Genomic DNA, 71,043 nt, shown 5'->3' on the forward strand with positions numbered 1-71,043 from the left:
TGAGCATTGTGGTTTGAAGCAAGGCAGGAAAGACTCTTATCTCTAGCCAATCACCAGGAAAGCAGAAGTAAGGCTGTGGTTCAAAGTGGTAGAGCACTAGACTTGATCGAAAAAGCTCAGGGACAGTGGCCAGGCCCTGAGTTCAAGCCCCATAACAGTCAAAAAATAAAAATAAAAAAAAAGGAAATGTGTGTGTTTCCCATTGTGAGGCATTGTAAAGAATTTTAATTTTATCTGTTTGTTAATGTATAACATATTTACATGGTTCCAAATCCAAAATATAGTATACATTTTCACCTTCTACTATTTAGTTCCCCTTCTTGGAAGCAACCTATCTATCAATTGCTTTGATACTATTTTAGAGAATTTGATACATAAACAAAGAGCTAAGTATACAGTACACATATGTTTACTGTTGCTTTTCTTCTTTCCTCCTCCTCCTTTTCTCCTTTGCCTTCTTCTTTTACTCCATCCCTTTTTTTGTGCTCATACTGGGGCTGGAACTCAACACCTGGATGCAGTTCCTTAACTTTTTTGCTCAAGGCTAGGCTCTACCATTTGAGCTATACCTCCACTTCTGGCTTTGTGCTGGTTAACTGGAGATAAGTCTCATGCACTTATCTGTCTGGGTTGGCATTGAATCATGATTCTCAGATCTCAGCCTCCTGACTAGCAAGGATATAGATGTAAGCTACCCGATTTCTTCTTTTTGTACAAATGGTAGCATAATTTACTTTTTGTCTTCTTCAGCTCTTAGAGGTTGTTCTAAGTCAGCAAAAAAGTTCTCTATTTTACAGTTGAATGCCATTCTATTACACATGACTATCATAATTTATTTTATGTTTCTCTATTGATGATTATTGATGATATACAGTAGATCATTTCTATTTTTTTTTGGGGGGGTCCGGTCGTGGGGCCTGAACTCTGGGCCTGGGCACTGACCCTCAGCTCTTCAGCTCAAGGCTAGTGCTCTACCACTTGAGCCACAGCACCACTTCTGGCTTTTTTCTTTTTTGCTTATGTGGTGCTGAGGAATTGAACCCAGGGCCTCAGGCATGCAAGGCAAGCGCTCTACCACTGAGCCACCTTCCCAGCCCCAGTAGATCATTTCTAATTGCTAGTTATTTCAAACCAGTGAATGATTTGGTTTGCATGCTTTCTAACATTTGTGAATGTAACATAGAGAATGGATTTAGTCTGTGTTATCAATTCATGTATCCCCAGTAGTACCCATAGTAGCACCTAGTATGTAGTAGCTAATCAACAAATAATATAGAATTAGCCTTTATTATCAGAGCCTCCAAGGCAAGGCAGAATTTGGTCAGCTCTAAAGTTCATGTTGTCTGTTGAGCCTGGGCATTTTCTCCGTATAAATGGGCAAGAGGATTACCCTGTTCCCAACTACCTCAAACACATAAGAACTATTTCCTTCACATCTACAATTCAAATTGCCATGCCCTAATAGAATAAAAGGAAAATGTTTCATTTCGTTGGGTAGAAATTTCCCCTGAGAGATTTCCCTAGTATTTGGTTGCTTTGTTTAATTTTTGGGAACATGTAAATTGTGTTGCTATTCTCAGTTACCCAGTTGAGAAGACAGTGTTTGACCTTGGCTCATGTTCTGACTTCGGGTCAGGCATCTGCAAGCTCAGCAAACAGAGTGAATTTTCTGGGGGTGAATCAGGCTCATAACCTTTTCTTCTGTGACTAAGTGATGGGCAGAGTCCCCCTCTCCCGCCCCACCCCCCTACTAGATCCAACCTGGAGAAAATAAATGCAGTCAGATACATTTGTCTCCAGACTTCACTCCACTGTCCCCTTCCCAAAATAAACCTAAGCCCTGACCCACAGTCCCTTTGAATGTAACTTAATTTAGAAACAGTCATTACAGAGGTAATCAAGTTGAGGTCTTTAGTGTAGAGCCTAATTCAATATAATTGGTGTCCTTAGATAAAAGGAGATATGTGTGTATGTATGTGTGTGCGCGCATGTACACACACACCTGTGCATCCGTGTACTGGAGCATGAACGTGGGGCCTCATGATCTAACTTAGCTTTTTCACTCAAGGCTGAGGCTCTACCACTTGAGCCACACCTCCATTTCCAGCCTTTTCCTAGTTAATTGTAGATCTGAGTCTCTGGAATTTGTCTCCCCAGGCTCTCAGATCTCAGCCTCCTGATTAGCTCGGATTTCAGGCCTGAGTCACTGGTACCCAGTAGTGTAGGAGACAGACTCATGACCCTTCCCAAGGATTTGTGTACTAGTGTACTATACAAGGTTATGTGTGTGGAAGGCGAGGAGAAAACTCTTCCACAGTTCTGACAACAGTTGGTGCACCTAGCCACAGCCTCAGGGGGAAGAAGAAAACTCTTTCCAAGTCTGAACAAAAGTTTGGATGTCCCGGCCATGACCTTGGGGAAGGCGTGGGGTTGTGCTCTTCATGCCTCCTCCTAATGACTCCATAAACAACCCTCGACACTTCCCCTATGTGTAAAGCACTTGTAACCTTTTGGCCTTGCATATCCCCTGTAACCTTTTGACCCATATATATCCTGTAAACTTTTGGCCTTGTGAAGCTGTCACATGCCCACTAAGATTTACTTCCTTTGTGTGTATGCCATATACAAGTAGGTTGCTCTCCTAATAAACTTCATCCATACCGGCACGGTGTGGTCCACTTTCTGCCTACCAGACACTGTGTTCCTGGGTCTTGCTCAGGAATCAGCAACACAGCACTTTTTTGGGTTTGGTTTTGTTCTCTTCCTCCTCCTCCCCCTCTTCCTCCTTCCCCTCCCCCTCCTCCCCCTCCCCTTTCTCTTCCTCCTTTTCCTCTTCCTCCTTTTCTTCTTCTTCTTCCTCTTCTTCTTTTCTTCTTCTTCTTCTTCTTCTTCTTCTTCTTCTTCTTCTTCTTCTTCTTCTTCTTCTTCTTCTTCTTCTTCTTCTTCTTCTTCCTCATTCTTTCTCCTCCCTTTCCTCCTCCTCCTCCTCCCTCTTCCTCCTCCTCCTCCTCCCTCTTCCTCCTCCTCCTCCTCCTCCCTCTTCCTACTCCTCTTCCTCCTCCTCCCTCCTCCTCCCTCCTCTCTCCTCCTCCCTCCTCTCTCTTCCCTCCTCCTCTCCCTCCTCTTTGAACTCAGGACTTGGGCACTATCCTAAGCTCTTTCTGCTCAAGGTTAGCTCTCTACCACTTTGAGCCACAGCTCCACTTCTCGTTTTCTGGTGGTTCATTGGAGTTAAGAGTCTTATGGTCTTCCCTGCCTGATCTGGCTTTGAACCATGATCTGAAAGGCCTGGATCTAGATTTATCTATACCTGCATAGAGATTTGATCTTTCACCTCCATCACTATTCATAGCATAGTGATTTTTTTCCAGTAATAAAAGTTCGTATTAAAATTCTAGTAGTGGACTAGAGGTGTGGCTTAAATAGTAGAGTATCAGTATTGAGCAAGAAAGCAGGACAAACATGAGGTCTTTAGTTCAAGACCCAGTACCAGCACAACAACAAAATGAAAATAACCAAAAGAGGTCCTGCTAGTAGTAATTAAGATATTAAACCAATGAATAAAAGTGTTACATTATTTATAATGTTTACTAATATTATGGGTTATTAATAAAACATTAATGGGTTAAATGTTAATATTAAGCAAATATCAAGGAGAGATACTATATTAGTAGTCACAAGAATGTAATAAGGACTCTGAATAAAACTGGCCATTAAATTTTTACATTTATAGAACAGTATTCAAAATATACTGCATTTGAATATGGTACTTGGGTCTTGAAAGAAAAGAACATCATTAAATAATTCCTAACTTATATCTCCTTCCCAGAGTCAGAGATGGTGTCTGATACATAAGATAGTTGTGGTTAAATGAATAATACTTGAGCCAGTGATGTGGATCACACCTGTAATCCTAGCTACTCAGGAGGCTAAGATCTAAAGATCACAGTTTGAATCCAGGTTGGATAGGAAAGTCCAGGAGAATCTGATCTTTAATTGACCACCAAAAAGCTAAAAACAGATATTTGGCTTAAGTGGTAGAATACTAGCCTTGAGTGAAAAACCTAAGGGACAGTGACCATACCCTGAGTTCAAGGCTCAGGACTGGCACACAAGCACATGCACACATATACAAAGACACACAAGTATTACTTGATTAAAATTTTATTTTAAAATAAAATGATTATTCTCTGGCAGAGAATATCCCAGTCTGTTCTCCTCCTCCTCCACCTCTCTGCCTCTTCCCTCCTCCTCTTCTCGCTCAACTGTCTCCTCTTCCTCTTGTCCTCACTTCTGCCTCTATCCTTTTAGTTATATCTCATATCCTTCACACCAATGCTCTATTCCATCTCCAACTTCTTTACAAGAAAGATAAGCTCCAATAGAAAGAAAAGGAAGGAGAAGCTGAGAAAAGGCCACTACACTAAGGTTCGGGCCACATGTCCCAGGAATAGTACGGGCACGGAGAAGAGGATCGGCACACTTTCAAGAAGAATTGCGGCTAGTGAAGGAGAGTTGGTTTGTATGGTCACACAGATTGAGAAATCCATCATCTCCTTGGTGAGGAAGGATTGGAGGAACTTAACAGTACACGACTCCCAAGGCTAGGTAAGAAGCTCCCTTGAGGAGTGTGCATGTGACTCCTGACAGAGCTCTTTCCTTTCACTATTATTACATCCTCCTTGAGGGGCAACGGAGTGCAGTGAAGTCCAGTAACCCCAGGGACACTTCCCTTTCCAGGGCCACCTCTGAGACAGAAAACTCTGCTTTCCTCTCTTCTCATGGCCTACGCTCAAGCATTTATTCTGACACTGTCAAAATTAGGCTTCCCTACCCCCCCCCCCCCCCCCATTCTGGGACTTGAACTCAGGCCTAGGCACTGTCCTGAGCTTTTGTGCTCAATGCTAGCACTCTACCACTTTGGGCTATAGCTCCATTTCTGGCTTTTTGGTAGTTAATTGGAGATTTTAAAAAAGTCTCACCAACTTTCCTGCTTGGGCTGGCTTTGAACTCTGAGACACCAGCATCCGGCTAGAATCCAGGCTTTTTAATCACAGAAAAGTCATCTTCCACCGGTATGGTTGAGGATCAAGACTGTCCCAGGGAAACAATTTTGGCATACCAGGGGCTAATTAAGAGCAATGAGCACTGTCAAAGGAGCTAGCTTCCCCTGCTTGGTGCTTCTCGGAGGCACCGTCTGGTGAGCCTTTTGCTTTGCTATCATTTTGGATTCTTATTGGAAAGAGGAACATGACTATGAAGTAAGCAAGATGAAATTAGTTAAGAAAAGGCAGAAATGAAAACTGATCCGCCTAGCAAAAAAGAAGTAAAGAAAGTGTCAAAATATTTTGCTGATGGTCAGTAAGCTGAGTGAGGTCAGCCTATCTTCAATACCCTGCCCTCATGATATGCTCTACAGTCTCTTTTTAGGGATGGTTCCAAGGGAGTTCAGGAAATCACAGGCAGAGCACAGCAAGGACAACTAGTTAATGGCCAAGTAGGTTTCATCTTGATTGGATTCAGGAATACTTAGCTAGCTAGTGGGGGAAGCATGACTTCTGGATGTGCCAGGGAGGTATTTTCAGAGGGGACAGGTGTACAAGGTTTTGGACTGAGTGGACTAAGATCAGCTTTCAGTGCGGGCCAGCAACATCCAATTGGCTGGGCATATGGATAGAACAAAGAAGGAAAGAAAATAATTTCCTCTCTCTGGCAATTGATCTGTGCCATTCTAAACCTTCTGCTCTTGGATGTCAAAACTTCTGACTTGCCTTTGGATTCTAGGACTTCTAGGTTCCCAATCTCTTTGCCTCGAGTTTCAAGCGCTTTACTTTCTTATAGCAGTTTGGGGGGGATGTAGGTGCACACACATGTGTGCACATGCATGCACAAGTTGGCACTGGAGTTAAACTCAGGGCCTGGGCACTGTCTCTCAGGTTTTTTCCTCAAGGCTGCCATTCTACCACTTGACTCACAGCTCCATCTCCAGCTTTTTGGTGCTTGATTGGAGATAAGAATCTCCAATACACTTGGATATGGTAAATTAAACATGACACTAAACATTCACACAGTTAGACCAAAGGAGGATATTCTTAGGAGATGGTCACAAAGGCTCAATAGCTCTGTGCATATGGTCATATAAAATGATGTTTCAATAGCTCTGTGCATATGGTCATATAAAATGATGTTTACCAACATGAACCCCAAGAAATGGAGGGTTTTTGTTACCTTACTTTATGTTCTTTCCCCTCCTTTTCATTGGTTTTTGTATCTGTACCTTTTGTCTTGTATGAAGGTTTCTGTTTGGTGGGGCAAAGGGTAAACAAATGCAGCAGTCATGTACACTAGGCACCATGTTTGAAGTGAACTATACTACTTGTGGGGTGGGGGATGGAAAGAAAAACAGAAAAAGTGAGAGAAGAGGTGACACTGTTCAAAAAGAAGTGTACTCATTAACTGATTTATGTAACTGTAACCCTTCTGTACATCACCTTTATAACAGCAATGAAAAAGAATATATTGTAAGCAAAATAAAAATGAATGCTTACAGCAAACCGAGTTTTGTGCTAGATATCCTGCATATAACAAAGAAGCTAAGATGTTCCACTGCAGAAGAAAAATCAGCCTGGTTGAAAGAACAGGCATTGTGTTAGTATATGCAGTCAGATGCTTGACTAATTGAAGGTTGAGTAGCTCTTGAAGCACAGCTGTACTTATGAATACAGCGAGGCAGAGGGACCTGAGAATACTGAGGATTTGATACTCAATCTCCGTCCATTATACCTTAGACCTAAGGTTCACCTGAATTTGCTGATAAGGATGTACATCACCACCAGGACCTGTTGCCAATCAGCTTTCCAAAAATGGCCATACCCAGCAAAAGTATAGAAGAAGAGCAAAACTACATACTGGTCCCTCTGCTGAGCACTTGGAAAGCTGATTGGAAGGTGGACAAGGCTGTCCTCTGGGCAGAGACTGACATACCATGGTTCTGGTGTCAATATTGGCCTATCCATAGGTTAATATCCTAACTGGTTCCAAGGGGATCACTGAATTTATTCTGTGATCTCTAACCCCCATAGTCTATGTACTTCTTTCTGAAGTAAAGTAGTTCAACTTGGCCTACTTCCCCGAAGAAACCATCCCTAGTGGCTGAGCATTGTCTGAGCATTGTCAGATCTAATGAGAGAGGGTACCTGTCTTTCCTCCTGGGAACTGGTTCCTTGTTTCTGTAGTGAAGGGGCTGAAGCAGAGATGGGAGAAGTTAGGCTTTCAGCAGAAGGAACTCCTGACAGCTTTCTCTTTTACTCTAATTTTGTTTTCAGCATCTCTCTGTCAATCTCAGCCACCTCTCTTCCTTCCTCTAGAACATGCTAGATTCAGCAGGTTCAGCTCTATCTGTTCTGCCTTCTGGAGCCACTGGCTTCTGGTCATTTGATAATGTTTCTGTTACACACAGGACCCCGCCTTTCTTCCTCCTCTTAACACAGTTGTAGCTCTGAACGAAACATTGCTGCCTGAGGCCAGCTTCTAGCTTTATGCTCTAGCTTATCTTCATTGGCTGCCTGAGTCATGGCTCTGCTGCTCTACTTGATTCTTGGTGAGTATCGTCTTCTGTTGGTTTAGGCCTCAGAGTTGTTTGGAAATTTGATTGGGACAATTTTCTTCCTAGACAAATTCAGATATTTTTCAAGAATGACTCCCTTTCTCCCACTTTTTTTTGTTTTTTTTGTTTTTGTTTTTGTTTTTTTTTTACATCTGGCAATCATTCTAAATCCTCATAAAGCCCACTAATTCACATTTAATTTATAATACACTTTGATTGTCAAAATTTTTTCTATTTTTTCTAGTACGCTGTCAGATTTATACAGTTTATCCAATTCCCCTTTTCCATAATTTCACTTAGATGGACTATTAATAAGAAGACAAATGAATGGATTTTGGGTAGCAGCCAGTAGAGCAAGGAAAGAAAGTAGAATTGATTGTTTTACATTGGTCATTTTGTTTGGTTTCCTCTGAGACATGTTTCACATAATGTTCCTCTAATTTTCTCTAGTTTTTTAATTACCTAGATTAGTTTTAGAGATTAATTTAGAAAATGGAATTTGGGAGCCACAGAGACCTGGATTTTGTCCTGGTTCTCTGATGCCTTAATTGCTTAAATTTTTTAGATGACTATATACTTCTCTCAATCTTGTTCTGTAATCTCTGAAGTGGAGGTAATATTATGTTTCTTAAAAGTTTTTGAGAGCTGGGAAGGTGGCTCAGTGGTAGAGTGCTTGCCTTGCATGTATGAGGTCCTGGATTCTATTCCTCAGCACCAAATAAGCAGAAAAAGCCAGAAGTAGTGCTGTGGCTCAAGTGGTACAGTACTAGCCTTGAGCTGAAGAGCTGAGGGACAGCGCCTAGGCTCTGGTTAAGGCCCCACGACCAAAAAAAAAAGTTGGGTTTTTTGTTGTTGTTTGTTTTTTGGGTCCGGTCGTGGGGTCTGAACTCTGGGCCTGGGCACTGTCCCTCAGCTCTTCAGCTCAAGGCTAGTGCTCTACCACTTGAGCTACAGCTCCACTTCCGGCTTTTTTCTTTTGGCTTATGTGGTATGGGGAATTGAACCCAGGGCCTCAGGCATGCAAGGCAAGCACTCTACCACTGAGCCACCTTTCCAGCGCCCCCCCCCCCCAAAAAAAAAGATTTTGAAAACCTTTTCATAAGACAACAAATAGCCTTTTTATAAGATAACTAATATCTGCTAAACCTGTACCCCAATCAATCGCATCAATTTTTTGTTGTCTTGATGACCCATTGCTCCCATTCCCCATAGCTAGCCCCTCATCTCTTGGGTGTGCTGTCTCCCATGCAGTCCCATGGCCTTCTTGCGATCCTATTGTCTTCATTAAGTCTTTCCAATACAAGCCACCTGTATTATCCCCCAGCCAAAATGCCACAAGTCATTCACTGCCTCTGTCACTTCTGTACATGTAGAGGAGGCTTGGTACATTCTCTTTCCTTTTCAGGTACCCGGGTTTTGTGTGGGAGGTTATGCAACAAGTTACTATACTATACTATTGTCTCCAGTTTTAGACAGTCACAGACAGGCATCACTCAGCCTGAAAGTGGCCATATTCTGAAAATTAATGACACAGTGCTAATAAGAAATTATATGGAGATAGTTCCTACCAAAAAAAAAAAAAGCAATGATTCTAGGGTTAATCACTAAAATAGTTGGATCTGTCTGAAAAGCTCTAGGCAGGAGGGAGGTCCAAAGATAATTTGCTCTTGTCAGGCACCTGTGACTCACGCCTATAATCTTAGCTACTGGGAGGCTGAGATTGAAGATCATGGTTCAAAGCTGAAAATGACAAAGCTGTGAGATCCTTGTTTCCAATTAAGCAGCAAAAGAAAAAAAGCTGAAAAAGTACAGTTTTGGCTCAAGTGGTAGAGCACCATCCTGGAGCCTAAAAGATAAGGGACAAAGCCCAGGTCCAGAGATTAAGTCCCAGTTCAAACAATAAACAAAAATAAAACAACAATGAAAAAATATGCTTGATCTTTCAGAAGACTCTTATAAGAGCGGTAGGCCAGTTATGTAGTTGAAAATATCTTGGCCCCAGGGATTACTTAAGGTTGCAGGGCTCAGGACTGCTTACAGCATAAGGAAAGAGCTTAATGGGCAGATGGACTGGAGGCTCAGGCTCCTGGGCCAGGAACTATGGTTCAAAACAGTTCCCCAAACCTCCATTCTGGTTTTCATCCTGATCTTTGAAGTCTTATGTAACTCATCTCCAGAACCTGGATGGGTATAGGGTATTTATTCTGCTTCTGTGGCCCAAGAGGTTCAGCCAGGATCCAAAATAGTATATATAGATTTTTTTCAGGCCATGTGGTGGCCTTGTCAAGGGAACAAAGTTCCATACATAGATTCCCATGGGGGAACACCTCAATGTTCCCAAACTGTGCTGGTAACTCTAGAGGCTGGGCAATTCTGCACTTGCCTTTGACGGTCTGCTCTCCCTTCCCCACATGGTACCATTGCCTTCCCCACCACCAGTACAGCTTCTCAGGAGCTTCCAGAACCTTTCCTGTTGAACCAAGAAGCTGCCTTCTAACCCTACCCCACCAAATCAAAGCAGTCTAACTCAATAAATGGAAAATCAAATCTATCAGTGTCTGGGGTTGAGCCACCATTGTATGTAAAAGGAATAGCTGTATTCAGTGTCTTTTGAGCTTGACCATCCCAGAAGTGACCATAGAATTGAACTTGGAGGTGCTCTATCACAAAAAATTGGCAAGAATTAAGACAGAGTTGTATTCTTTAAACAAAGCCTGGTTTGGTGACCTTACTCCCTTCCTTTTAAAAAAATATATTTTTTAGGACTGGGAAGTTGGCTCAGTGGTAGAGTGCTTGCCTTGCATGCATGAGGCCTTGAGTTCAATTCCTCAATACCACTTAAGCAGAAAAAAGCCGGAAGTGGTGCTGTGGCTCAAGTGGTAGAGAGCTAGCTTGGAGCTGAAGAGCTGAGGGACAGCACCCAGGCCCAGAGTTCAAGCCCTATGACCAACAACAACAACAACTATGCATATATATATATATATATGTATATTATAGGTACATGAGTAAGATAATGAGTACATTTACTATTGAGCATTGTTACCCCTTTCTTTGTTTTTCCCCTACCATCCCTTCTCGCCCCACCTCCCCAACTCCTCCCTCCCCCCACAAAGTTGTAAAGTTGGTTGGGAAGACTATACAAAAGAAACAAAAAAAATCACATAGTACATTAAAAGTACATTAAAAACAACAGCAACAAAGATAAAACCTTTGTGTCCCTATCTTATATGATCATCCTTCCTTTTTTTCTCTCCCCCAGCTATTGGCATCAGACCTGGATTCTTAGGTAAGGCTTATTTATTTATTTATTTGTGGTTGTTGTTCCCAAGAGGATATTTAGAAGACAGAAGAATAGTATGAAGTTTCCTAGGTCATAAATAGAAACTGTGGTTCGAAACAAGCCCTCAGACCTTCCATTTTGGGTTTCCACCCATCTTATAAGTCTTGTGTAGCTAGATTTCCATCTCTAGAACAAAGATAGGCTTAGAGTGGTTATTCTGTCAGTGGTTATTCTTCCATGGTCCAAGAGGTTCAACCAGCATCCAAAGTAAGATATAACCTTATTTTAGGCACCTTTGTGGACCTCTTTTTAAAAATTTTTTTATTGTGAAAATACCGTACAGAGGGGTTCCAATTTACATGGGCAAGGAAATGAAGTACATTTCTTTCTTTTTTTTTTTATTGTAAAGATACTATACAGAGGGTTACAGTTACATGAGTGAGGTAATGAGTACACTTCCTCTTGAACATTGTTACCCCCTCCATTGTTTTCCCTCTACCATCCCCTCCCTCCCTCCCTTCCCCGAGGTTCTTTTTTTTTTTTTTTGATTGTGATTAAGTGATTACATAATTTCAAAGTCACAAGTTCATTCTAACTTTCCTGGAGCAAATTGTCTATCACAGTCTGTAATATATAACAGTGTTCACATGTTATATACCATATTTGTGATCAGCAGCATGGGGATATTTAGTAGTGGTTCAACCAGATGAGCGGGAGTTCTTTGTTTCTTAAGTCCTGTTAGTTTTGTCGTATCACCTAACATTTTGGATTTAGCATCCACTTATCAGGGAGACCATGTACCGTTTGTCTCTTCGTTCTTGGTGAAGTACATTTCTTATCTAGCATTGTTGCCTCCTCCTTTGTTTCCCCTTCCCATCCCTTCCCATCTCCGCGTGCCCCCCCCCAGCGTCTCCCCCCCCTGCACTGAGCTATTTTTATTATTGAATTTTAATTTCTAGCTGTAGTTTCCATTCCTCATATTAGCACCCCATTCCTCACCTAAACATTAAGGAGGAAAAGGAAACAAAAAAGAATAATTCAAACTAAACTTCTCAGCCAGATCAGAATTTTCTCACTGAACCACTATGTTAAGGTTGATTCTAAGCTGATTCTGGGAAATTTGTGTGAAGTTGAGACAAGGCAGACAGTAGGAAATGTGGCCCTCCGGGGTCATATCGTGTAGCAGGTAATTATGTAGGCTTCTATTAGGCTGTTCATATTCTAATAGGTCACAGACCAACACTAAAGATATGGTGCTTCCTGGTACACCAGGAAAACTTGACCTCTCCCAGCTAACTCTGCCACTGCATAGAGATGTGAAAGATTCATTCCCTCTCCTCTACTGCTTTGAGGTTGTAGTCAACTTGGTAGGATTGTCTCAAGCCACCAAATACAAACTCTTCAAGGGTAGAAATCCTATCTATCCTATCTGTCCTATCTCATTCATCATGGTTCTCTGAGATTGCAAATAATACCTGGAAAGCAAAATGTGTCAACATTTGTCATCTGATGGGTTCTTCTTGGGTTTCTCTACATGGCCTTTTCTGCTCTAACTCTGTGTGTTGGTGGAAGGGAGACAATTTCTGTTGGTCTTTCACATACCTAGAGTTCTAGTCATGAAACAGAATGAAGTCACTGGTTCCTCAGAACTTATCTGGAGGTTTTTTGTTTTGTTTTGTTTTGTTTTGACAATATCTGGGGCTCCAACTCTGGGCTATGCACTGTTGCTGAGCTCTTTTTGCTCAAGGCTAATCCTCTAGGACTTGAGTCACACTGAAACTTCTGGATTCTTTTGTGATTAATTGGATATAAATGTTGTACAGACTGTCCTGAGCAGCCTAGCTTGGAACGGCCATCCTCACATATCAGCCTCCTGAGTAGCTAGGATTACTGATGTGAGCCAACAGTACCGGGCTTATCTGGAGGTTTTGTGGTGACTCTTTGGCTTTTTAATCCTCTAAGCAAAACACCGAAGTTCTGAAACTATAAAGCTCTGACTCTTCCCTTGCTGATGAGTGTTCTTTGTTATTTCTTCTGAGTTAGAAGGGTGGGTAGGAGAGGGGGGAAGAAGAAGAAAGAAGAAGGAGGAACAGGAAGAGGAGGAGGAGAAGGATGAGGAAGAGAAAGAGGAAAAGCAAGGGAAGGAGGAGGGGGAGAGAGAGAGAGGAGAAAGAGAGAGAGAGAGGAGAGAAATTGTTCAGCTCAATCTACATATAACCTCAATGTGGCTAACATGGACTGTGTGTGTGTGTGTGTGTGTGTGTGTGAGAGAGAGAGAGAGAGAGAGAGAGAGAGAGAGAAAGAGAGAGAGAGAGAGAACCATGAAAAGGAAGAAAACAACAGATATCATCCTTACACTTTTGTCCTAGCCTATTGGATCCAATCTGAACAGTATGGCCACAGGGCCATTCATCTCCTCTCTGAGGCCCATTTTTCTTATCTGTGAAATACTGACAGGGATGTGATCCTCTGAATAGCTCCTGATTCTGACAACTAGAAAATCTAAACACTCTTCTGAATTTTCAACCAGCCTCTTCGCTTGAATATTTAACCTGAAAAGGTAAGCAGTCATGTCTTAGCGTCTTGAAGTGTAGCTTCTCGGTAAGATACAATTGAGGATATAATAGAATCAGGACTCAGATAGGAAGTCTTGAAGTTCCTCTCCTTTCTTATTCCTCTGAACTCTCCTTTATAGTCCCCCAACTCTCCACACCTTCTGTTAAGGGTTGGAAGGCTCCCAGACTGACTGTCCATCCCTAAGTACCCTTTGCACCCCTCTCAAGCCACCAGCTAACATCCCGTCTCTTTGCAGAATTTCCATCTGGAGTGCGGCTGGTGGGAGGTCCCCACCGCTGTGAAGGGCGGGTGGAGGTGGAATGGAAGGGCCAGTGGGGCACCGTGTGCGATGATGGCTGGGGGATGGAGGAAGTGACTGTGGTGTGCCGGCAGCTGAGCTGTGGAGAAGCCAAGAGAAGTTCCAGCGGTTTCCAATATAAGCCGTCAACAGAAATTGTGCCAAGTGTCCTTATCCAGAGCGTGGATTGCAAGGGGACAGAAGATACACTGGCTCAATGTAAGCTGGAAGAGGATGTTTTTGATTGCTCACGTACCGAAGAGGCTGGAGCATCGTGTGAGAGTAAGTACAGCAGACTCAAGGACTATTACCCCACTCTCCGTACCCCACGTGGTCACTCTTGTTCATCTTGATCTCTGCCATGGACTTTCACACCTGGAATCACTGGACCCTAGTCTCTCACATCTCCCACATTCTCAGCTGTGATCTCTGGAGACAATATCCATTCCTAGAATTGTTACTTCTGCTTGGCTGAGTTCATATTTTTCTCTTAGATTCAAGCCATATGCCAATCTTTTTTTTCCCTTTCTTATTTACAAAGATGCAATTATATACAGAGCCAACAGCCATGGAACTTGTTGAATGGTATCCTGCACACCATTGGGTAAAGTTATGGGGAAGATATGAGCTTATGAGGCATGATATGTACTTCTGTAATTGTTCTGATTCTCAAGAAGTCTGCCACCTAGTTGGGAAGACAGATGCTGATGGGAACTCAACACAACACAGACAGATGATTGACATTTAGATGGATGGATACATACATAGACATACACGCCTTTACTTTCTTATATATATTTATTCTTTATGTACTAATACTCTCTCCCTGTGTATCCTTTCTCTTCCTTTAGACCATGATTTGGCTGAAAGGTTAATCTATATCTCCTTCTTTGTTGCCCTACCAGAGAAACTGTCATCTTTCCCCCTATGCTAAAGTCTCATTCTTGCTTCCTAGAAAGGTGGAGGCTAAGAGCATGAATATGGAATATTCATGATTCATGCTAATGTTGAATCAAGAAGGTTTTGATCTTTTATATTAACCTTTATTAAACCAATATGGCCTCTGTCTCCTGAGAAGTAGAATGGGAAAATAATTTGAAATTTTTTAAATGCTACAGAATCATCATGATTTGGCCTGGGACTGAGAAATCACATTCACTTTATTGAGTCACAACCATTGTCACAGAAACCATCCATCAGGCAGTGATTAGCCCTCTTACTTAACACAATACTAAACACTAAGAACTGAGCCATAGGTACACTGGGGCCTCTTTTCTGAAAAGACCATGTATGTGCAAGAAAGAAACAGGTATTTCCCCCTTTCTTCTCTCCAACTCCAGAGAGTGTGCGGCTGTCCAGCGGCCGTAGGCGGTGCGAGGGGCGAGTGGAGGTGTGGCACCAGGGACAGTGGAACACAGTGTGCAACACAGGCTGGAACCTCCGGGCTGCGAAGGTGGTGTGCCGGCAGCTGGGATGTGGGAGGGCCCTACTAACCCGAAGACAGTGCAACAAGGCTTCTCGCGGCCAAGGACCCATCTGGACGAGCCAGATAGCATGCTCAGGGCAAGAAGCAGCCCTTCAAGATTGCCGTTTGGGGCTTTGGGAAAAGAACAACTGCACCCATGATGAGGATGCCTGGGTGGAATGTGAAGGTAAGGGAGGCAATGCCTACACATCCAGAAACTGGGTTCATCCACAGAGGGGGCTACATGGAATCCCATTCCAACAATACAACCAGACCCGTGCATGCCCCCATTGTAGAGAATTGCATGGATTGTCAATGGAGATGATAGTAGTAATCGTCTTTGGATAAGAAAATGCTCTCAAAACACTATGCATTACATTAATATAAACTGTTGTTCTATGGAATTCTATATTATAGAGACTGGGCATGCTATTCCATGTATGTTGAGTTTTTTCCTTTAAAAAATTAGAAAGGCTGGGCGTTGATGGCTCACGCCTGTAATCCTAGCTACTCAGGAGGCTGAGATCTGAGGATCGCGGTTCAAAGCCAGCCCGGGCAGGAGAGACCGTGAGACTCCTATCTCCAATAAACCACCAGAAAACCGGAAGTGGCGCTGTAGCTCAAGTGGTAGAGCGCTCGCCTTGAGCTGAAGAGCTGAGGGACAGCGCCCAGGCCCAGGGTTCAAGCCCACGACCAACAAAAAAATAAAAAATAAAAATAAAAAAAATTAGAAAGTCATTTATAAATGTTAAATATATAAAGTTAGATGGGGAAGTAAGAAGATCTTGGTTTAAAGAAGGCATCTGAGGAGGCCTAGAGAACAATCTGCAGTCACAGAAATGCATGCAGAAGGCTGGGCACTGGTGGCTCACCTCTGTAATCCTAGCTACTCAGGTGGCTGAGATCTGAGGCTTGAGATTCAAAGCCAGCTCTGGTAGAACGGTCCATGAGACTCCTATCTCCAATTATCTAGCAGAAAGCCAGAGTGAAGATATGGCTCAAGTGGGAAGATGTCTACCTTTAGTAAAAAAGCCAAGCAAGAGTGCAAGGCCCTGAGTTCAAGCACCAGGACAACTAAACACCTGGAATGTTTCAAATGTGCTTATGGGATTTGGTGAGGATGTAGATAATCTTATTGTTCCCCTATCTCCTCTCTAACCTCCAACTTCCTTCTCCACCCTACAGATGGTTTTGAACTGAGGCTAGTAGGAGGAGACAACCACTGCTCCGGGAGACTGGAGGTGCTGCACAAGGGTGTGTGGGGCTCAGTCTGCGATGATGGCTGGGGAGAGAAGGAGGACCAAATGGTTTGCAAGCAACTTGGATGTGGACAGTCCCTCTCTCCATCCAGCAAAGCCCGGAAAAGCTATGGCCCTGGGGTGGGTCGCATCTGGCTTGATGATGTTCGTTGCTCAGGGGAAGAGCAGTCTTTGGAGCAGTGCCAGCACAGGTTTTGGGGGTACCATGACTGTACCCACAAGGAAGATGTGGCAGTGATCTGCTCGGGTGAGTTTTTTTTTATTGTGAAAATACTGTACAGAGGGGTTACAATTCCATGGGCAAGATAGTGAGTACATTTCTTATCAAGCATTGCAGCCTCCTCCTTTGTTTTGCTCGGGTGAGTTCTATAGGTGAGTTCACAAGGATGGCATGGAGGGTCGTGGAGGGAGAAGAGTGACAGGGCTAGACTAGGGAGATAAAGGAGCTCTACCAGGACTACAAAGCTGCCTGTAGTCGCCACTTGTCCATGAATTCTTCCAGGGATAGGACTGGGGCATTCTTGGGGATCCCAAGAATGAGTTGTTTTCTTGGGAAGTGGGTATATGGGAGGAGTACAGGGATATTGCAACAAGCACACAGTTATTGACTAGAAGAGAAGATTGGAAAATGATTTGCTCAGCACCTTTATATTAAACATGAAGAGAGAGAGAAAACACAAAAAACCTTCTAAAATCATCAAAATTGCCTTCAGCATAGTCTCTACTGTGTACCACCATTGTATTTGTTCACTTTTTGTCCCTCCATTTCTGTGGCTTCCCCTCTCCAAAGACAGATAAATAAACAAAGGAGACAAACATTAAATCATAATGAAGAACTAAAATGATCAATCTTTACTCCCAAGCCAGGGTTAGTTCTCCTAGGCCACACAGTCTTAAACACTAAGTTTGAACCGTGGAAGATGGTTCCACTTTGTTCTATTTGTTGTCACAACCAAGACTTTATTTCCAGTGTGTGTGGAATTACGTCAAGGGATTCTCTGAGACTGTGCAAGAGAACCTGATCAGAGAGAACAGGATACTAGCTCAGAAACACAGGCTTCTTCAGTGAAAGAAAAGTTCATGGTCTAAGTATAGACGTTGAAGGAAAGGCAGATTCAAGAGCCACAGAGCTGGAGCCCAGTTATAGAACTAGGGTTGAAAGCTGGCTGTGCAAATCTCCTAGTTAACTAACTTTCTCTGGAACTAGGTAAGAACCCTGGGTGTGGTGATTCACACCTGTAATCTCAGCCACTCAGGAGGCAGAAGTTCAGGAGGATCACAAGGATCAAGGCCAACTTGGGCAAATAAAAAAGGAGTTGGTGACTCCTCCTCATCTCAATCAACAAGTTGAGTATGGTAGCATGTGTCAGTAATACCAGCTATGTAGGAGGCTGTAGTTAGAAGGATCACAGTCCGAGGCTGGCTATGGACATAAACAGAAGACTACCTGAAAAATAACTAAAGCAAGCAAAGGACTGGGGGTGCTGCCCAAGTGATAGAGCACTTGCCTATCAAGCATGAAGCCTTGGGTTCAAACTTCAGCACTGTCAAACATAAAGAAAAAGAATCGTTCTGTACCAAGGAATGTGGGGAAACAGTTAATGCCCAGAAATGGTTAGATTGAGTGAAAAATACACCAGGGTTCCAATCCCACTGCTGCTTTTTTGAAGGTGTGTAATCTTAGACACCTGTCATGTTTGCTTCAAAGACCTTTCCACAGGTCTGTATTCATGGCTTCAACCAGCCACAGACTGCAAATATGTAGTTGAAGAAAACTTACATCTGAACTGAATATACACAGACCTCTCTTCCTATCATCATTCCTTTAACAGTACAGCATAACAAGTATTTACACAGCATTTGCATTTCCGTAGCTATTATAAGTAATCTAGAGAAGATTTTAAAATACACTGGAGGATATGCTCGGCTAAATGCACATTTTTATAACACAGATTTACATAAGGGAAGGAACACCTGTAGATTCTGGTTTCCTTGGGAATCCTGGAACCAATTTTCTGTGGCTACTGGGAAATTACTGTACTGGTCATTGACTCACATGGGACCTAGTTGCATATGACTCTGGGGTATTGCCCTAGATTCTGAAGTGACAGTTTCTTTTTGTCCTGTTCTAAGCCCCAATTTACTTCCTTAACTAGTTTAGCTTGAATGAAATCATTTATTCCAAGTTGATCCTCATCCTTACTTCATTTTCCTCTTCTCTTTACAGAGTAGTACCCTGCATTGTTTTTCCTGCTGCGTGACTTGGCTCTTAATGGCCCTGTGTGTTCCCTGCTGGTCTCCTGGGCCCTGATTATCCTACTGGCCATGCTGGGCCTCAGACTTTAGCCACTGCTCCAGAGTCTTAATGCTGTGCTGTGCCTCGATCCCAGAACCAGGCAAGCCCATCACCTCAAGATATGAACTGCAGAATCTGGCCTTTCCCGTCTCTTTCCAATCTACCACAGCCCATAGATGGCCACTGTAACTAGTGGGAGATAGGTGTGTACAATAACATTAAAGGAATAAAACCACAAAAACATTATCTGAGAGAGAAGGCAGGAAGACAATTGATTTGGAACTTGAGGGGAAGCAGTCTTCTTGAACTCTTCTTCTCAAGTTTCAGGTGATCATAATACTACTATGCGATTTCTTGGTGAAAGAGGAATGCTTTTAGTAGCAGAGCAGTGTCCCATAGTACTACCCTGTCATAGTTTTAATCTTAAATGTCTCCCCTAAACTCATATGTTTGAGCAGTGTTCAGAGGGAGAGCTTTTTAGGGATGATTGGATCATGAAGCATCTGACCTCATGAATGGATTAATTCATTGGTGGATTCATACCTCAGTGGACTGTTGGGAAATAATGGAAACTTTAGGAGTGGGGCCTCACTGGAGAAAGTAGATAATTAACGGCGTGCCCTTGAAGGGTATATTTTGTTCTCTTCCTCTCTCTTCCCTTGCTTCCTGGTCGCCATGAAGTAGACAGCTTTGCTGTATGTACCACCAGCTCCTTTTCATGGTGCTCAGAAATAGAACCAAGTAACCATGCACTGAAACCCTGAAACTGAGCTACAAGGACTCTTTCCTTCTTTAAATTGATTTTCTCAGGTTTGTGATAGCAGTGGAAAGCTAGCACATAGCTAGCCCATAGACCTTCTATTAACACTGAGGGAAGAAAAGACATTTCATCTTCTGGCTTTTTCCAATAAAATATCTTTGTTTACCATCCCTGACAACATGGTTGGAATTCAAAAAAGGAATCACATAAATGCATTTTACTTCATCTGGTTAAAATATATTATTTCTGAGGCAAGGTCAGCCGAGAGGCAGAGCGGTTGAGTTTCATGCCAAGCAAAGTGTTTTCCTTTTATCAATAGAGACTTTGAAGACTGTAAATCTCAGGTGAGTCAGATTGATACTAAGGAGAGAATTGGAATTTAATTGTAACAATTGGCAATTTTAGATTCTGGGCTAAGTTGATGCTAGTTATACTGTAGATTGATTTATGTTGTCTAATATATAATTTCACAGAATTGCCTCCAACCAAAACAACCCCAACCAGTTTACTTATTTTAAATGAACAAACTTATAATCCGTCCATCTTTGTCAAGGCTGACTGGATAAGCACAGTTGTTAATGATGTGTAAATTGTCACTGCATTTAAGAAACCAAATATATATGGATCTAAAAACATGAGGACTAGGGTCTGTAATAAAGGCATCACTTCAAGATACTGTTCTTGAATAGCCTTCGTTCCAGCTGTTCTACAAGGTGCCATTTAAAGTTCATCATCTCTACATTAAAACATAGATCTGTTAAAGATCCCATGAAAATGGGCAGTAGAAGACAAGTCTCTCAACAATGACAGCTAGTCCATGTCTTCAGTTGGAAAGGCAGTCTTCAACTTTGCTACTTGGTCAACTTCCAGTCCCTCTCAATGGCTTTACTATGTCACTTAAATCAGGTTGCATACAACCTTGCTTAAATCTTTTACAGAGTTTCCTGTTACACATAAGTCAAACATAAACTTAGAAGGATACACACAACTGAGTCCTACTTAGTCTCTCTTTTTTTTGGTTGTTTGTTTATTGTTATTGTTGTTTTGAGGAACTTGAATTTGAACACAGGGCCTTGCCACTTTACCACTTGAACCATGTCCCAACTCTTTTCTGTTGGAATTACAGACACTTGACACCATGGCCAGTTTTGAGATGGACATTTTTGTACTTTTTTGCCTTGGTTGGCCTTAAAACTTCAATCCTCTCAGTCTTTTGTCTCTCAAGTACCTGAGATTACAGGCATCAACCACCAGACCTTAATCTCCAACCATTTCATACAAGCAAAGGTTTCTTTATTACATTCTGTCTTACTATGCTTCATAGATACTGTGTATTTTGCACATTTAATGCTTGTAACAACACAGTATTGAGTTTGGGCATCATTTTTCCAATAGCTCATACTTGATTTTTTTCACATTTTTTTCTTTTTAGCAATACAGCATTCTTTTATAAAGATGCATGATTTTTGTTGTTGTTGTTGTTGGTCATGGGGCTTGAACTCTGGGCCTGGGCGCTATCCCTGCACTCTTCAGCTCAAGGCGAGCGCTCTACCGCTTGAGCCACAGCACTACTTCCGGTTTTCTGGTGATGTATTGCAGATAAGAGTCTCACAGACTTTCCTGCCCCGGCTGGCTTTGAACTATGATCCTCAGATCTCAGCCTCCTGAGCAGCTAGGATTACAGGCGTGAGCCACCGGTGCCCAGCTAAGATGCATGAATTTTTTAAGACACTGTGATATTATATTTAATAAATTACAGTATAATTTATGTATAATTTTAGCATACACTAGGAAGCCAAAACCTTAATATGACTTGCTTTATTGTGTATTTTCTCTATGGCTCTGGTTTGGAACCCACATCTGCATTATCTCCAAAGTATGATGTAAGTGCCCATTTTAGCACATGGATGGATTTCTATCCTTTCCTCAGCACAGCAAATTTCCTAGCCTGTGCTGAGTCTCCCACAGGGAATGGGTTTGAAGAAGAGAAACAGTTTGGACATGTTGAGTTTGATATGTATTAAACCTCTGTGCAGACACGTTCATGAAAAGTTTAGAGAGAAAGTCTGGTCTTGGTGATATAATCTAGTCAATTCCACACGTGTGGAAATCAAAGTGCTTCAGTGATGAGAAAATAATTGATACTGAAACAGAGTTGGCCCTAGGGTACCATAACATTTGACTTGGAGCTGCAGACCAAAGGCAGATTCTCTATTGGGTGGTTATCAGGGAACTCATATGAGCAGGCTGAGATCTGAGGATCGAGATTTGAAGCCAGCCTGAGCAAAACAGTCTGTGAGATTCTTATCTCCAATTAACTACCAAAAAACTGAAAGTAGAGGTGTAGCTCAAGTGGCAAACTGCAGCCTTGAGTGAATAAACCAAGCAAGAATACAAAGCTCTCGGGGCTGGGAAGGTGGCTGAGTGGTAGAACGCTTGCCCTGCATGCATGAGGCCCTGGGTTCAATTCCTCAGCACCACATAAGAAAAAAGCCGGAAGTGGCGCTGTGGCTCAAGTGGTAGAGTGCTAGCCTTGAGCTGAAGAGCTGAGGGACAGTGCCTAGGCCCAGAGTTCAGGCCCCAAGACCAAAAAAAAAAAAAAAAAGCCCTGATTTCAATCCTTAGTAAAACACACAGATACACAAAAGAAAGAAAAAAGAGAAAGAAAGAAAAAAAGAAAGAAAGAAACAGAGAGAGAGAAAGGATAATAAATGTCAAATCTTTTAATTTATGGGAAACCTTACAAAAGACAAATCCAATAAAAATAGCAGAAAAAATAAATGGTTGCACACTCTGGGAGGATTGGGCGGCTAGGAAAGGGTAAACACATAACAAAAACCATGTTGTGATGATAGAAATATTCTTGACTGTGACTGTGACTGCACTTACATTAGTGTGTTTGTCAACCTTCATTATGCTTGTAGACTTACAATGGATTCACTGCAGTGAATGGCAACTATACCCAAGAAGCTGATTTATTAAAAAAAAAAGCTTTTGAATCTGAGGCGGAAGGGAGATATTTTAATCTGAAGAAGTGGAGAGGGCACTGGAGCAGGACACACGTGAACACAGGAAAAGAGATGTGAAACACACAATGTGTGTGAAAGCTCTTTACACCCTAAGTTTAGAAGGCTTCACCTTCTCAAGAAGGAAAATTTTCTTTGTTCATCCTAAAACTTTAAACTTGACAATTACATACATCTTCCAGTCCAATAAACAACGTTACGAGCACATCTATCTCCTTTTCAGCAATTTCTCCTGGGGCCTTTAACCTAGATCCCCAAATTGCTCTTTTTTCTCTCTAGTTTAAGCATCTTTGATGACACCATACTCTTCTGTCTTTCTCTTAGATGTGAGACCTGGACTCTGATGTCATTACTAGACATCACCTTTTTGTATACCCTAACAACTGAGCTTCCAAACATTTTCTTGCTATCTGTATTCCTAGATACTGAAAGATTGTAGAATTTTTAAAATTAGCATAGTTTATTCTCCTCCAATTCATAATTGAATTATATGCCAGCTCTGGGTGACAAGACTTGTAACCCTGGTGTACTAAAGAGAGCAATGGGAGAGATACAGAAATTTCCCCCCCCCCTTCCCAAACAATCAATCCTCTCTTATATTAATGTGTGTGTGTGTGTGTGTGTGGGTGTGTGTGTATTCCACATGTGAGAGAAAATACAGTATCTTTCTTTTGTAGTTTGGCTTATTTCATTTAACATGACCATCTCCAGTTCTATCTATTTTTCTGCATTTCTGCAAACAACATAATTTCACTTCTCTTTAAGTCTGAATATTACTCCACTGTGTACATATACCACAAAGTCTTTACTCATTTGTTGAGAGCTACATGAGCAGATTTCATTGCTTGGCTATTGTGAATAATGCTGCAAATGGATGTGCATTTATTCTATAAGCTGAAGACTTGAACTAAACTATAAAAAGGACTATGGGTCAACACAGGAGAAGTAATAAAGATTAACCACTAGGGGAGCTTATTTTTTCTTCTATTTTGGTAAACTTGTACTGAAAGGTAATTTCCGATCCTGACTTCCTCAAACCTCTGATGAGCTGTCTGAGTTCAATCTGAGGTGGATTATTATTAGCATCATTTACTTTTTTTTTGTTGTTGATGAGAGACATTTCGTTTACCATTCCTGACCTGCTCCTCATGCTGCTGAAGCTCATGTTGTTTATCTGTGGTAAGTCAGACATCTCAGCGTGGGGCCTGGGAGGCTGTCACCTGGGATCCTACTTCTTGGGGAGTCGAGGGGACTTCTCAGGGCTTAGTTTCTACCTGGTGATTCTCAGCAATGTTCAGATCTCTACTTCCAGCTGAAGGATCAGAATCAGGCAGAATATGGTAGAGAGATACAGAAATAGATATCCAGATTAAAAAACAAACAAACAACTAACCCTGTAGTTCTTCCTCTTAGAGGAATTATTCATGGCCTACCTTCCTTGCCAGCACTGATACTATCTTTGTTCTTGATGTGGCCAACAATCACACAAAAAACTTATACAACAAATTGGCCTTTCAGTTCCTTGCTTTTCTTACTGTCAACATTATTTCTTTTCTCTCTCTCTCTCTCTGAGTCCCCATCCCTACCATCACAACTTACAACCTATTGCCTCTTTGTTTTTAGCCTCCCTCCCCACTCGAGTGTATTTTTAGTGTAGTTTTTTATTCGCTTTGTTTCCAAAATGTCTTCAGCTCCCTAGGATTTCTTTTCTGGTATCAATCATTATATAGCATATGCTCATTCCTCACCGTGGACAGCTCAGGTGCTGCGATCCATCACCAGCACCAGGCCCCTTCGCATATACTTTCATTTCTCTTCCTACACTGCACTGTCCTGTGAAACACACTTTTCTACATGCGTTACATCTGTGCCTATGCAGCTCAATGGGACCTTAAACACAAAGCACAAACCTGATTTTTATCTCCATTGAAACTTTGAATGTCAGGCGGTCATGAGCCCTACCAGGCAATCTTCCAGCACCTTTACTTTCCTGTTCATATGCTCACGATGGCCACTATTTCATCCCCTTTCTTCTCAGACTTATCCCTCTTCACTCAAAATTTATAACCCTGCTTTACATTTCAATCTAGAGACAAAATCAACCACAAGCAAATTGCCTCATATTTCTGCTGCTGTACCTACTAACCCACTCACCTCTGCATTCACACACTCCACCTTCTCCCCACACTGCCCGTGAATGGGTCATCCCTTATCTGATCAAGAACAGGGCTCTCTACTTGGGCATTGAGTCCAAGACTCTTTTTAATTTAGGGCCTTGTGCTCTTGCATGATTTTTTACACAAGGATAATACTCTACTGCTTATGCCACAACTCCACTTTTGGTTTTTTGGTGATTAATTGGAGGTAAGAGTCTCACAGACTTTTCAAACCTTGATCCTCAGATCTCAGCCTCCTGAGTAACTACGATTACAGATGTAAGCCACTAGCTACTGGCCTCCTTTTAAATCACTTATAATGTTTTTTCCCCAACATTAAAATATTCCCCAATTTTAGATTATTCCTACAAATACACAAACACATTATATCTTTTATCTGAAAAGAAACACGACTTCATGGTGCCCTCCACTCACACCATCTTTATTATTAAGATAATAATGAAACAATATTTATTGGATGCTAAGTACATTTTAAGCATGATTCTAAGTGCTTTATAGGTATCGATTGATTGATTGATTGATTGATTTTGTCAGTTCTTGAGCCTGAACTCTGGGCCTGGGCACTGTCCCTCAGCTCTTCAGCTCAAGGCTAGCGTTCTACCACTTGAGTCACAGCGCCACTTCCAGCTTTTTCTGCTTAAAGTGGTGCTAGGAATCAAACATAGGGCCTCATGCATGCAAGGCAAGCACTCTACCACTGAGCCACCTTCCCAGCCCATTTTCTTTTTCTTAATATATATTTTTATTGTAAAGATACTGTACAGAGGGGTTACAGTTACATGAGCAAGGTAATGAGTCCATTTCCTATCAAGCATTGTTACACTTCCTTTGTTTTTCCCCTACCATCCCTTCCCTCCCCACCTCCTCTTGATTCATTTAATCCTCACAAAACTTTGAGAAAAGTGTTCACTGATGAGTTACTACTATCTCTATTTCATAGAAAAGGAAACTAAGCACAGAGAAAAGACATTATTTCCTCTTGTAGGAAGAAGAGTGAATATCAAGATCTCCTCCATATAGATACATTTCATATAGACAACCTTCATTTCTCTAGAATTTTCCCTTCTTGACTATACCACAATACTACTGTAGATTCTTGGGATAGGAGAGAATCTTTAGCGATACCTGTATTCATTCTCTGGATTTAAGCCTTCTCTGATCTAAAGATGATCATGAGCCTTATCTACCTTGCCTGACTTTATTGTTATCACAAGGCACTGAATCCAGAGTTGGATCATCAAGGCTTTTGAGAGATGAGATGGGACTAGCACTAGGGTGTGAAAGAGACCGCTGCTAAGAACAGAAACTCCATTTCCTAATCACAGATGGCAAAAGCTATTGGAAATTCCCTTGTGATCATAAAAAAGAACCAAGTGCGTTGTGGACAGGTGTTCTGTGGATGCTGTGGAATGTAGGGAAAGGAACAGAGAGAATGAAGGAAGGAAGGTAGGAGGGCAGGGAAGGAAGCAATGATGGAAGAAGAGAGAGGGAGACGGGAGGGAGAGAGAGTGATGGGGAGGAAGTTAGAGATGTGGAGAGGGCATGAGGGAAGGACGGTGTAGTGTTGGAAGACCTCTCTAAGGAGTTAAACTCTGGGTGCCTGTGGGACTTTGGGTGCTCTGAACTGATCTGTACCATACTCTCTTCCAGCTCCACTCGGTGAACCTGCTGGTGAGTTGCACTTTCTTGTCTTTGCCATAGTCTGTAGATACTTTGTCACTTGGGTCAGCACAGGAGGCCTGTTGATGACTGAGTAGCCTTTGCCTGTCCAAGACGCATCTGGTGGTAGGTGTTAAACTGTGCATACATCAGTGACTCGCCTGGGCTCTGGACTGCTCTCCCTGTGTCTTCTCAGCTGGGTGTCCATGGCTTCTCTACCTACTCCAGAATACTCTTATTTCTGGGAAGCCTCAGCCAGCCTAGGGAGGGAAATACCATTTGTGCCCAAAAGGCAGAGTTCCCAAAGTCCCCCACGTTCTCCTGAGCTGCATGCTCCAGCAAAGGTGACAGAGGAATGCTCCAGCCGGGGAGCTCCCCACTGCTGCGGATACTCGTGCCACCTGTGAAGCGAAGCAGTACTGATGACTCTGGTTTATTTTAGCTCCACATTGCAGCCACACCTGTGACCTTAGCCCGTCTTCCTCCTCACAATCTTGTGTATGCAAATCTGCTTCATTATTTTGGTTCCGGTTTCGTCTTACTTTTTCCAGAGAAGGACAATGGGAAACTCTAGCACCACACCGTGAGGAATCAGTCTCTCACTAAGACATATTCAAACCTCACATATATGAATGTCTTTCTTTTTTTGGGGGGGGGCGGGGTCTGGTCGTGGGGCCTGAACTCTGGGCCTGGGCGCTGTCCCTCAGCTCTTCAGTTCAAGGCTAGCGCTCTACCACTTGAGCCACAGCGCCACTTCCGGCTTTTTTCTTTTTGCTTATGTGGTGCTGAGGAATTGAACCCAGGGCCTCAGGCATGCAAGGCAAGTGCTCTACCACTGAGCCACCTTCCCAGCCCCATGAATGTCTTTCTTGTAGATGAAATATGAAGCCCTGGTTTGAAAGAGGTTGATCTGCTTTCCTCTCCCCTCATGAACGCAGGAATTCTCATGACTAGGCCCAAATCAACCTAGCCTTCTGGGTTTCTCATGATGCTTGTGTGGGTAGAACTCATGCCTGTGACGATACTATGAACACCTTCAGTTTGGTATCTCTTTTGCTCCTAAGCCCAGTGCCCAATCCTAGTTCAAACAGAAACCCAAAGCCACATCAAAGATGAGGAAACAGTTTCTCCAGGTATTTTCTAGGTAATCTCTGCTGCTGGAGAATTACCTCAAACAAGCTCAGAACTGTAAAGGCAGAGTGCCAGACTCTTCTACTCAGTCCTGTCTGGCTTTTCACTTAATCCACTCTGCTGTCCGATTCATCAGAAAAATGGTTTTCATGCCATTAGTATTCTTTTCTCCACTAAATTCCAAAAGTTCTCCTGTGTATCAGTTCCCTGGGAACCACAAATGTCAAAGGACATAAAACACAGAGCATTCCATATCCTGCAACAGTAACCAGTGATAGAATTGATGTTTAAAAGGATGCAGGGGAAAATCCTTGGAGATAACAGACACTTACTTAGGAATCATTGTTGCCTCTCCCCATTCTCTAGTACCAGAGTATATGGTATTTCCATCTGGTGAGGAGAGTGAGAGGGGTTTCTTTTAGGAAAATTATTCATATCTCCCAATATCTCTCATATCTCAAATATCAGAGGCTCTGGGGGTTAGATAAACTAAAGGCTATAGAGCCAATGCTGTCTGAGTTTGTGATCTTTCATGGATTGTTACTGCAGGTCTAGAAAAGAGCCTTTAAGACACAAAGGGTTATGTCCCCAAGGCTTAAGGTATGGGTTAAATTTGTCTCTCATACATGGACCCTACAGAGCTCTGTTAGAAGTCCTGGACCAAGGGAACTAGTGTGGATGGCAAGCACAGGGAATTTCTAGGCAGATTCATTCCCCCTCTCTCAACAGGAATGGCAATAGTAGAGGCAGAACAGTCAGCAAAGAGTGAGGAATGAGTTCCTCACTGTCATCACTCACTGTATGGTCCTTCTTGTCTTTGGAAAAGATCATGGGTCTGAGAAGTCAGGGGGAAAAGAACAGAAGAAAATAACCAATATAGCTTACAACAAATGAAAGAAATGAGGCTGGGGGTCTCTCGGTGATAGAACATTTGCCTAGCATGTGTGAGACCTTGGGCTCCACCCCCAGTCACCCCTCCCCAGAAACTGAAAGGAAAGATAGATGAAAGACATACTCACTTTTCCTAGAACTTCAGCTTTCACCATCTCCAGTAAGTGTTCATCTCCGCCACCCCCCCCCCCCCCCACAACACACTTGCTTCAACAAAAGGTTTTTCAACTCATGAATAGAAACTTAAAATAGAATAGGATCCAAATCACACACGAGGGCTGCCTTCATAAAGTAGTGCTGCAGAGGAGCACGAAATACTTGCATGTCCTGAGTGGCCTCATGGCAAAGTGAAGCCCCTGGGCCACCTGGGGAATGAGAGGGTGGTTCTCTGTGTCCAGCTGACTGACAACCCAAGCCGATGCGCCTCTCGTCTGCAACTTTTGAGTCTCATCAACCTGAACTTTGTCTTTAACTTTTCTCTCCAGAGTTTTCGCGTCCTGTGCTGAAAGCTAACCCCCCCAGGCCTGTTGAGGGGAGTTCAGTGACCCTGATCTGCGAGATTCGTCTCCCTCTTTGGGGATCACACAAGCAACTTGAGTTCTGTTTCTTCAGAAATTACCAACCCCTGGGGTCAAGCTGCAGCAGCTCCCCAGAGCTTTGGATTGCCACCATGTGGAAGGAAGACACAGGGTTCTATTGGTGTGAAGCAAAAGTAGGGGTGCTCAGAAACCCCAGAAGGAGCTTGATGTTCCAGATACATGTGCAGAGTGAGTGTGTGTTGCTCTTCCAGGGTCAGGCTGGGGAGGGAAGGGCAGAATGTGGCTTATCACCCCCCGCCCCGGGATGGTGGGCTTCTATCTCTGCTGGTGTCTTTCTCTCTTTATGTCCAGCATGGCAAGATAGCAAGAACATGCTTTGTGGAAGAAGTGAGTAGAGTAGGCAGTTGAGAAGGGCTGGTGGAAAGGGCTTGATTGAGAAAGGTAGAACACAAAGAGGGTGTTTTATCCTTCTGAACTACATTCTTATATATCACAGTTGATCACGCTAACACCTTTCTCCATATAAACCCAGGGTCTAATGCACACAGAGGTCTGGGTACTTGCTAAAAACTCATCATTGATGAAACAGACCTCTCCCACCCTTTCCTTTTCTCACCACTACAAAAATTTTAACCCAGCTCCTACACAAAGGGAATAGCAGGCATGATTTAAATGCTTCATAAAAGAGGAGAATCTAGACAAGAATCCATGTATATCCTACACAATTAAACACTTCACATATGTGGTTTAATGGAAACTCCTAATTATAGGAGATAACCAAGACTCTATCTACTTACAGATGAGAAACTGCGTCTCAGAGAAGTTAAGTAATTTGATCCAGGATACAGAGTTATTTTCACCTTCAAGCACTTTAATTTATGATTTGCACTTGTAATCACCATACTACTATGCTTTGAAAAGGAACAAGTTTGAGGATCAGAATAATAGGAGAGACATTGTCCTAAGAAGGCAGATGATTTCACATTCCTGTGGTATTATTATGGTGTCTTTTTTTGTTTTTAATCATCAACTCATTAGGCTGATTCCAAATTCTCCCAAGTGAAACTATATAAATCATTGACTTTTCCCACATCTTTTGCTTCCAGAACTCTCGTAACTAATTTTTACTATCAAAAAGTCCTTCCCCAGGGACCCCGGCATTTATCTTGTGTTCCTGCAGGAGTTCCCGTCTCTGATGTGAGCTTGGAAACTCAGCCCCCAGGGGGCTGGGTGACAGAGGGAGACAAGCTGGTCCTCATCTGCTTGGTCGCTAATGGCACCGGAGACATCACCTTCTTCTGGTACAAAGGGGCTCTGAGTGTAACCCTGGAAACAAAGACCCAGCGCTCACAGACAGCACAGTATGAGATCCTCACTGTGAGGGAGAGTGATGCTGAGCTGTATTTCTGTGCAGCAGACAATGGCTATGGCCCCAGTCTCAGTGGGCTGGTGCCCATCAGGGTCAAAAGTAAGTGGTGCTTTGGGCCAGCATGCCTCACACTGGTCTCCACCTTCCCCCAGGCTACCTTGAGGAAATCCAGTGGGGTTGGGTGACTCAGAATAGGCCGGGATTATGGTCTAGTCTATTGCAATATCGGAGACCCATTCTTGACACTCCGACGTTTCTTTCAGTCCCAGTATCCCGCCCTATCCTTATCCTCAGCATCCCTGAAGGCCAGGCCATGGTGGGGGATGTGGTGGAGCTTCATTGTGAAGCCCTGCGAGGCTCTCCTCCGATCCTGTACCATTTTTATCATGAAGATGTTGTTGTGTGGAGCAGCTTGGTCCAGTCTGGGGGAGGAGCATCCTTCAACTTCTCCCTGAGTGCAGAACATTCTGGAAAATATTCCTGTGAGGCTGACAATGGCCCCGGTGCCCAGCGCAGTGAGGTGGTGACACTCAACATCACAGGTATAGCTGAGCCTACAGCACTTTCTGGATCAGTGTCTCATTGCATCCTGAGAGAGGCTAAGTACTTCCAGTGGTATGCTATCAAAGACAGGGCTTTCTGTTGGGGGTGTGGTCACAAGATGATGTGTCTGAGGGGCAGGGAGGACACGGTTGGGTGCTCTCTTCTTTCAAGAGCGGAAGATTCCCTAGATAAATATTACCTCCAGAAAAGGGAAGTTTTTTGTTTTTGTTTTTGTTAGTCATGGGGCTTGAACTCTGGGCCTGGGCACTGTCCCTCAGCTCTTCAGCTCAAGGTGAGCGCTCTACCACTTGAGCCACATCGCCACTTCTGGTTTTCTAGTGGTTTATTGGAGATAATAGTCTCACAGACTTTCCTGCCCGGGCTGGTTTTGGACCTTGATCCTCAGATCTCAGCCTCCTGAGTAGCTAGGATTACAGGCGTGAGCCACCGGCGCCCAGCTTGAGAAGGGAAGTTTTTAAGTCTGGCCTACATCCAAGATGTCTGTTCTCCAAACCCCAATCTCTTCTGCACAGTAGTTCACATGCAGGTCTCTTTCCTCAGTGCCTGTGGAGGGCAGAATGGATCACTTCCCTTCAGGAGTCATCGAGGGGATGCTCGGCAGCCTTGGGCCCATCACTGTGGCCCTATTATTTTGCTACTGGCTCAAGAGAAAAATAGGTTAGTAGTTACAGAACTTGGTACATTGCTACTGTGATCTGTGTTGTTCACTGCAATAGGCTGTGACACATAGACTGTGAAGCGTAAATATATGTCTTTAGCGACCTCACTTGCCCATCCGTGCTCGGTCCCCTGCAGCCTACTAATGAACTTCATGAAGAACTTTTTGACAAAGTTCTTTATCAGCAGAGGCTCCTGATACCTTGCTCTTCTGTGATTCAGTTTTATATAAAAATATAACACTTAAAATAATCATCCACTAGAAGTTTAATGCATGGGGCCTCTTCCACCTTTGGGAATGGAAGCACACCTCCTGCGCCCATAGGTTCTCATCGTTGCTGGATCACTCTTACTTTTCAGCTAAAAATGTCAACTTCTCAAGGAGGTTTCACCTACAATGGGTTTCTTCTCTTATGAATCCTAGCTTCTTTAGCTTCCCAGTCCCCGAAGTACATAATCATTCATAGATTTAACATTGATCTGTTCACTGAGCAAGTTAAAGATGGGGCAAGAGAGGATACCAAAAAGCTATCATTTAAGTGACAAACTTTTCTAACATTCCATCTATGCATAGCTGGTCTGTGGCAGGCTCTGGGAATTTTGGTAGCTTTTCAGTATTGGGTGGTCTGGTTACAAAACTTAAAACCTACAATAGGCATGGAGGTTCAGAGACTTGGGTTCAGACTTTCCCTCTGCTTTGATACTGGCTTTAGGAATCTGATGTAACTACTTTTGAACCAGAATCACCTTGTTTATGAAATGCAGGCCCTGTACACAATATCAGGATGTCCTCTGGGCACCATAGTGGGCACCACAGGGGGTGGGTATGGAAACGGAGAAAAGGGAGTTCCTCTGCTGACATGTACACCCATTTGTTTGCCTTCTAGGAAGACGCTCAGGGGATCCAGTCAGGTAAGGCCCCTGCTTCCTCCCTAAGTATTGTTAATGATGAAAACAAATCTTAAAAAAAATTCAAATTGCCCTCTCTCATGAGCTTTCCCTGTCAACTCCTTACTAAAACTTACTCATGAGTTTTCTCACTGGCAACGTTGAACCTCAGCTGATAAAGAACTCGGTGAAAAGTTCTTCATGAAGTTTTTCAGTGGGCTCTTCTTTTTAGACTTCATATTGTAACTAATTAATTTAAATCATTCCATTGTTTTTCCTGTTGATCCCCTTCAACACATTTGCAGAAGAAGGTCACATGGCTTTGATCAAGATCCTTCATTCACTCACTCATTCATTCAAGCAATCAGCCAATATTGTAGGTCATTCTGTCAACTTCTGAGAGATGTGAGTCTATGAAAGACCTTGAGAGTCTTAAAGTGTTTTAGAGGAGGTAAGGCACACACACATCTCTGATATGCATGTCAGGGAGTAACAAACGTTCTGAAAAAAAAAAAAAACACTGCTGCAATTCTCTAGACTTTTAGAGGAGGAAAACATTTTCAAAATACTTCCATCCGCAAGTTATTGTTTATGTTAACAGTAAACTTTATTTTTTCCAAATCAGAGTAGCACTGTGGTGGGCCAGTATATGTCTGATCATTTTCTTCTGACCTTTCCTGAAGTTGTTTGTTCCTATTAGCCACCTGTTTCTCTATATGTTTTAGCATTTACTGAGCCTGTATGATGTGAATGGCCCCGTTCTGGGTTTGGACAATAGCATTGTGAAACTGTGGGCCAAGGCCTTACACTTTGGGTTATATACATTAGGACAACTTTTCAGGAAGTGGAACTGTAGCTCAAGTGGTAGAGCGCTTGCCTTGAGCTGAAGGGCTGAGGGACAACACCCAGGCCCAGAGTTCAAGCCCCACGACCAACCAAAAACAAACAAACAAACAAACAAACTTTTCAGTGCCCCACTCAGCCCATGTGCAGCTGTGCTTCCAGCTGCTAATTTTGTCATGGATTAGCATTCTGCCCAGGACCCTTTTGAACATGTCTTTCACTATCTTATATAGTTTTTTTTATATATATCATATAGTTATATCTGATATAGTTATATCCCAGATTGATTGAATTCCTTCCTTCCCTCTCTCCTTCCCTCCCTCCTTCCTTCTCTCTTTCCTTTTTCCCTTCCTCTCTTCCCCTTTCTTCCTCTCTTTTTATCCTCCCCTCCCACCTTCCCTCCCTACCCCACCTCTTTCTTTTGCCAGCACCAGGGTTTAGACTCATACTGACTCAGTTAGTGTGCTCACAGCTGGCACTCTACCACTTGAACCACACCTCTAGTTTGACACTTTGCTGGTTAATTGAAGAGAGAGTCTCAAGGTCTTTACTATTCATGCTAGTTTTGAAATTCCATCCGTCAGATCTCAACCTCTTGAGTAGTTAAAATTTCCGATGTGGGTCTTGGTACCTAGCTAATAGCCCGTATTTCTCTGTTTGCAGGAGTCCTTCCAGCCCAGTACCCCAAGAAGCTAGCTACCTCAACTCACCTGCTCCAAGGCAGCTAGAGCCTATATATGAAAATGGTGAGGTTCCCCAAATGACCTGGGCCAAGTGGGGACAGCAAGCTGGAGACAGGACCACTCGACTCACCAAACTTCATTCTACCATGCCTCATTCTCCTCTGAACATAAATGACTTATCTGCCTTCATGGCTGTGTTAGGTGGTGTCATGGGGTAAGCTAAATGACAGGAAGAAGGGCTTGTATCATGATATGACCTTTCTTCTCTTTCAGTGAACATTGTGAGTGGGGATGAGGTCTATTCATTGGTGGACCAAATCCAGCAGGAACGGGAACCAGCAACAGGTGAGATATGGTGTGTGTGTGTGTGTGTGTGTGTGTGTGTGTGTGTGTGTGTGTGTGTCTGTGTCTGTGTCTGTGTCTGTGTCTGTGTGTGAATTTTCCTTTTGTCTTTCCTGAAACCTAGGGGACAGTCAATGGCGGTGGGCAACCATGCTCAGTGTCAGCCTCTGTCCCTGGTGCTGACTGGGTCTACTTGAAGCCAAGCCTTTGTTCTGGAGTCCTCAAGGAGATCACAGTGCTCATGCTAATCTGGCCTGCTCCATGCCTCATGCAGCCTGCTACACATAGCAGCCTCAGAGAGGGCAGTGTCAGCCTGCCTTCTCTGAAGAGTCCAATCCACCCCATTGTGGCTGCCTGGTTACCGCTGATGTTGGCAGGCCTGAAAAGCTGAGATGCAGAAAAGCATCTCCTTTCTTTCTTTTTCTTTCCTTCTTTTTTTTGGTCAGTCATGGGTTTGAACTCTGGGCTAGGGCGCTGTCCCTGCGCTCTTCAGCTCAAGGCGAGCACTCTACTGTTTGAGCCACAGCGCCACTTCTGGTTTTCTAGTGGTTTATTGGAGATAGGAGTCTCACGGACTTTCCTTGCTCGGGCTGGCTTTGAACCATGATCTTCTGATCTCAGCCTCCTGAGTAGCTAGGATTACAGGCGTGAGCCACCGGCCCTGGCTTAGCATCTCCTTTTTTAAGGGCCCAGATACCACTCCAGTTTTGTTTTGTTTTGTCGAATACCAAGGTGGGATCATACTTGTGATAGAAAAGCAGAACATGAGAAATAGATAGGGAAAGGGAGAAGTCTTTATTCACTTGAGCTGAGTACAATCTCCCAGCCCTGCTTTGTCCCCCAGGTGAATATCCCAGGACACATGTGGACATCTATTCTAGACTGAGGAAGGCAAATGTAGTGGATGTGGACTATGATGATGCTATGTGAAGTTCTGGAAGATTCTGATCTTTGAAAACCATCCCTGATTTTGAACATCAGACTTTCAGAGACCCTGGGGAGTCAGCTTTCCAGTATACCTCTCCTATGAGGTATTTTTTTCCATGAGATGGTCCCTTCATCTACTGAGAAGCTGGTGCAAGCCCTGAAGAAACAACTGCCCAGGAAAACCAACTTACATGCAGGAATGCCTGACACCCACTCCCAGTTAATTTCTGCCTTCAAATTCTGAGTAGCACATGTTTTGGCCATTCCTCCATTGTGTTTTATGCAAAGGTTCTGGTCCAACTTTTTCCTTTCTTTTCTTTTGTGTTAGTACTGGGACTTGAACTCTCTCACGGGGCTTTTTCACTCAAGGCTGGCATTCTACCACTTAAGCCACACCTACTTAAGCCACCTTCACTTCCTTAATTCACTTTGTATTTACAGTGACTTTCAAAATATAGATTAATTTTTATGCAGGTAAAGTCAAGTTTTCCCATCTTGACTTCTGATTTATCTTCCATCTGACTGTAGTTCCATGCTATAAAACATTTTCATGGGCTGGGAAGGTGGCTCAGTGGTAGAGCGCTTGCCTTGCATGCATGAGGCCAGGGGTTCAATTCCTCAGCACCACATAAGCAGAAAAAGCTGGAAGTGGCACTGTAGGCTCAAGTGGTAGAGTACTAGCCTTGAGCTGAAGAGCTGAAGAGCTGAGGGACAGAGCTCAGGCCCAGAGTTTAGAACCTGTAACTGGCAAAAACAAAACAAAACAAAACAAAACTCTTGCTAGATGCCAGTGGCTCACACCTGTAATGCTAGCTACTCAGGAGTCTGAGATCTGAGGATCACCATTCAAAGCCAGCCCTGGCAGGAAAGTTCATGAGACTTTTTTTTTTTGTCAGTTGTGGGGCTTGAACTCTGGGCATGGGTGCTGTCCTCAGCTCTCAGCTTAAGGCTAGTGCTCTACTACTTGAGCCACAGCGCCACTTCCAGTTTTCTAGTGGTTTATTGGAGATAAGAGTTTCGTGGACTTTCCTGCCTGGGCTGGCTTTGAACCACAGTCCTCAGATCTCAGCCTCCTGAGTAGCTAGGATTATAAGTGTGAGCCACCAGAGCCCAGCTTCGTGAGACTCTTATCTCCATTAAACCACCAGAAAACCAGAAGTAACACTGTGGCTCAAGTGGTAGAGCACTAGCTTTGAGCTGAAGAGCTGAGGGACAGCGCCCAGGCCCAGAGTTCAAGACCCATGACCGAAAAAAAAATATTCTCTTACATTTACTTATAATTTAATAAGCTTTGGTTTATACTCATTGAAACAGTATGAAATATATTTGGTGTGAGGTACAGATTTCCTTTAATTGTTTTTGTTCCTATATGTGTTTATTTTTGAAATAAAAATGTGAGGAAAGAGCAAACCTTATTTTTTTCAAACCTGTATAAATTGTCTACTATTTATTAAATATCCCATTCTTTCTCCCTTTATTTTCATGTTTTTGTATCTCACCTAAGTTAAACATGACTGTTTTGGGACTCTTTAATTGTACAGATTTTTCTGCTGCACATCCTCTAGCATAAAACACTAAAACCACATTTGCTTCAGTGTTGCAAGAACTCAGATGGGGTCCCAACTCAAGAACCGGCACATTCTATTTCCTGTGTCTTGGCTACTCTTCCTCTTTATAGGCTTGCTCTACCCCCCCCCCATTCATCCCACCCCCACCCCCCCCACCCCCGCCCCGCACCTTGGTTGCATTTTTCTGAACTCAATGCTTTCCCTTGGCTTCACTTGACTTCTTCACTCATGGCTAATGCTCTATCATTTAAGTTATGCCTCTAGTTCTGACTTTTTTGCTGGTTAATTGGAGATAAGAGTATCAAGAATTTGTCTTCCAGGGATGTTTTCAAATCCTGATTCTCAGATTCCAGCCTCCTGAGTTGCTAGAATTAAAGTCATGTGCCACTGGCACCTGGCTTCCTTCAGTTGGATTTTTATGCATTGAGTTTCTTTTTCTGGCCCATGGAAATCTGATTTTCTTTTTTTTTTTTTGTAGGAAAAATATAGCTTTCTATATTTTATATTTTGCCTGCTATCACTTGTAGTTGGAGCTTGTGAAGGGATACTTAAGAATGACTACTGGAGCACTATGTGACCACAGGGGTAAACACCCATTTACATTAGTACTTAAACCCATTTACCTTAGTACTTACATTAAACCTAGCCCTGGCTCCTTACATGACACTCATTATTTGTTAATAATATCTTTAAGTGAATGTATACTTTAGATTACTATCTGATAGAGTCTGTGAGTTCATTTGTCTAAAAAATGTTCAGTGAAAGATTAAAAATTGACCATTACCATTACTAACTTGCTAACTGCTGATTCTGCTTCTGTAAACTTGCTTACGCTAGCATTGACCCTTCCCTTCCCAGAAATGAGTTAAGAAGTTTCAGGGACCAGATGCCGGCCCCAGGACAAGGTCAGTGGTCGTAGATAAAAAACAGACAGTACGTGTTCCTCAGTTCCCATTTAGAAATTCCCCAGACAGGACCTTGAGATAACCACCACCTGGCAAGACCACAAGCTAAGCCAAATGTCAACCAATCATAGGCCTGTAACCATGTAAACCCCCCCCCCCCTTAAACCAACCATGGGCCAGTAAAATTTCCTGCGTGGCAAAGTGATTGTTGGTGTATATGGTGACCTTTAAATGGACCAATCATGGGATGCTTTGTGTTATGCGTTAATCTTGTGGTTTTTGCCTTTAAATTAGCCTGTAATCTCTGCTAGGGGCTCCCTGTCTCCTCGGGACAAAAAGTCCGTTTGCACAAACGTCAGATAAACTCCTCTTGCTTATTGCATCTCCCGGCCTGGAGTCTGAGTTTTCTGGGGCGCCCTCCCGTTGACGAAAGTATCCTAGGGGACTAGGGTCTTTCATTGAGAAGTAAAATTAGAGACTGATAGCTTAGCTCTGAACTTAATAGTTTTAACACTTATTCTATGGCATTTCTGGCTTCTATTATTACCTTTAGATAGTTTAGTTTGGTGTGCTTATAACTTAACAATTTTAACAATTGTTACATCTTTCAAATGAGTTGACTTCTTTGTTATTATGTAATTACTTTCTTGGTTAGGATATTCTTAGTATTCTCTCTCTCTCTTTCTGTCTTTCCCCCCTTTCTCTCTTTCTCTCAGAGGGTCTGCAGTAGGTCTATTGGTTTATCTCAGTGGTGAAAGGTGCTACTGTTCTCTCCAGAGTAGCTACTGGAGACCATGAGGGCCCTGATTACATGGCTGCTTTTGCTAGTCCTGTGTCCTTCTTCTTGGCTCCTCATTGTCTCCAGATGGCTCAGGTGTGATGATTTCTCCAACAATTGTTTCTGTCATTCTTCTTCTTTTTTTTAAATCCTACTGTGATGCTTCAGGTTTTAAAAATAGAGTCTACAGTCTTTCCAAAGCTATTAGTATTCATGGATAACTGTCTTAAGCATACTCTCTGTTGCTATAACAACACCTGAGAGTGAGAACTATAAAGAGAAAGAGGTTTATTTTGGATATTTCTGAAGTCCAAGAGCATGGGGCTCACAATAAATAAAAAGAAAAAAAATAAAAGAGCACGGGGCTTGCATTTACTTGGCTTCTGGTTAGGGCCTTGTGTGTCTCCACGGGAAGTAGAACAATGGAAGGACAGTGGGGTGCATGTGGAAGAGAGATCGCACAATGCAGGACAAAGAAAAGAAACACCACACTTGCTTTATAACCATCCACTTTCCTGGTAAGCAATACAGCTTCAAGTGGATGAGAAGTTACTGCCTCGAGAAAGGCATTATTCCTTCTTAATGACATAACCATCTGCTAGCGCTATCATCAGTTTCCCCAACCCTCCAGCAGGGGTGCATTGAATATTGATTGAACTTGAGCATGGATTTTGAGGGGACAAACAATATAATTGCCTTAATTTTTTTTTCTGGGAGGGTGATTACTGATCTCTCTTCTTACTGTGAGTTTATTTGTCTAAAAAACTCTAAAGTATAATTTAAGACTGATAGCTCTGAACTGAATAGTTTTTAGCATTTTTATTCCATGGTTTTCTGTCTTCTATTGTTACCCTTAGATATTCTAGCACTGTGTGCTTATAACTTAACAATGCTAACAACTGTCACATCCTCTTGATGAGTTGACTCCTTTGTTATTTATAACTATTTTCTTGGTTAGGAGGTTTTGGTTTTTGAGTTGGGTTTCTGATTGTGCCCTTTTCAAAAATCATTTAACTTATGTGTCTTCTAAGCCCTGGAAATAGCCATTGGCCCAGAACTATTATTATTATTATTATTTTGTCAATTGTGGGGCTTGAACTCTGGGCCTGGGCTCTGTCCCTCAGCTTTTCAGCTCAAGGCTAGCACTCTACCACTTGAGCCACAGCGCCACTTCCAGTTTACTAGTGGTTTATTGGAGATAAGAGTCTCATGGACTTTCCTGCTTAGGCTGGCTTTGAACCATGATCCTCAGATCTCAGCCTCCTTAATAGCTAGGCTTATAGGTTTGAGCCACCAGTGCCCAGCCCAGTACCAATTTTTATAGTAATAGTGATATTGGGGAAAACATTCTGCTTTCTCCAGAGCCCATATGAAGAGATCAACTTCTTCGTTATGTCTTTGCTATCTTTGTCTCCCTGCCATCCAACACCAACCAACCACTGGGTATCTGTTTTCAGTAGATCCTTCCCCATCCTAAAATAACCACTTATTTGATACAAGAGAAACCTTTTGAGTGTTCACCTTATATGCATAAGTTTAGTTTCAAGTTTCTACCTTTTATAGACCCAGGGCTTCATCTTCTGGTTCCTCATGGTGACTTTTAAGGATAAGGAACATCTGGCCTGGGCCATAAAAGATCCAAGAAATCATTTGGTACATGACAGGACAGACATATTTTTCTAATTGGCTACCACAGCCATTGGCCTGTACTGATTTTTGTATGGCTTGTGAATGATGTTATGAATATCCAAATGGCCCTTGGCAGAATCAAAGATTTTCCATGCAACACTAAACCCTCAAGTGATCTAACATAGTCTCCCTCCTCTCATGCCTCCCAGGGGAATGGCAATACTAATTTGAATATTTGACTTCTGTTGTTACTTCCTTTTTTCAATCTATATATATAGGGGATTTCCTTTCATTCTTATGTGTTCAGCAATGCACTTAAAATTAAATAATGTTTGTCGGGCTGGGAAGGTGGCTCAGTGGTAGAGCGCTTGCCTTGCATGCATGAGGCCCTGGGTTCGAGTCCTCAGCACCCCATAAGCAAAAAGAAAAAAAAAACAGAAGTGGCGCTGTGGCTCAAGTGGTAGAGCGCTAGCCTTGAGCTGAAGAGCTGAGGGACAGCACCCAGGCCCAGCGTTCAGGCCCCACGACTGGACAAAAAAAAAATAATGTTTATCAGTTATGATCATTGAACATGGGAAGACTTTCAAGATTTTTGTCTACCATAACTTGTCAGAAACAGGATTCTTCACTTCTTGTTTTTCTAGTGGGAGTGCTGCTTGACTTTGATTTTAGAATCACCCCCACCGTGTGAGTGTGTGTGTGTGTGTGTGTCTGTCTGTCTGTTTGTATTGGGGCTTGAACTCAGGGCCTTACACTCTGGCTTAGCTTTTTCATTCAAGGAGGATGCTCTACTATTTGAATCACACCTCCCCTTCCATCTTCTTGCTTAATTGGAGATAAGAATGTCTTGAGTGTATCTCCTCAGTCTGCCTTCAAACCTTGATCCTCAGATATTTTAAGTGTGAGCCAAGCTCTAGGCTTGAATTTTCCAATCTCTTAATGAGATTTTGAAAGTAAGATTTAAATCATTAGTGTTTAGCTTGCCATTTTGGGTCATCAAGTACTTATAGGAGAAAACAGGTTTTTATTTAATATGGTAAAAAAATTTCCTGCCATCCTGAAGGTAAATTCCAGATGTTCAGGGATTTATCCCTTGGCTGTCTGTCTCTGTAGTTTTGCCTCTGCCTTTCTAAAGTGCTTGAAAGTCTCTGAGCACTCCAGAGTAGTCGCTACTCTTTCTCCTTATACTCCTTTCCAGGACTGGAAGCTCTACCTCCTCACAAGTCTAATTTGTTTTACTAAGACCTAATCATCTCTCAATAATTATTTCTACTGACGGCCTTTACTTCTCCTTTCTTACTCTCCACTGTGTCTATTTGGTTCAGAGTACTGTCACAGAAGGTACCACACAAGTAGGTTTACTTTTTTACATGCTTCTTTTACTGCTAAGCTTTAATTCACATAAGAGTTGGGAACATATGTTTTCATCTATGTATATGGGGTGTCTTAGCAAAGTGCCCAGAAAGTAGAGGGTATTGAATGAAATTTTTATTAAATAAATGAATGCATGAATCCATACATACATGCATAAATGTATACTCTGCTTTAGAATCATGTCTTTGTGCATTGGGAACAAGTTGTTAACAGGGTATATAAGAAGAGTAAGCAAACACTTTGGGGAAATCAAAGTCAAGAATCAGAATGATCATCTAGATCTTGGTGCTCAACCTTTCTTCAGCCACAACACAATTTATATTCACTTACCTGACAGAAAAATGCCCACAGAAAATGCTGTGAGTGACTCTAGAAAGTTTAGTATAGTCATTGACCCATAGCCAACAGGCCAAAAGTTCCCCTTTGTCTCTGGCTTTTCTTCTGGAAAACCCACATATGGAGAATTAAAGCGTCATTTAAATTATTCATGACTCCTAAGAGCTCATCCTCACGTGCTTTCCCCAGGGACTATAACAGGAGACATTTTCATTTACATAGAGAGGAACCCATCACACAGACTGCTTTGGCATTTACTAAGAGTCTCACCAAGTCTTCCTGCCTCTACCTCACTCTGATACCAAGACTGGGATTTCCTCCACTTCCTCCCACAGGTAGAGCAGTGCCTTTTTGAGTAGGGCATTATCAGAACTTCTGCAGCTACTGAAGGGACTGGTGTTCTTCATGAAAAAGAAAACCTGGAAACTCTGTAAAACTCTAGTCTGTAGACAAGTTACTATCTGAAACATCAACTCATTCATGCCATTCTTTAATATCCTAGAGCAAGTATGTGGATATAAATGTTTTAGAAACTGGGTCTCTAGGGGCTCAGGAGTGTGGCTCAAGTGTTAGCCTAAGCAAGCATGAGGTTCTGAGCTTAAACCCAGTACTACCAAGAAACTGGATTTCTAGGATATTTTCTTTGTATCTTCCAGGGAGGTAATGAATGATAGTTTCCAGGCACTCTTACTCAGTCTGAATTCCTTGTCATATTTTTGGTCTATGGGAGTCTCAGTGGATTTCTATAAATTAATGGATTGCATTGTAGAGGATCTTGATGGCAGGAAAGGATAAATTCACATAAAGGACATCTGGATAGTGTCTACCTACATAATACCTGGATTTCCAACATTTAATTCTGCACCAGAAGTCTCCAGCAAACAGCAAAATTTCCATAGCAACTCTAAAAGTATGTATTTATAAACTTAGGCCAGCCTCATTCAACAAAGATACCTCTTATTAGCCAAGGTAATTATAGTAACTTAAAATTACTATGGCCACAGATACCATAACAACCATGGTGCCATGATTGCAGCTATTTCTGCTGCTATTTCTGCAGCATTCACTTTGGTGAGTTATAGTCTTTTTTGTTTTTGCCAGGCCTGGGGCTTGAACTCAGGGCCTGGGCACTGTCCCTAAGCTTCTTTTGCTTAAGGCTAGCACTCTATCACTTGCGTCACAGTGCCACTTCTGGCTTCTGTTTATGTGGTACTGAGGAATCGAACCCAGGGCTTCATGCATGCTACGCAAGCATTCTACCACTGAGCCATGTTCCCAGCCCAGTGAGTTATATTCTTTTTTTTTTAATTTTTTATTGTAAAGATACTATACAGAGGGTTACAGTTACATGAGCAAGGTAATGAGTACACTTCCTATTGAGCATTGTTACCCCCTCCATTGTTTTCCCCCTACCATCCCTTCCCTCCCTACCTTCCCCGAAGTTCTTGAGTTATATTCTTAATATTGTACAATTTACTTCTATCTTTGTGGCTCTGTAGCTCTGAGTTCAATGAAAAATATCTAGAGACCTCTGAAGTTAAACAGTTCCATTTTCCCATTTAACTGGATAACTAACTTCTTCAAGTAGGGAATGTAATTTGTTTTATTTTTCTGATTTGTATTTCTTGAAGAGTCAACTTGTAAGTCAGGTACCAGTGGCTCATGCCTGTAATCCTGGCTACTTGGGAGGCTGAGAACAGGAGGCTCGTGATACTCCCATTTGAATCCAAGGCATTACATGTGGTTCACAGAGAAGACGGATCTATTGCATGTGGCTGATTGAGTTTTGATAAGCCTACCTGAGGACTCTCCAAGGTACAGATGGATCCAAGGGATTTCTACAATTTTATCTAACACAGCTTCCCTCTCTCTCCATCCTTTGTTGGCTAAATATGTCTGCACAAAGACCATTGCTACTTTTCAAATCTATATACACACGATCTCATTTCTGTCACTGTAATCTTAACCATTAAATTCTTCTCCATTCCCCTCTACCAGGAAACTACTAAGCCAATTTAGGTATCCTTCCAAATTATGTGCTCCCACTTGTAAATGTCTATCCTGTGAAATACAGAACACCGGCTACACATGAAATTTACCTTTCACTGCATGACCTTTTTACCTCACAACAGCAGCATTGGTCTCTAATACTATTCTCTTCTCTACCTGTAACAGTTACTTTAAAATCGGTCATGAATTCAACCTTATCGCATTTGGTAATGCCATAGGAAATCTTAATTCTCAACTGGAGATCCACATTTCCACTGGTGGCATGTTGAAGTCAGAGAAGGAATATCAACAGTTGGGAAAATACATGCCTATCATCAATATGCATCACCATCTTTTGCATGCTCCTCTCTCTTCTCCCTTGCTCAATTCCCTTTCTATTCACCAGATTCGTATACCTTCTGGATAGTGGATGGTAAGGTTGAAAGGGATTATAGGTTGCCAACAAGCTCATCTGGTAGGGAGGACTTAATAAGATTGGTGACATCTCTAACCCCTAGGAGACAACAACCCCTGATCTCTCCCACATGCTTATCACCCATCTGCCCATGCAGAAAATTCAAGTGGAATAGTTGGTACACAAGAGAGACTGTACCATGCAGGCCTTATTTCCTATAAATCTTTCAAAAATACATACATTCCATATACTTAAGAATACTAGAAATCACCAAGCACACAGAGAAAAATAAAGCCACCTTTAATTCCATGTTTTTCAGTTACAGTTACCCCAATGCTTTGGTGTTTTCTGCTCCAACACCTTTCCGATACTGCCGGGCAAGGCAGGCAGTGTGGTACAGATAAAGTGCATTCTATGGCTCCTTTGCTCTTAGCAGTATGTCCTAAGCGTCTTATTTTGCTATGAAAGCATCTTCTACAGAATCATTTTAATAGTTGCTTCTCATTCCACAAAGTTTTGATATACCATTTGTTTTTAAATCTTCCCTTTTTGAGTATTTTCAGTGTTTCCTTTTTGTATTATTATAAGCAAGAGGATGAGCAGGATCATAGGGAAGCATCTGTATTTCCCCAAAACAAAACTACAGCATTAGGAGCAGTGAAATGTGAAGTGTCCCCAACCATATGCATCAAGTCTACAAATGTTTCATGATCAGTCAGCCTCCACCTACAACATTGTCATTTACAGTTTCATGCTGCATATGATCTAAAAAGGCAACTTGAATCTACCTGGACATGGATCCTGAGCAGAGGACAATACAGTTGACTTCCCCTTGCCTATGGGGAAAGCTTTCTGAGAACCGCATGGATGCCTGAAACTGCCAGTAGTCCCAAACCCCATATGTACACACCTATGATGAAGTTTAATAGATAAATTAGGCACAATAAGTAATTTCCAATAATTAATGATATAACAATTCTAACAATATATTATAATAAAAACAGTTTAAAACAAATTTTTTCTCTAGAATCTTCCACTTAATATTTTTTTGTACTGTGGTTGTCTCTGGATTACTGAAATTGTGGAAAGCAAAATTGTGAGTGAAGGGGCTCCTGTATTCAACATTCATGGGGACTACATTTACTCGGAATGAGAATGAGAATTAATCCTGATCATGGATCTTGACCTGATGCATGTTTTGAATTGCAGGGAGGAGCTATTTCAGGACTATGGGGCAAAAGGGACTTAAATGTCTTAAATGATTTAGATCAAAACCACATTCTAGGTAATCAGAAACTGGTTAAAGAAAAGAGTCTGTTTTTCCAACAGTGGCCTTCATTTTTTAACACACAGAAGGAATATATTGTACTAATATATCAGTGTTTCTAAGCCATACTGTGGACCTAGACTGCCTAGGGTTGAATCCCAGCTGTGTTACTACTAGAAAATGATCAATGACCAACTTGCTCCGGCTACAATCCTGAATGTCTGCATTCCTCCATAATGCATGTGTGGATTCTTTTTTTTTGTATATACTTTTTATTGTAAAAAATACTGTACAGAGGGGTTACAGTTACATGAGTAAGGTAATGAGTACATTTCCTATCAAGTTTTGTTACCTTCTCCTTTGTTTTTCCCCTACCATCCCTTCCTTCCCCACCTGCTCAACTCCTCCCTCCCCTCTCCCCAAAGTTGTAAAGTTCATTTTCAACATAGTGTCTTGTATATCTCATTGTTACAATGTGTCAATCTATATCTTTATTTCAGCATTTTGTTATTTCCCTTCCCCTCTCCAAATTAGAAAAACATATATACAAGATGCAGGGCAGGGCTGGGAAGTTGGCTCAGTGGTAGAGCGCTTGCCTTGCATGCCTGAGGCCCTGGGTTCGATTCCTCAGCACCAAATAAGCAAAAAGAAAAAAGCTGGAAGTGGCGCTGTGGCTCAAGTGGTAGAGCGCTAGCCTTGAGCTGAAGAGCTGAGGGACAGCGCTCAGGCCCAGAGTTCAAGCCCCACGACCGGACCCAAAAAAACAAAACAAAACAAAACAAAAAAAGATGCAGGGCACCGGAATGAAATACAGTAGAAACAGGGGTTATACCATGGGAGAAGAACATACAAAAGAAACAAAAAAATCATATAGTACATTATAAATACATTAAAAATGGGACTGGGAAGGTGGCTCAGTGGTAGAGTGCCTGCCTTGCATGCACGAGGCCCTGAGTTCGATTCCTCAGCACCACATAAGCAGAAAAAGCCCGAAGTGGTGCTCAAGTGGTAGAGTGCTAGCCTTGAGCTGAAAAGCTGAGGGAGAGCGCCCAGGCCCAGAATTCAGGACCCATGACCAAAAAATAAAATAAAAACAACAGCAAGAAAGATTAAAACACTTGTGTCTCTATCTTTGGGTTCATTTCACTTAGCATCATCTTATATGGTCATATGTACATAGCTTTTGAGCTTTTCTGCTTGTCCCAGACATATGCTAATTATTGTAAATAAGGGAAACCATGGGACCTATATTTCTTTGGGCCTGGCTTACTTCACTTAATATAATTTTTTCCAAGTCTTTGCATTTCCTAACAAATGGGGCGGTGTCATCCCCACGGCAATAGTAGGGGTAGGTCCTGAAGGTGGTGAGTAGATGGTGAGGGTGTAACAATTATGAATGGGATTTGTGCTCATATAAAAAAGCTTGAGGGAGCTGACTCATCTCTACCATCATGTAAGAACACCAAGAAGGCATCATCTCTGAGGAACAAGTCTCATCAGACACCCGTTCAACTTGTCCTTGATATTAGACTTCTCAGCTTTCTGGCTTGTGACATACTCTGTTGTTTATAAATTATTCAGTCTAATACGAATTGCTATAGGAGCCCAAATTGGCTAAGACACTTACCTTTGCCACTAACTCAGTTTCCACATTTGTGGAAAGAAGACAGAGTTAAGGTCAAAAGCTTGCTGAGAGTAGAAGAAATCACGAGCACAAGGCACCCAGAGCTGTGTTCAACATGGACAGAGCTGTGTACAAGTGTTAACCATCATCACTAGTGCCAAGATGGGAACTCTTTTTGACACTGAGAGGATTGTTTTTGATGCTCTTATACCTACAAGACTAAGGCTCTTTCACTCACCCCATTTTTTGCTAATTATATAAAGTCTGTCTTGAAAGATACCTTTATTCAGATCCCAGATGGTAGCTGGACCAAGTCCTCATGTGGCTGTGGTCGCTGTTGGTCATCTTCGGTGAATCCAATCATCTGAGTTAGAACAGAGATGGTAGCAAAGGGGATCTCCAAGTCTATAAGGGCTGAGGCTTTATCAGAGCCTAGAGAACAGCAAGACTACTTAAGTCTCTGCCTCTAGCTTCAGCTTTAGAGTCAGATAGATGCAAAGCTGGACCAAGGAATGTGAAATCACAGCATACCCTAATCTTTATGGTCAAGGCAGGTCACCACCATGACCATTGGTTGAACATAAAACTGTGTTCTAGTATGTTAGATGTTATATATGGTAGTCTCATAAGTAGAATGTTTAATATTTTTGTGTAATATTGAATGCCTTCATCTTGATGAAAACCAAGTATCTACAAGATTTGGGTTCAGAATAGGCATTGAGATCTTTTGCTTGTGTTACTCTGTTTAACTATGGGCAAGAGAAAGCCAATGGCTACTCCGAGAAATAAGATTTCCTTTCTAATTCAACAGGCACTAAATAAATAGTTATTATTGGAAGAAAGGTGTTCTAATACAAAATATGGCCAGAAGAAGGGTTAATTTACAGTGGGTTCAGCTCTCATACATTTTCTGATGAACTTTTGGGACTTGTGGCTACACTGCTGTGTCCCAATCTGTCTATCACTTGAAAGAGAGAGAGAATCCTGGCCGGGGGGCGGGAGGGAGGAGGAAAATGAAATAAAGGTGAGAATCACTAAATTTCCAGCATCCATAGGACTTATTCCTAGCAATCCCATTGGTCAAAATTTTACAAGGGCTAGTTGTGTGTTTTAGGATAATTTAAATGTCAGGTTATAAAGGAGTAAGAGAATAGAAAAGGATAAGAAGACAGTAAATAGTTTCTGAGCAACTTACCATAAATGAAGACAACTATTCTGGGCTAACCTCTGGCTTTTGCTCCCCTCACAGCTCCAGTCAGTGAACAAGCAGGCAAGTCTCCACCCTCTTCATGTTTTCTGTCCCTGGCATGTGCATAGGGTCCAGCAGAGAGACTGTGGCAATGTCTACACACTGTCTTGGGCTGCCCTGCTCTGTAGTCGGTCACGCAGCTACTCCTCCAGCACTGCCTGCCTTCTTGGGTGATCACTGTCACCATGTCTTCTCAGTTAAGAGCTCAAGTACAGGGAGGGAAGTAGCATCTAAAAAGAGGACCTGCAGACTGGATAGAAGATGGACTGCCCATAGGAGTTTAACTCCTGAACACTTACTGGCTGAATGCCAAGTGTCTTGATAGCTCTAAATACATCCCAGAAAGAAAGGTTCAGGCCTAACTACTTCTATATGGTCAGACTCAGCCCATGCCATCATTGCCTCTCTAGCAAGAGCCAGCAAACTTCTCTAGTCAAAAGCCAGAGAATGACTAGCTCTGACTTTTCTGATCTCTGATGTTGCTGCTCAGTTGTGTCCTGCTAACAGGAAAGCCATTATTGATCATATATAAATGAAAGGACTCTCCTGTGCTCCAATGACACTTTGTTTAGCAAAACTGGACATGGACCAACTCCAGAGCTCACAGGGGTTTTCCAGCCTATGTTCAGATTCATTATTCAGTTCTAAATTTTAAAATCCATGTGTTAGTTTCCTCAAACCAATTTCATTTTTGTCTTAAACTATTAAAGTTGTGCTTGGCAAAAGAATTAGGTAAAAAAAACATTTTATTCTATGTACAGAATCTCCACCTAAGGTGGGTCTAAATCTAAAAAAAGACCAATGGTAACCACTGAGCAGAACTGGAAGAGGCTCAAACTGCCCTGGGATAAGTAGATCTGTTTCACTCTGGCACAAAGACACCCAGGGATACCCTGGAGTCCTGGCCTGGGGCAGGATTATGAGCAATGTTTTTCTTACCTAATTCCTTTGCCAAGCACAACTTTAATTTTTTAAGACAAAAATGAAATTGGTTTGAGGAAACTAACACATGGGTTTAAAAAAGTTGGAACTACATAATGACTCTGCACATAGGTTGGCAAACCCCTGTGAGCTATGGAGCTGGTCAATGTTTTGCTACATAGTGTCACTGGAGCACCTATGTTCTGTTCATTCTGTCCCGCATAAAGTTCCTGAGCCTTACCTCGTGCCACCTACAATTCCGCTTCCCATCCTGGTGGGAATTAGTTGGTTTCTGACCACAAGTGGGAATCAGACGTGGATTCAGTTGTTGGTGTGATACAAAGGCAGGCTCACCAGAGCGAGTGACCCACAAACATTAAAGAATGGTGCAACAGCCACTTTCCCTTTCTTTTCTTTCTCTATTCCCCAAAAGCTGGGATGTTCTTTATAATCTTGAGACCCTCGCCATTCCCTGACACAAACAACAAAGGAATTTTAAAAAGAACAATATATGAAAAGAACAAGAGACCAGATTCAAACTATGTCTAAGTTATGTACCTGCTCTGTGGGCTGGGCAGTCCTTTGGCCTCTGGACTCCAATGATGACTCCTGTGAAGTCTCTGACCTATGGAGAATTACTGCCCCCTGCAAGATATGAAAATATCCTTTAGTACAGCCTCTGAAAATGTCATTTTTCTCTCCACTTCTGTCTTCAAAGCAGTCCTTTCCTCTCAGTTCCTCTTTCTAGCTCTGCTCGCACCCTGTATTCACTACCTGGGACCTTCCCCGGTCATGCAAGCCCCCAAGAAATAGTGTCAGCTTTTTGTTCTTACTGCTGCTCTAGTAAAACTTCCCCCTCAAGTTCTTGAAATTTTGTTTTCTTCTGCTCTATGTATCTTGCACCTAGTCAAGTCTTGGTCCTATTCGTTTGCCCAACCAAGGATTTCTCTGTTCACAACTCAAAACCTTTTCCTTGTCTCTTCCTACCTGCTCCACCAATGTGGTTCTTCCCAGTATTGTTTAGTTGTCAACAGGATTATCCAATGAGATCTACAGCAGTACAACCACTCTTGCCCTGACTGTCTCTCCTCTCCTCCTCCCAGCAATCTTAGCTGCTAGGGGATTTGGAACTCCCTGGGAAGAAACAAACCTGCTGGCTTCACCCTTGCCCCTCCATGGCTTCTGACACCTTTCACTCTACTAGTGAGTGTTGGCTAACCAGAACTCTGGACACCACAATGACAAGTAGAGGTAGTGCCCACAACCACATCCACCAAGGCCACAGGCAACCAGTTTGTAGACATTAGAATAGTTATAGCAATCTAGGAAGCAAGTAGAAACAAATTGGAATTCAAACCCTATTCGTTTCTCATTATTCCAGCTGTGAGCTAATGTAAGTCCATCCCTGAGATGCCACTCTTTGAAGTTTTGATTTTAATTCATCTTCATCCCTTCAGGCTCTACACATCTACTCATCTCCTAAACTTGAAACCCATTACTTTGTTGCTTTGGAAATACAACCATGATGGCAGCTTTCTTTTCCTCAGTCATCATTACCTTCAGCAACAAAGACATTCACAGCTTCAAGGCTGTGGAGGTTCATAGTTTACCGAGTATCTATCTGTTTATGCAACCACAGTTCTTTGCTTTGTACCTCATAGAGTCCTTAAAACGGCTCCACATGAGGCAAATATCCTTCATTGTTCCATTTCTCAGGGCTTTGTCTGACACCAATCAGCTAAGAAGCAGCAGATTGGATTTAAAACAGTGTGGCCTGGTTCTTAACCCTTAGGTTAAGCATTCTGGGAACTAAAGTCAACTTGTGACAATGAATTATCTTCATTGTTACATAGGGCATCCAAGTTCCGTGCCCTGTTCCCAGGCAGATCTGGCTCTGCTGCTCCTGGCTCTGCTGCTCCCAGCTCTGGTGTGCGGTTACAGAATTCAGCACCACGCAGCCCCCTCCACACGCATTTTTCTTTGCTCAGGAGTTTGAGATTGTGAGGCAACTGACCCAAAAGCTCACTTACCAAGAGCCCTGTGCCTGTGACACTGTCCATTATGAGTCTCTTTTGGTAGTAGCTCTGGCCATGATTCAGAACTTTTCCTTCTTATTCTCCACAGGTCCTCTCAGGAGTGTTTCCAGTTTCTGAATGAAATGTGTACTTGTGGTTTAAGGGAAATGTTGTACAGCCAGGCACAGTGGTACACACCTACAATCACAGCATTTGGGAAGCTAACACATGAATCATGATCATGAGTTGGAGGCCAGTCTGGCTTACATACTGACACCTCATCCACTTCCCCCAAGTGATTAATTACCTTAATATGAACATTTCAGATCCTATATGTATTGAAGTATCACAAGTACTCCATACATGTGTACAATTAATCCAGCCTTTCTGTCTCTATGACTTTTTTTTGGGGGGGGGGTCGGGTGTGGGGCTTGAACTCTGGGCCTGGGCATTACCCCTCAGCTCTTCAGTTCAAGGCTAGTACTCTACCACTTGAGCCACAATGCCACTTCCTGTTTCTGAATGGTTTATTAGAGATAAGAGTCTCATGGCCTTTCCTGCCAAGGATGACTTTGAACTGCAATCTGCAGAACTCAGCCTCCTGAGTAGCTAGGATTATAGGCCAGCCCCACCACGCCCAGCTATATGACTTCGTTTTTATTTTTTTATTTTTTTGGGTCCAGTCGTGGGGCCTGAACTCTGGGACTGAGTGCTGTCCCTCAGCTCTTCAGCTCAAGGCTAGTGCTCTACCACTTGAGCCACAGCGCCACTTCCGGCTTTTTTCTTTTTGCTTATGTGGTGCTGAGGAATCGAACCCAGGGCCTCAGGTATGCAATGCAAGCGCTCTACCACTGAGCCAACTTCCCAGCCCCATGACTTCGTTTTTAAAAAGCAGATTATTCCCTAGCATCCAACAGGAATTCTGGTTCTTCTGGAACAGCTAGTAACAAGCTGTTGACTTTTCTAAAAAAAAATCTCATTTACGAAGCTCTGGAATGATGCAATTGCCTTTAGAAGTCCTTATTTGCTGTGTTATTTTGGTCTCATTTCTCTAGTGGTATTTTACAAACCATCACATTTCTTATGATTGGCTCTGCTTCCTTCACTGCACTCCCAGATCTTGTCAGTCATGATACCATTGAGATCTTTATCTACGGGTCAAAACCGTCTACTGTATTCTAACTATAATGGTGATATCACAAGCAGAACAGAGCCTACTACCTAAATAAATGCAGTTACAAGACAGGAAAGAGAGAACCGGTGTTTAATCGAGGAAGAGGAGCCCTGGGATTATATCTCACTTTTTTTCAGTGTAATCATCTCTTAGGAGCTGAATTTTAGATTCAGAATAATCCTTACCTTAGTCTTCATTATACATTGAATGGATGGGGAAATGTTTCAGGAAATAATCAAATGGAAACTCTTTTGGGGAGGTAGCAATACTGGGGTATGAACTCAGGGCTTGATGCTTGCTAGGCAGGCACTCTATCACTTAAGCCATACCCTCAGCTCTTTTAGTTTTCATTATTTTTGTCCTGGGGCTGACCTTGGACCTGCTCATCTGCTTAAGTAGGATACAAACCATCACATTTGGGGTGTGTGTGTGTGTGTGTGTGTGTGTGTGTGTGTGTGTGTGTGTGTGTGTGTTGTTGTTGTTGTTGTTGTTGTTGTTGTTGTTGTTTTGAGATGAGGCCTTGCTAACTTTTTGCCTAAGCTTGCCTCAAACTTCATTCCTCTAAATCTCAATCAGAGTGGCTGAGATTACAGATGAGAGCCTTCAGATGGAAACTTCTGAGAATTAAAGATACCAGATGTTATTCCAGATGCTGCCTTACTTCGGAGGACTCTGGCCACTTGATGGTCCATCTGATGAGACAAGGAAAGGATAGAACCTGACTTTACAAGAACAGTGACGGTAGGGCTAAAGGGAGACAGGGACAGGGGGATGGGAAAGTACAGAGCCACAGTGGACAATGACCCTCTGTACATCAACGTGAAAGAGAGCTCAGGAAAGAGCTTTGTCAGAATCTTCTTCATCTAGGGAAAAGCTATGTTTACTCTGACATTTCCTGAAAGGGATGAAATATTTGTATCCTTCCAACTCTCACCAAATTTCTAGGTGGGAACTCGCTTCTAGAATGCTTTGGTGAGGCAGGGATTTGGGGAGGCAATTAGATTGCCAAATTGGAGTCCTCATGAGTAGCTTAGGTGCCTTTATGAGACCAAAGAGCTAGCTAGCTAGCTGTTTTAGTATTCTATACCCCTTCAGGAAAAATGGGATGCAATTCTGTACAATTAAGATGTAGATGGGCACCTCCTCTCTAAAGATGTAGAGGCTGGCCTAACACCTCACTTCCTGAGGAAAAGGTTAGATATTTGAGTTTCCTGCAGAAATAATAAACTCAATTTTCCTGTCTTTTGCAGATACACTAACCCTCCCAATGCCATATTCTGTTCTTTAAGGAGACAACATATTTCTGACATGCCAGGAGGAATGGGACTAGAAAAGAAAAATGATGACTTACTAACAAGAATGAAATAGAGTTACTTTCTGCCAAAGCAGTCTCAACCTTCTCTATCCAAATGCATTTTGAGTGAGAGTGGTGAGTATTACTGTACTACAACTTTTAGAGGTATCCTGCAAAGAAAAAAATCTTCAAGAATGATTTAAAAAACTGAAGTCCAACATGAGACCTTCAATCCTGTGGGAGCTGGGCTAGCAGATGGTGGTAGCAGAGAACACTGGATACCTGGTAGGAGGAAACTGCCCAGGGACCAAACATGGCCTATGGCACTGTGGTTTGATGGTGCTGAATGACACCTGTCTGGGACCGAATGTCTTGTTTGCTGAAATTGCTTCTCATCTAGTGCTTTTAGAAGGAAACTTGAACCTCACAGTTCTGGGGACCATTGTGATCTTTCTCTCTATAGTTATTTTCATGTTCTGTGTTGATAGCCAGCTCTCTGCAACCCACTGAAGGAGATCCAATGGACTTTATCTGTAAGAATCAATTCCCGGGGCTGGGAAGGTGGCTCAGTGGTAGAGCGCTTGTCTTGCATGCATGAGGCCCTGGGTTCGATTCCTCAGCACCACATAAGCAAAAGGAAAAAAAGCCGGAAGTGGCGCTGTGGCTCAAGTGGTAGAGCCCTAGCCTTGAGCTGAAGAGCTGAGGGACAGCGCCCAGGCCCAGAGTTCAGGGCCCACAACCGGACCGCCCCCCCCCACTCCCCCAAAGAAGAATCAATTCCCTCCACACAAAGATCAGCTCTAGTTTTGCTTCTTTAAAGATAGGTCAGTCCCTGGGGTCAGGCTGCAGGAGCTCCCAGGAGCTCCAGATTCTTGCCAGGTGGAGTGAAGATCCAGGCTCCTCTGAGGGTGGGGGTGGGGAGGGGGTGGAGCAGACCCAACAGAGCCTCCAATCCCAGATTCATGGGCAGAGTAAGTATCGGTGGAGATGAGCCTCGAGGATGAAAACAAGACATGAGTGCTGGAGCTTCAGCTTAGACTTCTGGTCACTTGATGTCTTTGTGAAATTCCAGTCCTTGTGTTAAATGGGAACTTAGTTGGAGATAGTCTAAATCAATCTTGACATCTCTCTTCCTAAGAATCAGAAATGGACCAAGCTCCTGAGAACCTTTCTCTTCTTTGTCAAGTCGTATCTACTGATTAAATCTTCAGTCATTACTACGTAGGTCTCAGTGTTAAACAGTGGGCTGGATACTTTAAAAGGTATGAGGCCTGCTTTCCAGTGGCCCTTCGGATGCTTCCCAGGCTGGAATCACAACTCAGATTGACTTAGTCCCAGACAGTGTGGCACTGTAGCACATGGACTAAGTGAATCATCACAAGCCCCAGAAAAGCACAAATCTTTCGACTGCCCTTTCAGGCGAAAGCTAGTGACCCAAGGTACAAGTGATCCCAGGGGCCAGGTCTATGTCCCTGAACTTCTTTCCTTGTCTCTGTATTTTTCTCAATATTTTATCTCATTATCTTATTTAATGCCTTTAAAAAATGTTTTGCTTGGCATTTCTTGTTGTCCTTGAAAGAGTAGTTCAAATTTCTTTACCAATTATTACTAGAGATGTAACATAAAGTAGCTGTGTTTTGGGCATGTCGGCATGACTACCTGTCTTTGTAATGTTTTGTTTGTTTATTTGTGCCACTATTGAGGCCTGAACTCTGGACTTTATGATTTTGTTCAAGGCTGGGGCTCTACCAGTTGAGCCACACCTCCATTTCTGTCTTTTTTCTGGTTAACTGGAGATAAGAATCTCATAAGACTTTGCTCAATCCTCAGATCTCAGCTTACTGAAGTAGCTAGAATAATAGGTGTGAGCTACCATCACCTGCTCCTGTAACATATTTTTTTTTTTTTTTTTTTGGGTCCGGTCATGGGGCCTGAACTCTGGGCCTGGGCGCTGTCCCAGTGCTCTACCACTTGAGCCACAGCGCCACTTCCGGCTTTTTTCTTATGTGGTGCTGAGGAATCGAACCCAGGGCCTCAGGCATGCAAGGCAAGCACTCTACCACTGAGCCACCTTCCCAGCCCCTGTAACATATTTTTAAGACATGAATTGAGAGAATTCCTCAGTGACTTTTCATACTCATCTATATTAGTACTCTATCAGTCAAAAGAAAAAGTATCAATGCTCATTATTGGCTCTATTATGTATGGGAAGTTTGTATACACACTCTGCAATTGTCCAAAATAACTTGAGACAAGTATTATCATCCACATTTAATAACCTTGGGGAAGTTAAAGGCTTTTCCATGTTCACATGGCCTTTGGAGGGCAGAGCAGAGACCAGTGTTCATACTTGCCTGACCACAAACTCAACAAACCCTCAAATCTGTCCTTGCTGCACTTTGGCCTTTAACTCTTCTTCTGTCATAAATTTCACCTATTACAGAAAACTGCGATTTATTTAATCTATCAGACATAGGACAAACATGAGGGAATGTTAGAATCTCTCTTTTGTTTTCTTATTTTTTCTAGTTTACTTTTATTAGCATATATGAGTTGTATAAGGCAGTTTCATTGTGATATTTCCTATATGCATACAGTGTCCCTTGATAAATTGACTCCTTCCAGCTGCTTCCTTGTCCTTCTTCGGACAACTTCAACAGGTCTCATTGCTTTATTTTCATACACGCATGTAAAGTATGTCGATCATTTTTAGCCTCCTTTATCATCCCCATTTTCCCTCTCTTTTTTCACTAGTACCCACCCCAAATAGAACTTGTTACACATTTGCCATTCATTATCTTTAATATATAGTAATTGTAAAAAAGGGTTTCAGCAGAATATTCCTTACAGACACATAGCATATTTTTAGTCACATTAACCTTCTCTAATGCTCTCTTTCCACAACCATCTTAGCCTGCTATATGAATCAATGACAGTTTTTGGTAAGTTTCCTTTATGCATAGATACAATATAGTTCAGCATTAGGCCTATCTACTAACCATCAAGTTAACTTTATTTCCCACAGTAAATATTTTGGCCAGTGTTTTCAAGTCCAGTTAATTCCTGACTTCTAATCCTTTATCGATCTGACATATACTGTCAAGTGTTATTCCTATGCTTAATCCAAATTATACTCCCATAAAGATATGTAAATTCTTATTTCACTAAGCACACAGCCTGTTGCAAGATTTTAATGTTTGCCTCCTTTTAATATAATAACATCAATACTATAGAGTTTTATTTCTTTTCTGTTTATATATTATTTTGAATTGAATTTTTTATATTTTCCTAGTGATTTTTAGATAATATTTGTAACTAAATATGTTATCTTTTTGCCTGTGATATGAATAGCAATAAGCTTTTAAGATAGAAAGCTTTCTAATCTAAAATCATTGGCTCCTTTATCTGCTTTTCAGGAGAAAGCTTTGCCACTAATGCACCCAGGTGAGAATTGTTCTAAGTCAAAATTTCAACTGTAGAAGCTCCATCCACTTGAGATTTTAAATATCTATTATTATGTTTATGCTAGGAATAAAAAATTGTTATTATCTTTCTATAATTCTCATGTCTCCATTTCATTATTGCTATTAAAGCAAGGTCTATATGACTCTGTGTGTTAGCTTGCATAGGATTAAATATATTTAAATGAATTGACAAACTCATGTACCCAAGATTATTGACACCTATAATGCAGGAGTTTTTGTTAGCTATTTGGGGAGGTGAAATATGCATAGAATAAAGTCTACTTCTTCCAGGGACATTCTGTCCTGTTGGAGCAGTAAGACATGTACAGAGCACAAGAATAAATCAGAGAAAGAGAAAGAGAAAGCCATGGGAAAAGTGTAGCTGAAGTTCTATTGGAGAAAAATGAATCAGGAGCAGTGTTCTTATTTTACAACTTAGGAAAGCCAGAGATGAACAAGTCAGAGTAGATGGTCTATACAAAAGGCCCCAAGTCTTGTATGCTTGTATGTCTTTCACTCCCTCTCTCCTCAGCCTCTTTCCTGTCTATTCTCACTCTCTCCCAGAAACCATCATGTACCTAGTTCACTGTCTCATAAAGGTGCTTTCATCCCAAACCCTCAAGAGTCCATGTACTGCAGCCCATTCCCAGCCATGAAGGACAAGAACCAGTGTATGTTAATGCTGATTCTCCCCACTAGGAGGAGCTCAGGGACTGAAGCAGGGAAGGAAGAAGCTGGTGACAAGACCAGGAAGTGGTCTAGACACCCCAACTTCAGGAGGGGCAGTCACTCTCAATAAATGACACCACGGGAATGAGGTTGGGGTAGCAGGGAGCATGAAGTCTTGAGGCAGGGAATTCTCTCTTATCTGTGCCTCTTATTTCCTTCCATGTGATGGAATAACTCACTTGGGGTTAATTATCTAAAGAATATAGAGGAATGGGAAGAAAGTGAGCTCTGACAGAATATTACAGCAGTCAGAGTAGCCAAAAAGAAAACAACAACAACCAACAACATAAGGATTATAACCAATGAGAAGTTGCATCAGAGACAAGAGTGGCTTTGTGAAAAAGTATTGGTGGTAGGCTAAGAGGATGCATGTTTTAGACAATTACAGAATGAGCAGCATAGAGGGATGGGTTTTTACAGAGGAACAGGAATAGTTGGGACTCTATACATTAACTCTATGTACAGGGCATAAAGTCTGGGAGTAATGTATAAACAGGAGCCTAAATGCTTAGTGGTATTTTTTTTACTCTTTCTTTTTGTTTGTTTGCTTTTTTAATCCTCCACAGCAAACACCAGAAGAACATTTCTTTTTTTTTTTTTTTAATTTAATTTAATTTTATTTGAGAACATACTGTACAGAGGGGTTACAATTACATGGCAGGATAATGCATACATTTCTTACCAAGCATTGCAGCCTCCTCCTTTGTTTACCCTTCACCTCCCTTCCCAGCCTCCCCCCTCCCCCCCACCCAGTCATACCCCCCCTCCCCCCCCACCGACATTGTAAAGCTGGTTTTGACATGACATTTTTTTTTTGAATAGATGGATTAATTTTATTTTTTTTAATTTTATTTTATTTTATTTGAGAACATACTGTACAGAGGGGTTACAATTACATGGGCAGGATAATGCATACATTTCTTACCAAGCATTGCAGCCTCCTCCTTTGTTTACCCTTCACATCCCTTCCCACCCTCCACCCTCCCCCCCACCCAATCAAACCCCCCCTCCCCCCACTCCGACATTGTAAAGCTGGTTTTGACATGACATTTTGTACTTCTCATTGTTGCAACAGGTCCACCTGAATCCTTAAACGACTTGTTTGTCCCCGTCTCCTCCACATGTTATACTGACATCAAATATAGTGAAAGCGGGGGTTACACTGTGGAGGAGGGACATACAAAGCAACAAAGAAATAATCTTATAAATGCGTTAGAAACACATGCATGAAAGAAACAAAATCATTAAAATACATATTTGAGGGTTCGTTTTCCTAACATCACATTCTCTGACTTTTTCCGCTTGACTCATATCTATACTAGATATTGCAAATAAGGGAAACCATGGGACCTATGTTTCTTTGGGCCTGGCTTACTTCACTTAATATAATTTTTTCCAAGCCTTTCCATTTCCTAACAAATGGGGAAATCTCATTCTTTCTGATGGAGGCATAGAATTCCATTGTGTATATATACCACATTTTCTTGATCCATTCATCTACTGAGGGGCATCTGGGTTGGTTCCATATCTTAGCTATGGTAAATAATGCTGCAATAAACATAGTTGTGCTGGTAGCTTTAGTGTGGCTTGTTTGTAAACATTAGGGTAAATGCCCAAAAGTGGGATTGCTGGGTCATAGGGGAGTTCTATGTGAAGTCTTTTGAGGAACCTCCATACTGCTTTCCAAAGTGGTTGAACAAGTTTACATTCCCACCAACAATGAAGTAAGGTTCCTTTCTGTCCACATCCCCTCCAGCATCTGTTGTTGTTAGAGTTCTTGATTTTTGCTGTTCTAACTGGAGTGAGGTGATATCTCAATGTTGTTTTGATTTGCATTTCTTTTATGGCTAGGGATGTTGAACATTTCTTCATGTGTCTATTGGCCATCCTTTTTTCTTCTTCAGAGAAGCTTCTCTTTAAGTCTTTCGCCCACTTACTTATTGGGCAGTTGTTTCTTTGAGGATTTGTTGTTGGGGGGTTTAATTTTTTGAGTTCCAAGTATATTTTAGATATGAGACCCTTGTCCGTTGTATGGCTAGTAAAGATCAGAAGAACATTTCTTGAGAACACAGTGAGCTAGACTCCTTGGAAGTTCTTCAATCTTGCTTTCCTTCTTTTGCTCATTTGGCCCTTATTCCTGGGTGTCTCTTCCAGGAAGTCCAAGTCATATATAGTACTGTGAAGATGTTATAAAATTTGGAGGAACAAGAGAAGATGACAACAAAGACAGCTTCTCACTTAGAATTCCATAAATTCTTTTTTTTTTTTTTTTTTTTTTTTTTTAATTTAATTTTATTTTATTTGTGAACATACTGTACAGAGGAGTTACAGTTACATGGGCAGGATAATGTGTACATTTCTTACCAAGCATTGCAGCCTCCTCCTTTGTTTATCCTTCACATCCCTTCCCAGCCTCCCCCCTCCCCCCCTAATCCCAATCCTTCTCCTTCCTCCCTCCCCCCAGCACCCCCCCCCCCCCACCAACATTGTAAAGTTCGTTTTGGACATGACAACTTGTACTTGTTTCTAACACATTTATAAGAATTCCATAAATTCTTATAAAAATTCTCAGTCATTACTGTTCAGAACCACCTGTCTCATCATTTCCTTGTCCAATGCCTTCTTTCATTCAGTAAATATTTCTTGAATTGCTGCTGTATCCAAGACACTGATAAAGTTATTCTTGCTATATTTCTTAAGCTATCAATGTATAAAGAGCAGAGATTAAAAAAAAAGAATGGATCAGAGAGATAAGGCCTCACGTTCTCTTACTCTAAAGTAATGAGAGCAGAATCTGTCCAGGGGCTGGTTTTTCCTTCCCAAATTAGGACTTGGATGTCCTCCTCAGTGACACAAAGTTTTAAATTGAACCTTTTTATTACTTTTGTGAGAACTTGAGAGTTGAGGCTGTAGGAAGAAACAGCAGTTGGAGTTACTTTACCATATCGTTCAGGCTTTTGTTGCTTCAATTCTATAGAGTGTGCAAATTTTTTTAATAATAATTTTTTATTGTCAAGGTGATATACAGAGGGGTTACAGTTACGTAAGTCAGCTAGTGATTACATTTCTTGTCAAACTTGTTCCCCCCTCCCTCATTTTTCTCCCACTTTTTTCCTCCCCCCACTCTCCCCCCAAATTGTACAGATCATTTCCAACATGTTGTCTTGTGAGTATGGCTGTTGCATTGTTTCCTTCCTTGTCCTTTGTCTCGCCGTTTTGCTGTTCCCCTTCCCTAATTCAGATAAACATAATATGCAATACCCAGGGTACCACCACTGACAACAGGGGATAAATCAACCACAGAGGGAGGAACACACAAAAGACACAAGAAATCACATAGTACATTAAAAACAACAACCAAAAATCCTCTTGGATCTATGTCTTGGAGTTTATTTCGCTTAGCATCATCTTACATGGTCATATGTGTGTGGTGCTAATATTTTTTATGCTAAATGTTTTACATTGATTATCACTATAGTATATGGCGGAAGAACATTTTCTGATTTCTCTGATAACCATGTCCTAATGCCATCCTCTACCTGGTTTGGAGCAAAGTATTTAACCTCTTTATGCCTCAGTTTCCTCGCCTTTAAGTAGAGATTACCTGTAAGGACATTATGAGGATTAAATAAATATTCATGCATTACTTAGCATTATTAACCCTCGGCAAGTGCTGATTACACTTCTATAAAATATAATTAATTCTAATTCAGCACTAAGAAAGTTCAAAATACTATGTAATGAGACTCTCTAACCAAATACCCCTCAGAGACAACTACCAGATTTTTTTTAACTACAACCCATTTTGAGTAACATTTTGTCTAATTCCTTCTGCACAGGTTGTTCACCAATAGGAATAAGATAGGTGACTGGAAAGAATTCAGATTGTTGTATAAACTATATAAGATAAAGTTTATCCATCAGAAAAATAATTGAGAATGGTTGTGGTTATTACTATTTACTTTTATTTTCAAATGATTGCAATGAGTCATAGAAAACTGCCAAGTAATCTGCTGACAACCCTGGCATACCTTTCACCTTACAACTCTAAATAGTAATTTTTTGAATATCAATAGGACTCTGAGAACCAGGAAACTGATATTGGTACCATCAGCAGAACTTTCTCAAGCTCTGCTGATTTTTCAAGCTTTAAAAACATGGTCTGTGTAAGTTTTACTCTGTGCATGGCTTTGTCTAATAACTACCACAATAATAAAAATAAAGAGCCGTCATCACCATAGCAGTTCTTTGTGTTAGCTCTTCATAACCACCTGCCCTTCCTTCTACTTGCAGTCTTTGGTGTCAATTACTAATCTTCTCCCACATTTTAATTAGTCTATTTCTTAAATGATATATAAGTGGAACCACATTTTTCACTCAGTACATTCCTTAAAAGCCACTGTTGTGAATAAATGTAATTATGCCATTTATATTTGGAGATCACTTGGGTTCTTTGCATGGTTTGGCTATTATCAGTGAAATTGCTGTAAATGTTCACCACATCTTGAAATTTTTCACTTCCAAGGGATAAATAGGCAAGAGCATCATAACTGAGTTTGTAGTATGTACATATTTAATTTTAAAGGAAGATGCCAGGGTGGCAACCAGCTTTCATTCACATCAGCTCTAAATTGTTCTGGTTTTCCTGTATCCTCATCATTTAGATAGAGACAGCTTATTGTTGCTTTAATTTGTCTAATTCTGGACAGCTTTCTGTGTGTTTATTATCTATTTTCTGTATGTCAACACCTTTTGGGAAAATACCTGTTTTATCTATTTTCTACCTAGGTTCTTTGATTATTTCTACTGTTGAGGTTTTTTTTTTTTTTTTAAACAAACAAACAATGTATCTTATTGTTACTGGGGCTTGAACTTTGGGCCTGACAGTTGTACCTCAACTCTTCAGCTCAAGGCTAGTGCTCTACCACTTGAGCCACAGAGCCACTTCCAGTTTTCTGGTGGTTTATTGGAGATAAGAGTCTCACGGACTTTGTTGCCCTGGCTGTCTTTGAACTTGATCCTCAGATCTCAGCCTCCTGAGTACCTAGGATTACAGCATGAGCCTGGCTTATGCTTTCATTTTGATCACAAGGCTTTGCAGAAATAATTTGTTTTAATTTTGAAAAATCCAATTGTGTGAACTTTTTTTTGGATTCTTTTCTTTCCTTGCTTTTCAAGCCTAAGTCTTCTTTATTTACTCCAGAACATACAGATTTTCTCCTGTGTTATTTACCTAAGTTTATCATATTTCTATCAGGATATCTAAGTATGTGGTCCATTTTGTAGGACAAATGAGAGTTGAATAGAGGTTCATTTTCTTTGCTTATCTATCATTTGTTAAAAATTGCTTTTTGAGGGCTGGGAAAGTGGCTCAGTGTTAGAGTGCTTGCCTTGCATGTATGAGACTCTGAGTTCAATTCCTCAGCATCACATAAGCAGAAAAAGATGGAAGTAGTACTGTGGCTCAAGTGCTCACCTTGAGCTGAAGAGCCTAGGGACAGTGCCCAGGCCCAGAGTTCAGGCCCCACGATCGACCAAAAAAGAAATTGCTTTTTGAAACTTTCTCAAAAATTATTTAGGCAAAAATATGTAGGTCTATATCTGAGCTCCATATTCTTTTCCACAGATTGCTTGTCTATTCCTCTATCAATATCAGCCTGTCTTTTCACTGTAGCTACATAGTAATCTATAACAGGAAGAGTAATTCCCTCCATTCTATTCTTTTTTCTCTAAATTCATTTTACTGTCAATGATTTCTAACAAAGGCTAATGAGAGGAGTGCCAGATGTAATATATGAATATATTTGAAGCTCTCTTAAAAATGAAATTAGCATGACAGTGGCCATAAATGGATATACCAAAATAACAGAGAAGAATTATAGTAGAAAATAGGCCGCCAAGAAGAAAAAAATAATGGTATTTGAATAAATGAAATACATGACAAAGGACACATCACAAAGAGGAGAGATTTCCATTCCGAGATTATGATCAGTGTTATATTCTTATCTTGAAATTGAATTTCTTTTCTTATCATATCATAATTAAAATGACTAGAAAAATATAAAACTTCATGGGGATGTACAGCAGCACAACATACATTATAAAAGAAAAATTTCTATGAGACATTATAAACAAATGGAAATATCTAGGAAAGACTTGCCTAGAAATTAAGTGTATCACATCCTTTATAAGGTCACATAACATCTAAGATTTAGCATCAGAATCTTTCATGATAACCACATGGTTGGATAGAACAGGTCACTATCCAAATGGGTCTCTGAGGACACAGACAAGAAGGTTGAAGTATTTCTATTTTTCTTACTGTTTCCTTATATAATAATCATTAGACAAGTCCTGGGAAATATTGTTATAAAAACTCAAGAAAAAATGAAATAAATGACTGTGAAGAGTTAGTGACAATTATTTTTCAAGTGATGTGATTATCAATTCTCTACTTCCAACCAAATTGGAGAAGAGTCTTAAGATCATTGACTAATGTATTATTTAAAAAACAACTATATCTATGTGATAACCTGAATATAAAATTCAGGAAAAAAAGAAAAACTAAACAATACTATTTAGGGATGGATAATGGATAATACAAAGTTGTCGAATCCCTTCTTCACTTTCTATAGTTTACCTTAGAAAGTGGAGGAGTTATGACAGAGCAGATGTATGCCAGACTTCTAGGGTTCTGAATATCCTGTCTCTTGGTCTTAATGGTGATGATAAGGGTAATTACTTTATAATAACTTATTAGCACTTTTTAATGCACTATGTTATATGTGTGCACATATACACATACATACACATTTGGAAATACTATTCTTTTAGAGAGTGGTGTGTGTGTGTGTGTGTGTGTGTGTGTGTGTGTGTGTTTGTGTGCTGGTGATGGGTCTTGAACTCAGGGCTTGGGTGCTATCCCTTAGCATTTTTGTTCAAGGCTGTTGCTCTACCACAACTTCACTTCTAACTTATTCCTACCTAATTAGAGATCAGAGTCTCATGGACTTTCCTGCTTGGGCTGGCTTTGAACCATGATTTGCAGATCTCAACCAATTAAGTTTCTAAAATTAGGGGCTGGGAAGGTGGCTTAGTGGTAGAGTGCTTGCCTTGCATGCATGAGGCCCTGGGTTCGATTCCTTAGCACCACATAAGCAAAAGAAAAAAGCCGGAAGTGGCGCTGTGGCTCAAGTGGTAGAGTGATCTTGATCTGAAGACCTTGATCTGAAGAGCTAAGAGACAGCGCCCAGGCCCAGAATTCAGGCCCCACGACCAGACCCCCTCCCCCGCCCAAAAAAAAGTTTCTAAAATTACAGGCATGAGCCACCAGTGCCCAGGTAAGAATATCAATGAAAATGAAAATTGGGAAGGGCAGAGGGCTAGAGGTTGGAGTGGCTTTCCATCACCCCTCACCTATCCACACCAAAATCCCCTCTGCTCTTCTTCCTTAAATGCTGGGGCTCTGTCCTAAGACTGCTTCTCTCCCGGTCTAGATAACTCCATCTATTTTCACAAAGTTTCCATGTTGAGTTTGACCTGAAAATAGTTCTTCCAGTGCACAAAGTTGTCAAATGCCTCCAGAGTGTGCAGTAAAGTAAAGCTAATCTCACAAACTTGGGTCAGTTCAAATGGTTTTTCTTCGAAACCATTTCATGCCCACTACAGGAGTCAGATATATTTTAACTCTCAAGGAATATTGGATTCTAACGCAGAATGTATCTGTTTTCAAGTCTTTTAAAGAGCTTAGGAGTTAGAAAGCTGCAGCCACTTTGTACTTGTGAATCTAAGAAAGAGAAGAACAGGGATAAAGGAGACAGAGAAAGAAGAAAGAGAATGTTGTAGTGTATTGTATCTTATTATATTCATTGCTAAGCTTTCCAATGCTGTTAGGATTCAAAAGATGCAAGTTGAAACATCTTGACTTGTTCTAGGATGAACTGAGGGAGGTCAAGTCTCCATTCTATCTGACTATGGACTGTCCCATGGCTTTCTTCTATCTTGACACTCATATAGAAACTTCTTTAAGAAACACTTATGAATACCTTGTGCAATAATACACTTATTTCCTCTTTGTTTTATTTCTCTATATACTCCTTTCATCACATGTATCATCCCTTCATTAAAAAAACTTCACTTCCTCATAGCTTTGTAGGGCTCATTTCTCTTTTTGTAGCCATAGTTGCTGGAAGTTATCACTCATGTCCACTAATCTCCTCCCCAGGATGAGTCTTACTCCTGTCGGTATCCTCACTGAGACCTTTGGGTAATGATGTAGAATTTTGTGAGCATATTCAGAGAAAAACCACACATGGTAATTATGTAACACCACTGTCATTTGGAATCCAGGACTGAAACTTTGCTATAATTATTTCCCTTCTCAGATTAAGTCTAATAAGCAGTTCTGAGTTCTTCAATGACATTAAACAATACTATAATATCCTCCAATACTAAAATGGCAATGTTGAGGTATCACATCATATTTTACAGCAAACAATCTTGCCTCTTTCATATGCCTAGAAAGATATGAAAGTTCAAAATCCTCCCTGTATAACAATTCTAAGCATATTTTAAAATTCAAATAACTTAAAGCCTTTAAATTATCTTTTGAAATCACAGTAATCAGATTCCTTATTAGATTTCTTACTTTGGCTGGGAAGGTGGCTCAGTGGTAGAGTGCTTGCCTTGCATGCCTGAGGCCCTGGGTTCGATTCCTCAGCACCACATAAGCAAAAAGAAAAAAGCCGGAAGTGGTGCTGTGGCTCAAGTGGTAGAGCACTAGCCTTGAGCTGAAGAGCTGAGGGACAGAGCCCAGGCCGAGTACAAGCCCCACGACTGGACCCAAAAAAAAAATTGTGGATAGATTTCTTACTTTTTAGCTGGCCAATTAGTGTCTGCATGGAGCTAAGGCTGTGCTAGCAACTGTCTCCACAGATTGTAACACAGATTCATTCACCCATGAAGAAAAGAAAGAAGCTGAATTCTCTGCATAGTTTCTGCTGATGCCACTAAATTGGTGCCAGTTGACTCAGAATTATTTTTTTAACTTCTGGGGTTTGACCTCAGGTCCTAGACGCTGTCCCTAAGTTGTTTTTATACTCAAAGCTAGTGCTCTACTACCTGAACCACAAGTGGCACTTTAGTTTTTTCTGAGTAGTCTATTGGAGATAAGAGTCTCACAGACCTTCCTCCCTGGGCTGGCTCCCAACTGTGATCCTCAGATCACAGCACCCAGCTTATAACTCAGAACTTTTGAATAAGAACTGTTTGAAGACACCTCTCTACAAGGTTAAGGCTAATGAGGAGCATTTATTCTCAATCTAATGGGTGGGAACCATTTCCTGTGCTCCTTTTCCATTAAATCTATTCAAAACTTCTTTGTTTTCACTTCCTCTTTGAGTGAAGTGCTTCTGATCTTGAGTGTGAGCTCAGTGCAAAGTCTCTTAAGTGACACAGCCCCTATACCTGTCAGGCAGAGGGTCCCTCTGCCTGGCCTCTGGGGGAACATTTTTCACCTTGTCTTACATTTACTTCAAGTAGAAAAGATTTCAACGTATGTTGAAACACCTGTTTCTGAAGTTCTTTTCCCAAAGGGTCCCGTTGGAACCAATCTTTCTCCAAGGACCTGATGCTCAATTCCTTTTGAATTCCATACATTTATCACACATTATGGGCCAGACCTATATGCCTACCTAAAGGCATTATATAATTTTGGAATTTTATTAGTAATTATTTGAATAATTTCTACCCATGAGCCTAGAAAACCTCACATAAATTCATGAATGACCTGTCCAAATTGGGCACCAGTTGCTCATTTCTGGATTCCTAGCTATTTAGTAGGCTGAAATGCAGAGGGTTAATGTCCAAAGCAGCCTGGAGAGAAAAGTCTGTGAAACACCATCTCCAAAATAAGCAACAAAAAGCTGGATGGCAGGCATGGCTTAAGTGGCAGAGTGACATTTGAGCAAACATACTGAGCAAGTGAAAGGCTCTGACTTCAAGCCCCAGTACTACCATCACCAACAAAAAAAGAGTGGTCTGTCCAGTTTGCTCTATGGGTCTTAATTTGGGGTGACTGATATATAGTAAGACTTCCGAGGTGGGCACTAGCAATTTTGAACTACTGGTGCTTTGTGGCACATAAAATCTTGCAGCTAAGAGTACTACCCCAATCATTAGTGCCTACCAAAGTTAAGAGATTTTCAATTTTGTTGCAAAAGTCTTATCTTCTGCTATGATTGCCTAGGAAAGTGACTTAGACTGCCATGGATCTTTATTGAGCCACTATACAGTCCCTAAGTCCCTGTTGCCAAGCAGCCCTGTAGTTAGCCCATTGCCAGAGGCACAGGGGTAAACCTTTGCCTCCTCTACCCTTGCTTTCAAAGGCCATTACAGTTCTCTAGATCTTTCTGTGCCTTTTGATTATTGCTATCCATGACTGCAGTTCCTCCTGGATAGAAACAGCCACTAGCCTCTGAATAAAAACACCAGAAGCTCATGTCACCTATGAGGCCTAAGACTCCATGCTCTTGTACACACTTAGTAACTCAACTTAAAGTCCCCCGACATTCATCTCTTCAATATAGAAGTTGTCCTGATCACTTACTAACATCAAAAGCCATGAGAGAACCTGGTTCCACCAATAGCTTCTCCTTATATTTATAAGGTTTCCGTTTATTTGTTAATTTGTTTTTATTGCTCTTACATCTAAGCCTAGGCCCCAACTGTTCATGTCGCTGAGAATTATCCTCTCTAACTCTAGTCCTTCTTTCCCTATGCCCCATAGGGAAGTTCTTGCTCATGAATTAAGGGTAAAAGAAAGGGTAGAGTTAGAGCTACATACACATAGAAATAAAACCAGTATCCCTTCATTAATTATTCATGGAAAATAAAAGTGCTTCTATCCTGTTAAGGTCATCAGATTTAACAAATAAAAATACAGGACTTCTAGTTACATCTGAATTTCAAGGAAAGAATAATTGCAGTTTTAATGTATGTTCAAAACATTGTATAGGACATGTTTATAGAAAAAAATTGTAAACTTTTGGCTACTTAGAAGACTGAGCTCTGAGAATCAGGGCAGAAAAATCTGACTCTAATCTTCAATTAGCCAGAAAAAAAATCTCCAAATACCAAAGTGGAACTGTGGCTCAGGTGGTAGAGTGAAAAATTGAGTTTAAGCCCCAGTACTGGCACACACACACACAATCACACTATTACACACTATATTGCCTCTTTTTCTATATCTATCTCTATACATGCATATAATTACATGTATAATTGAAGTCTGAAATTCAAACAACATGGCATTTAGCCTTTTATATGGAAACTCTACATTAAGTACCAAGTGCTGTTTTAGTACTAGGATAACAACATGAACATGAAGAAGGAAAAGGAAATATAATATGTTGCCTCAAAATGGGCAGTAAGTGTCAAAGGACTGCTTTTCTGAGCAACTCCTTCCTTCCACATTTTCAACTAATAGTAGTAACTATTCACATCTTCACTTTTGACCTTGAAATGTATCTGTGTTTGTTTATGACTCTATCTCAACCAAGGGCTGGGCCTCCATGTCTTGTACTTTACTTCCTAACAATTTGAGTAAGCATAAATAAGAAGATTGTATTCCAGACTAGCTTAGGCATAAAGTGAGATCCTAAATCTTAAAAAATTAACCAATGCAGCAGGGTGCACCTGTAATCCTAGCTACTCAGGAGGCTGAAATCTGAGGATCACAGTTCAAAGCCATCCCTGGCAGGAAAGTCTGTGAGACTCTTATCCCCAATTAACCACCAGAAAACCAGAAGCAGTGCTGTGGCTCAAATGGTAGAGTGCTTGCTTTGAGCTGAAGAGCTGAGGGTCAGTGCCCAGGCCCAGAGTTCAAACTGACAAAAAATGCTAAAAGGGGTGGTGGGGTAACTCAAGTGGTAGAGTACCTGCCTAACAAATGGGAATCCCTGAGTTTAAGTACTAGTACTACAAAAACAAATGTCTAAAAAGGGCCCTTGCAGGAATGGTAATGAGCAAAATGTTGAGAAACACTGATCCAGTGCTTCTGGCAGACCATTCAACTATCCCTCCCAAAATACTCACTAGACGCCTACATACAAAAAGCTAGTTCAACATGGCGTACTAGAATTCTCATACGTGGGTGGCTGAGGAGGTTCACATGAGTGAGTCAAGCCTGGAATACACAGTTAGACAGAAAGACAAACAAACAGAACAACAACATCTAGTGAAATAAATAAGAACTGTGAGATGCATAGAGCATGTGATAGCAGACAAGACAAACGGGGTCCTCCAAATGTTGGGGGGCAGAAGAGATAGAGAAGAATAAGTACACGTAGAAATTAATTTGTACTTGTGATCAACACTGTGAAGAAAGCACATAGATCCTGAAACAGAACATAATGGGGAAGGACCTCTCTGATTACAAGGGATGGGGGGAAGAGAAAGTTTCTGAGAAGAACTCTAGCTTCAAAACAGGAGTTCCTATTTGTGTGCTTATTCCTTTATTTCCTAATTTGCATAGGTCTGAGTAGGACTAGCCCCGTTTGTGAATCTGTAAATTTCTATTATTTTCCTACTCCAACGTTTCCTGCCAACTGAGGTGAAAGTGAAAAAGATGTGTTCAGACATTTTGACTGTGTGTGGCTCACACCACAAAACACAGTCTGACACCACCCTGACCAACCACGGTGTGTTGAGAGCTTCCCAGGTGACCAGAAGTGATGTGGCATTGAGGTAATAAAGAAGGGGTTTTCCATATTAAAAAATATGAAGAACTGGTCAGTTGAATCTGAATGTATCTATAGCTTGACATTTTCAGAGAACCTAGGTACAACGTGGAGATGTTTCTCCAGAGAGACCCCAACTGTTGGAAGGTGACCCTCTATATCTGAAAGTGCTCAGTGTGCTGGGGCTGGAATACAAATATCATTTAAGAAGGCAGCCATACTCACATTTTTAAAGGAGCATGTGATACAAAGTTCTACTTCCCCTTTTCTATTGTTTGCATGCCTGATCGGAGTGGCAGCCCCTGCTCTTTCTTTGTAGAGGAGAGCTAAACCTGCCTTTGGGGGAGACAGACATGTCC

The 71,043-nt window shown here is 41.7% G+C and overlaps 3 protein-coding genes and 1 long non-coding RNA gene across 15 annotated transcripts in view; 3 read left to right on the top strand and 1 right to left on the bottom strand.

Moving 5' to 3' along the window:
- Window positions 1-7,469: 7,469 nt before the first annotated feature.
- On the top strand, window positions 7,470-20,191 carry Cd5l (CD5 molecule like). Of its 2 annotated transcripts, none has more exons than XM_042681825.1 (6): window positions 7,470-7,600; window positions 10,866-10,892; window positions 13,699-14,022; window positions 15,081-15,392; window positions 16,391-16,711; window positions 18,692-18,806. In XM_042681825.1, the coding sequence occupies exons 1-6, from the start codon at window positions 7,573-7,575 to the stop codon at window positions 18,694-18,696; spliced, it is 1,017 nt and encodes a 338-aa protein (XP_042537759.1). In that variant the 5' UTR covers window positions 7,470-7,572; the 3' UTR covers window positions 18,697-18,806. The 2 variants fall into 2 exon arrangements, with proteins under 2 accessions (XP_042537759.1, XP_042537758.1); XM_042681824.1 differs by having other exon boundaries at window positions 7,471-7,600; window positions 16,391-16,735; window positions 18,716-20,191.
- A 3,374-nt stretch (window positions 20,192-23,565) lies between these two features.
- Window positions 23,566-35,838, top strand: LOC122109425 (Fc receptor-like protein 1). Of its 2 annotated transcripts, none has more exons than XM_042681823.1 (10): window positions 23,566-23,725; window positions 26,374-26,394; window positions 28,890-29,171; window positions 30,124-30,411; window positions 30,705-30,854; window positions 31,417-31,533; window positions 32,421-32,445; window positions 33,928-34,010; window positions 34,221-34,292; window positions 35,134-35,838. In XM_042681823.1, exons 1-10 carry the CDS (start codon window positions 23,656-23,658, stop codon window positions 35,217-35,219), a joined length of 1,194 nt encoding a protein of 397 aa, XP_042537757.1. In that variant the 5' UTR covers window positions 23,566-23,655; the 3' UTR covers window positions 35,220-35,838. The 2 variants fall into 2 exon arrangements, with proteins under 2 accessions (XP_042537757.1, XP_042537756.1); XM_042681822.1 differs by having other exon boundaries at window positions 23,567-23,725; window positions 30,576-30,854.
- Window positions 35,839-44,495: 8,657 nt separating this feature from the next.
- LOC122109543 lies at window positions 44,496-49,962 on the bottom strand. Of its 2 annotated transcripts, none has more exons than XR_006147713.1 (3): window positions 49,830-49,962; window positions 47,382-47,465; window positions 44,496-45,120 (listed from the first exon to the last, which is right to left on the bottom strand). It is a non-coding gene; the product is annotated as an uncharacterized LOC122109543 (long non-coding RNA). The 2 variants fall into 2 exon arrangements; XR_006147714.1 differs by lacking the exon at window positions 49,830-49,962 and adding an exon at window positions 48,297-48,437.
- A 20,663-nt stretch (window positions 49,963-70,625) lies between these two features.
- The window catches only part of LOC122109134 (Fc receptor-like protein 3), an 18,128-nt gene continuing 17,710 nt past the window's right edge, over window positions 70,626-71,043 (top strand). For 3 of the 9 annotated variants that reach the window (XM_042681320.1, XM_042681326.1, XM_042681327.1), the window contains exon 1: window positions 70,861-71,043. This exon is cut by the window's right edge and continues 52 nt beyond it. In XM_042681320.1, coding sequence (XP_042537254.1) covers window positions 71,038-71,043 — 6 coding nt within the window. In that variant the 5' untranslated portion in view covers window positions 70,861-71,037. Of the gene's footprint in view, window positions 70,692-70,859 lie in introns of those variants that run through there. The other 6 variants (XM_042681318.1, XM_042681319.1, XM_042681323.1 and 3 more) reach the window with 6 other exon arrangements.

This window comes from Dipodomys spectabilis, unplaced genomic scaffold (genome assembly GCF_019054845.1).
Source record: "Dipodomys spectabilis isolate Male_0828 unplaced genomic scaffold, ASM1905484v1 ptg000069l, whole genome shotgun sequence".
In the NCBI taxonomy this organism is placed as follows: Eukaryota; Metazoa; Chordata; class Mammalia; order Rodentia; family Heteromyidae; genus Dipodomys; species Dipodomys spectabilis.

Bases quoted from the DNA above. Each gene is read 5' to 3' on its own strand.
- Cd5l (XM_042681824.1), top strand. From the start codon at position 7,573: ATGGCTCTGCTGCTCTACTTGATTCTTG. The intron at 10,893-13,698 runs GTAAGGCTTATT...GTCTCTTTGCAG, and splicing joins CATCAGACCTGGATTCTTAG to AATTTCCATCTGGAGTGCGG. The intron at 14,023-15,080 runs GTAAGTACAGCA...CTCCAACTCCAG, and splicing joins GGCTGGAGCATCGTGTGAGA to AGAGTGTGCGGCTGTCCAGC.
- LOC122109425 (XM_042681822.1), top strand. From the start codon at position 23,656: ATGAGAGACATTTCGTTTACCATTCCTGACCTGCTCCTCATGCTGCTG. The intron at 29,172-30,123 runs GTGAGTGTGTGT...GTGTTCCTGCAG, and splicing joins GTTCCAGATACATGTGCAGA to GAGTTCCCGTCTCTGATGTG. The intron at 30,412-30,575 runs GTAAGTGGTGCT...CGTTTCTTTCAG, and splicing joins GGTGCCCATCAGGGTCAAAA to TCCCAGTATCCCGCCCTATC.